The sequence below is a fragment of the Callospermophilus lateralis genome, unplaced genomic scaffold (genome assembly GCF_048772815.1).
Source record: "Callospermophilus lateralis isolate mCalLat2 unplaced genomic scaffold, mCalLat2.hap1 Scaffold_105, whole genome shotgun sequence".
Classification (NCBI taxonomy): domain Eukaryota; kingdom Metazoa; phylum Chordata; class Mammalia; order Rodentia; family Sciuridae; genus Callospermophilus; species Callospermophilus lateralis.
In genome coordinates this window covers 4,872,559-4,942,890 of record NW_027510702.1, presented here as the reverse complement: position 1 = coordinate 4,942,890, position 70,332 = coordinate 4,872,559, and the positions used below count along the sequence as shown (strand labels likewise).

The following is a 70,332-nucleotide window of genomic DNA, read 5'->3' as shown; positions in this document are numbered from 1 at the left end:
ACGTGCCCTGTCGGCCACCGCACTGCCACAGAGCTGGACACGGGCGCCTGAGTCCTCCAACTGCTCTCTCTCAAGACACCTGGGTGCTCTGGGTCCTGCCTCTCCACACAATGAAACCCGTCTCCAGCTCCCCACAGCTGCAGGGTGGGTCAGGGCTGGACGTGGCGGGGCTCTCCATTCGTCTGATTTCTGCCTACACTTTGTCTGAGCGGCTCGTTTATTATCAAAATGATACGATTTCAGGCCAGGCCTGGCGACGCACATCTGTAAACCCAGCAGCTCGGACGGAGGCTGAGGCGGGAGGATCACAAGTTCAAAGCCTCAGCTACTTAGCCAGGCCCGAGGCAACTCAGCAAGACTCTAAGTAAGATATTTTAAAAGGGCTGGGGTGTGGCTCAGTGGTTAAGGGCCCTGGGTTCAATCCTCGATGCCAAAATAAACAAATAAGTAAATAATAATACGATTTCATTGTAAAAATGGGAAAATCCAGAGAAGTAGCTATAGTAGCCCATGGGGGTGCTCAGTCCAGCTGTCTTCTGCCGACTCTCCAGTGCGCCCCTTGCCAACCCAGGCCCGAGTTCACAGGGAGCCGGTGTTGCTGTGGCCGGTACTGTGGCTCTGGCTTGGCCCCTCAGCCTTCTCCTGATGCTTCCACACCCATCTCCTGCATTCCTCCTGGAGACCTCGATGGCCAGAGCAGCCTGCCCCACACAGGCCACAGCCTAGAACTAGGGGGAGCCATCCTCAGACAAGGGAGGCCCAGGGCCTCAGCCTCGTGGGGCGGCCTCCCTCCAGGTCCCTGGTGCTGTGCTCCCGGTGGCACACGGTCCACTCACTGGGCACTGTCCTCCCTCTGTCCCACCAGGCCACTGGGATGGCTCTAAGTCCTCAGCAGAACTCAGTGGGGATCCCCGGGTCTCAGTCCACAGCAGCAGGGGTCTCAGTGGCAGCGTGATATTCCACATGTCCTTCTTCTGGGTCAGCTTGGGTGGGTCACCACGGAGACAGAACACCTGACACAGCAAGGTCCAGAAGAAAGGCTTGGTTTGGCTCCGCAGTCCACAGGCACCGGGTCCTTCCCATACATTACGGCATGGGAGCCGCTCACCTTATGGCAGCTGCAAAGAAAAGGCGGGAGGGAGAGTCCCTGTCCCCTGTGACCCAACATCCTCCCCAGGCCCCTGAAGGGCCCACTACCTCCCAATGGTGCCACAGGCTGGGGTCCAAGCCTTCAAGGGTGACACCAGCTTTGGGGGACATTAAGGTCCACACTACACATCTCTGCCTCTGCTCCTCTCCTGTGTCGGGCTGGGGATGGACCTGAGCTGGAGAAGCTGGGCCAGGACTCTCAGGGCCACAGCCCAGCCCTGTCCCAGGTCTCTACCCACAAGGTGGTTCTCAGCAGCTAGAGGAGTTCTTTGAAATCATTTCCCAGTTGAACGCAGTGGCGCTTGCTGGGGATCCCAGCGACTAGGGAGGCTGAGGTAGAAGGATCACAAGCTGGAGGTCAGCCTCAGCAAGACCCTATCTTAAAATAAAATAAGAAAGGCTAGAGGGCAGCTCAGTGGTGGCACACCCTGGGTTCTGTTCCTAGCACTAAGGAAAAAAAATCCCAGAATAGGATTATTTTTTAAGGTTCTAAATTCATATGGCAAAATAGTGTCCTGAAAACACTTAGCCAATCGGGCGTCATCTCTGTAGGATGTGAGAGGGCCTCTTCGTCATGTGTGAAGTGGCCCGCACCTCCCAAGGACTAGCACCACTCTCAGTCCCTGCACTGTGAAGACAAAGCCCAGAGGCATTTCCCCATTCGGGGTGACTTGGGAGTTGAACAGCGGCTCTGTTCCTAGTGGGCTCTGGGGCCCTCTGCATGGGAAGCAGCCACCAGGCTCTGGGTTTGGTCCCAGAACTGCAGAAAAAAGGGGGGGAATTATGGACTGTGACAGTGGATCCCAGAGCTGTGAGAAGCAGTGCAGACGGCGCCCGACGCTCGGCTCCAGGTGGGGTAGCACACGTGTGGGGAACCTCGTGGCAGCCAACTGCGACAACCATACAGGTAGCACCCAGGTCTCCCGGGTCCCCCACCCTTCCAGCCACACTTCCTGCCTCCCACTCAGCCCCTGGTGTCTGCGGTTCTGGCCTCTGATTCATGGCTTCATCAGGGTGCTGCACAAAAGGAATCCTACCTGTGTGGCCTGGGGGCTTCCGCCTTTCCTTCGGTTTCTGGAGACCCCTCGGCTGATGTGTGCCTCCATAATTTGCTCCTTTTCATATTCCTGTGTCTCCTGAATGGCCTGTCAGTGTCTGAGAATGCCCACAGGTGGCAGTTTGGCTCAGCAGGCAGGTGTGTTGGAGGGTGACGTGGAGCAAGTGGCCGTCTCCAGGGAGGAGAGGGGCCATTCTCACAAGGAGAGCCTTCCTGGTGCCAGGGCACAGGGTGGCCCAGCAGCAGGGGGTGCAGGGGGCAGTTCTCAGCAAACTCTCAGGCATGGCTGGCTCTTGGAAGCTTCCATCTGTTTCTCTGGTTCCTAATAAGGCTGCACACTCCTTGCAATCCCTTCAAACTCCTTTTCCAGCTGAAGGTGCCAGAGAGGATTCTGATGTTGGTAACCAAGGACCCGGACTGGCCCCTCCCTTCTCAGAGGATATCATAGCCCTGCCAGCCTGATGCTCAGGCACATGTGACTGTAAGAACCTGCCGGGAGGCGCGGGGACAGGGAGAGCACTGGACACAGGGTTGGCCCTGCACCAGCCATGGGCCCCAGGCTCCTTCTGGGCATCCCAAGCCAGCTGAGGGAGGGACCTCAGTGGGGACACCTTCCTCCGGGCTCCGTCCCTTCCTCCCCTCTCCCGACCCTGGCCAGGGCAGCTGAGCTGATCAGAGAGGGCAGCCTTGATCCTCCCTTGAAAGAAACCCCGGGGGGCTGGGGCTGGGGCTCAGGGGTAGAGCACTGTGCTGCGAGGCAGGGGCCTGCCACACTGCACTCTTGCCCACTCCTCAGAAATCTGCCTTGGCCCTGGGCCCCTGCCTGGCACCTCCCCCAGCCCCCGTGGAGTCAGTCTGTGACATGCTGGGGGCATCAGTCCAGGCCTGAGTCCAGGCCAGCAGAGAAGCCCTGGAGCTTCCTGGGTGGAATCGCTGCTGCCCCAAACACACAGCGGTCCAGTTTCCTGGGCCCTCCAGGGACAAGGCAAGGGACAGCCCCACTCCTAGAGGGCCTGCTGGCCCTGCACACCCAAGGTGGCCTCGAATGTCCAGGTGTGTTACGGGTCATCTGGAGCAATGGCAGACGAGGAGGCCTAGAGTCCCGCACATGACCCATGGGAGGCTGAGTAGCGTGGCACTGCCAACTTTTTCCTTGTGGTCCTTCCTTGAAACCCTGCCACACCAGCCTGTCCATCCCAGGTGGCAAGCAGAGTGGCATCCAGTGTCGAACCCACAGCCACCTGCAACCAGAAGGCAGCAGCGGGCTGCATCTCCAGTGGACCCCGAGGGAGCCAAGCCCAGGCCAGCAGCACCCCTCACCTCCAGGGCAGCACCTGCCGGGGCCAGCGTGCACAGACTGTCTCCTGGGCCACTCTGCCCATAACAGATGGGGCTCCCTCGCACCCCCTCCCCCACCCATGTGGCCTGTCCCCTGGCTGGGCCCCTGCTGACCACCCACCAAGGTCTCTGCAACAGTCCCTGGGATGAGCTCGCTGCACTGCAAGTGCCCCAGGCCCTGTACTCTCCACATGGACAGAGGCTGCTCAGGGTCCAAGGAGGGTGCAGGTCGGCAGCAGGGAGGGGTCCACCAGCAGCAGCTGCAGCTCTCACAGGAGAGGGTCAAGTGGCAGAGGTGACCTCCTGGGCAGAGAGGGCAGCAGGGCAGCACTGAAGGCTCAGAACCTGCCACCTTTGGACACAGCCCCAAGCACAAGTGTCCTGTGCCCCTGCAAGGGTCCCATGCGCTGCTCTGCCACCCCAATCTGTCCCCTGGGGATGGCTGGGGGTCCTGGGGCAGGATACCCCAGAGCCGGCCCCTCATGACAGCCTTTGCCTCTCCTCTGAGCAGGGGAGCGAGGCAGCCCCCAGGGCAGCACTGCCCAAATGCTGTCCAGAGACTGCTGGGACCTCAGGTAGAGGTGGGGGCTGCCAGCGAGGCAGGACCCAGATGCAAGGCCCTGGCCCCCAGCCCAGCCCCGGAGGAGGCCAGAGATTGGGGCAGGTTGCTGGAGGTGCAAGGTCAGGGATCCAGGGATGGGTGTGTAAGACTCAAACGCTGGGAGGCCCCAGGAGGAAGAGGCTGGCAGGACAGAGGACACGGGGTGTGCGCAGGAGACGGGCCCAGAGGGAGCCACAGGGAGGGAGCGAGGACGCAGGTGGGAAGTGGGAGCCCCAGCAGCCGGCGAGCCCACTGATCTGGCCCTGGCTCAGTCCTGGAGTGTTCTGGAGGCTCGGGAAGATGCCTGGGGCCAACCTCCAGTTCTCCAGCCCTCCCTCTATCCTGCTGGGGGCAGGAGGTGGAGTGGGTGCTCCTCCCAGGTAGCAGGGTGCCGGGAGGGGCTGGGAGCCACCCTCCTGCACACAAGCGGCACACAGGATCAGGCTCCCCCAGGGCGGGCTGCGCTGATGGCCTCTGGGAACCCAGCGCCTGATGACCTGCTGCTGGCAGCACTGCTCTGGCCACACCTGCAGAGCCCCCTGCCCACGAACCACAGCACCATCCCCAAGCGGACAGTCACCTCCCTGAGGTGTGGCCTCCCAGGACAGGGCCTCGCTCACAGGGGCAGGTGGGTACCTTGGGAATGAAGCATGAGCAGCACAGGGAGCAGCACAGGTGGAGGCTGGGGACGGCGCCTCGGCTTGCATCGGGGTGTCCCTCTCCCGCGTGGCTCTCTGAGCTGCTACTGTTCTGGTGTTGGGCACAAGGCCACATTGTGACCACAGGGCTCCAGGGCCAGGACCACGCTCCCCACTGCCAGGCAGGGCCCCCGTGGCCAGCCAGTTGGAAAGTCTTGAGGGCTCAAGGCGCTCTGTGCCCACCATGTTGGCCTGGCTGTGGCCACCAGGGGACACGGAGGGTCCTGCAGGGGCAGGAGCAGAGGCACCCAGGGGGTCTCGCCCTTTCCTTCTTCTTTCAGCAGCAACCGCTCCACGTCAACTTGACTTGCTTTCTAGGTTAACTGCTATTCTGAGCACCTTCCCTGTTCTTTCTGCTTCCCGCTCCGTTTGTCCCACTATTTATAGTTGACTACTTAAGAGGCACAAATCACTGTTGTAACAGCTGATGGATTTCAAGAGACTGCTGAAGACAAATAGCTGAAGGGTTTGCTGATGGCTCCTTCTCCCGGGGCTGGCGGAAGCTCTGCCCCCTTCCTTAGGTGACGATGTGTTCTCCAAAAGCAGGCTTCCCCCTAGACAAACTGCTCCCCCAGGAAGCTGGCTTTCCCACTCCCCGCACCCACTGTCCCGAGAGAAAGAAGGGCCCTCTCCCCTGCGGGCTCCCACAGGCTCAGGACCCACCAGGTCCTCCGGCTCCACGTCCAGCTCTCTAGGTGGCAGGGTGGCTTCCACTCCAGGAAGCAGAGGGAGAAAAGGTAGGACCCCAGCCTGCCCGCAGCCGCTCGGGGCCAGGCACACTGCCTGCTTCACCGTGTCCACTTATTAAACCCTCAGCCAGGAGGTAGGCCTGCCACTCTACACAGAGATGCAGAGACCGACACAGCCCGTGGCTTCCTGTGCTGCCCACCAGGTCCTGAGCCCCGCACCGTGAGCTGCTCTGGGTGGCCATCCTGGGGCTTACCTGGGCAGGGGACATGGTTTTGACACTATCTTCAGTGGTGGTCAGGTCTGGGTGGTTATTTAAGAGTGAACACCATCTCAGACTGTGGTCTGGCCCCCGTGCTGCCGTATCTGAGGAAATGGGTGGGGACACAGGCCTGTACCCATGGGTTTGAGTGCCTTCACTACCTCTGAGGATGCTGGAGCCCAGAGAGGCTCAGTCAGGCTGGGCAGAGCTCTGGGGTCCCAGCCCATGGATAGAGCCATGGCAGGATCCCATGAGCTCTGTGGCTGGGGCTCATCCCAGAGGCGGTAGGTGAACGAGGGAGGAAGGGGGCAGGTGATGGTTGGAGCAGGGTGGGGAGAGCCTGCAAGCGGGTGGTGCCCCAGGCCCACAGCCTGCCCTGCCACCCCCAGGCCCATAGCCAGCCCTGCCAGCCCATCCTGTCCTTCCCTTGCCCTGGCTTCTGGGGAAAGGCCCCCTCTGCCCCACCTGCATTTTCACGTGGAAGCCATAGTTCTTGAGGCCGAGGGGGGGTACTTCTCCTAACTCGGCTCGCTTGGGACCCTCAGGGGGCACAGCAGAGCAAGTATCTGGCGCAGGCTGCTGTACCCATCAGGAGTGTGCTGGGGACTGCAGCCCCCACCCTGCCACTCAGGGCATCTCCTGGGCAATCCAGCAGAGTCGCGAGAAGCCCCAGGGCCTCCTGCCCACAGCCTCCAACACACAGCCTGCTAGCTCTCAGGTCCTGGAGAACGGGGGCTCTGGGTACAAGGGAGCCCTGGACAACCATGCGGTATTTGCACTTTTCTGAAGGTCCCCAAGCACCACAGTGGGAAACATGAAGGAGCATAGTGGAGCAAGCTGAGTGCATCACGATGGCGGGTGGACCCACTGGGGCCCACAAGGACACATGCCACCCCCTAGGGGCTGTAGCATCCCAATTTACATAGTAGGAAGATGGAGGGCCCTGGCCATTCCAGAAAGCGAACCCTCACCCACAGTCAGAGGAATCTCCCACCTGCCCCAGGGGCCTGTCAGGAGGACAGCTCTGGGGAGAGCTGCAGACCAAGGGAGAGGGCCTGTCTGCGAAGACAGCCATGACCCCTCTGCCTGATCCAGCAGAGCCCATTTCCCACGACACCCACCGGACCTGGATGGTGGCAAGGATGCTGGTTCCTTCCGGATTCTCAGACTGAAGCACCCGAGAGCTGAAGATGGCAGACCCCCCTTTCTCCTGGAATGCCTGCTTCCTGGCTCAGGATGCCCGTGGGAGGGAGGACTATACCACCAGCGAGGGGCAGTGTCACAGGCCATAGTACCAACTTCAGGGTGCCTAGGATGGTGTGAGCCAGTGCTGGGGAACTTGCCCGTGTCCTCCCACCTTTGACCTTTGTGAAGTGGCCCTGTGTGGGTGACCACTGCTGGCCAGGTGGACGCCTGCCCGCTGTAGTGGTCTCTGATGAGGTGGTGTGTCTGGAGCAGGCGTGTTCTCCGAGAAGGTGCATTTCCCTTAAAGAGCCTGCTGGGAAAACACAGGCAGGGCATCTCCTGGGGCCAGTTGGCTGGGAGAGTTTTCTAAGACACAGATGATGTAAAACCACACAAGCAAGTTGGTGGTTCCCAGACAGCCTACAGCGTCCCCATGGGACACAGCCACCCATCCTGGGCACAGACCTCAAGAGCGCAGAGCAGGGACCCAAACAAGAAGTGGAAGGAAAGCGCTGCTTCTAGATAAACAGGAACAGGCCACTAATGGACTCCCTCCTCCCAGAAATGCTTGGCTTTTCAAACAGCCCATTTCTGAAATCCTAAACACCAACAACAGAGGGGAAACTGTGAAAACTGTGTTTCCTAAAACGACTTTTTTTTTTGGTACTGGGGATTGAACCCAGGGGTGCTTAACCACTGGGCCACACCCCCAGCCCTTTTTGATTTAGAGACAGTGTCCGAGAGTTGCTAAGCGCCCACTAAGTTGCTGAGGCTCGCTTTGAATTCGTGATCCTTCCACCTCAGCCTCCCAAGCCACTGGGATTACAGGCATGTGCCACTGTGACCGGCCTAATACTTCTGCTTTTGCTTTTCTTTTCCATTTTCCCCCCCAGTACAGAAGACTGAACCCAGGGGTGCTCTGTCACTGAGCCACATCCCCAGTGCTTTTTATTTTTTGAGATGTTTTCCCTAAATTTCCCAGGCTGGCCTTGAACTTGACCCTCCTGCCTCCTGAGTCACTGGGATTATAGGCCTGCTCCACCACATCCAGCTTTTTTGTAGAAAAATATGTAACATTCCAAACATAGATAAAAAAGAATCACACGGGGCTGGGGCTGTAGCTCAGTGGTAGAGCCCTTGCCTCACATGCATGAAGCATCCAGTCCAGCATCATATAAAAATAAATAACTAAATAAAGATGTGTCCATCTACAACTGGAAAAAAAATCAGAAGAAGAAAAAAAAAGAATCATACAGTAACCCACCAGGTACCACCACCAACTTCAACTTGGGAACACGTGGGTCCTTCACACTTCTCCTGCCTCTCAACCACCTCAAGGTCAGGAAGGTGACTGGCCTTCTGCTTTGTGCCAAGTGCTCCACCACTGAGCTAGTACCAGCACAGACACCTCTGGGACACCCAGCCACAGCCACCAAACCCAGGCCCCCGCGGAAACACCGCTCCTGCTCCCCACCCCCCACCGGTTCAGGCTTCCTCCTTCCCAGAGGAGCTCTGAGCAGTCCCAGAGTGCCCAGCTGCTGCGGGGGAGCTGTCCCTGGGGACATATGTGCCGGCACAAGGCCCAGGAGCAGCTTGTTCCGCACCTTCATCCAGAGAAATGCCCTGGTCTGAGCAGAACTTCCCCCAGGGGAATTCTCTCAAGAGGAAACCCAGCAGTATCCACTCAGCTGCTAGCCACCTCCGAGTGCCCACCTGCTGTCCTCCCCAGCTCTTCCTGTCCCGGGGAGGAAGTGGCAGGTCAACCCAGGAAGTCGTTCGCACAGAGGAAGACAGCCAGGCCAGGAGGGCCTCCACCTGCAGCAGGAGTCTGGCCCTAGGAAAAGGTGCAGGCCCCTGCCTCGCTACCACCTAGTGGAGCCTGGAGAAGACAGGCCACCACCACCTCCCCAAGGCCCCCATGTCCTGCTCCTGAGGTGCCTGGCATCAGAGTGCAGCTGGCCCTTGGGTGTGGCCTCCTCCTGTGACCAGCCCCTGTGGGACCAGTGCCACATGTGGCCCAAGCACACCAGTCAGTGGTGGGACAGTGGCTGGGGTGCAGTCACTCCCCAGGGTGAGCCCGGCAGCTGTGGGCTTGGAAGGGGCGCAGGCCTGCGGTGCTGTGACCTCACATGGGGCCAGCAGCCTTTCCTGTTGAAGCAGCCGGAGTCGGGGCTTTTACGCTAAATTATGATAATGCCCGACTCCCCAAATCCAGGCACATGTTTAACTTGTATCAAGACAGAATTTAATAATTATAAGACTTAAAAAAGCCAATGCCTGTGTCCAGCCCTGACTAGACCTGGAGGCAGGAGACACACAAGCACCGCGGGAACCATCCCCTTGACCTGTGACTTCCAGCCCCAGGCAGGGAGATGAGCAGAAACGCAGCCCCTGGCAGAGCAGAGCGGAGGTCATGTTCAGTAAGGCAGGACTCTGGCTGGTGGGAGCCAGGAGCACTGGCAGACATTCCCTGGAGACCGACCACAAGCAGCCCCCAGAGGGGCTGGAGACGCCCCAGCAGCCTATTCTCCAGAACCCACTCCAGGGCCAGGGGCACCCCCAGAGGCAGACGCTGGCACCGTGCCTGTGCAGGTCCCAGGCAGGAGGGGACACAGCCCATGTGAGCAGGGGTGTGGCAACATCCTGGGGCAGGGCCAGAGAAACTGGGCCTACTTCCCCAGAGCCCAGCCAGGTGCCTGCTCTCCTCACCCCCGGTGAGGCAGACTCCATGTCAACACAGGGGCTCTGCGGGCATGTCCATGTGGGGATGTCACCAGGGGTGAGGTGACACCATTGGGAGATGGCTTGGAGAGAGAGGTGCCCTTTTGGGGGATGCCACCACAGAGTCACAACACCCACGGGTGATGAGCTACTCAGACAGAATGAACCCTGGTTCTTCACTTGTGTTCCCTAAGGTCACAGGTTAGAAGATGCTAGAGAGAGAGATGGCAGGTAGGTGTGGGCAGCAGGGCAACGCCTGGATAGACAAGTGGCAGGCAGGTGGGTGGGTGCATGGAAGAGACACCAGGAGGCAGGAGGGCAGGTGGATGAGTGGTGAGTGTGCGGGTGACAGGTGTCAATGGGTAGGTGTGCGCAAACACCCACATGGGTGCAGAGCTGTCCCACAGTGAACTCCAGGGGATGCAGGGTGCCCGACAAAGAGAGATGCCAGCTAACAGCTCGGTGGCCACCATATGGCACTTGAGGGACATCCCAAAACCCCTAATGGCAGCAGCTGTGGGGAGAGATGGGCGGGACTGTCACTGCTTCTTCCCGCCAGGTCCAGTTCAGAAGGCAATCAGCCCGTCTTCAGCAATGCCTTTCAGAATCAATTCCAAGCCAGTGCCCCTGGGTTCTCTGGTGTCCTCTCTCTCCCCAATGGAAAAGCCCATGGGGGAAGCATGCCCATGGGACCTCCACCAGGGGTCTTCACCCTGCAGTGGGGGCCGGTGCACATGGACCCCACTCTGGGCCCTTTCTCTTGTGGGGCCACATAACAGTGGCAGGACCTCCTTTCCATCCAACCTGCCAGGGCCATGGCATGGGTCTGGACTGTGGGTCCCAACTGTTGTCTGGTTCTCATCTTGGGATCTTCTAAGCCAGCAGGGAGGGACAGTCCCCTCTTGCCAGACTGTGTCTATGAAGCAGTATAAGCAAAGGTGGGGGCTCCCAAGAACTGGTCAGTGTTCCAGTCCCACTACCTGCAGGACTGTCCTAACTCCACTCACCATCTTACAGCGGGGGTGGGCTCAAGTCCACCCTGGCTGGGCCACTCTCCAGGATGTGCCCCAGCACCCAGGGCTCTTCAGTTCCTGCCCACTGCCCCATGCCCACCTCACCAGTGCCTAACCTCACCGGGAATCAGAAGCCTCAGCCTCCCAACAGGAGGCTAAAATGGGGAGTTACCGTCACAACTGCCACTGTGGAAGAACGGTGCAGAGACCGTCCTAGCCAAGGCAACGGCTTGTGAGCCAAAACTGTCATTCTCCACCAGAACCAGCCGTGGAATGGAGTCACTCTGGTGGCCTGGACTGCCCTGAGCCACCCTTTGCAGCTTCCAGTCATCAGTCTGCAGCTGGGCTCCTTGTCTATCTGCACCGACATGTACTGGAGGGACTCGGTGTCCCTGAGATGGCCTGCTAGCCTTGTAGCCCTGGAGATACTGCTCAGCCTCCCAGAATGTCACATCCGAACAGTGTGGCAGCACAACGGCGTGCTTGCTCCTTGAAGTCCACAAGTCCCTGAGCCACAGAAAGTCCTCACCATTTAGTTGCTCAAGGAAGCCTACGTGAACGTCCCAGCCCTGTGACCTACAACCCGTCTCTGCCTCGGCAGGGCCTTCTGCAGCAGGGCCCACCCAGGCTTCTGCCCCGTCTGCTGGAGGACAAGTGGGCATGGCACTGGAGGTTCTTTTTGAGGTGACAAATTGCTCCAAGACAGGCTGCAGAGGCCTAGTGCTGGGCTGAATTACAGCTCAACATTTTTTAAGATGGGGAACCAGTCTTAAAAGGACCACAGATAACCATAGCGGCTTGGGAGGCTGAGGCAGGAGGATCCACGTCTCTAAATAAAGCATAGACAGGGCTGGGATGTGACTCAGTGGTTAAGCACTCCTGGGCTCTATCCCCACATGGGAATGAGAATGGTAAAAAATAAATGAGAGGCTAGGGGGCCCTGGCAGGCCTCACCACACCCACCACGCAGCACCTGTGCCCACCAGCTACACTTGTAGCACAGTCCCCACAGTGACCCTCTGGTGTGTGCACCCTGTAGCTGGGCCCCTGCCACTTGTGCAGACAGGTGTGCAAGCTGCCCAGGACAAAGGAACTGTGGGAAATGCTGTTTCCCTAATGGGCAAGGTCACCGAGACTAGAGGCACCTGGTTTCTGATTAGGGGGTTCACCAGGAGCTGTTTCTTACATGTTCTTATGGGCTTCAAATGCTGTGGGGAGCCCTGACCCAGCAGAGGCACAGGGCAAGAGAGTACCCAGGAGACCTGACGGCCAGGTACCCCCACCCTGCCCACACACTTGTGTACAGGTCCGTAGACAGGGCCAAGGGGAGCAGGCGGTGCTGAGGGGTTCTCAGCCACCAGCCTGGGTGAGGAGGGTCTTCACATGGACACCAGAGCCCATGGGTATTACTGGGTTCATGCAGTGGGGCAACACACATACGCCCAGTCTTGCCTGTGGAAGGGCTTCTGGATGAGGTAAACATTGAATTGAGCAGATTCTTGGCAGATGACCCACCATGCTGTGGGGCTCTCCGGCAATCACTTGATGACCTTTAGTTTAAAAATAACAAAACCTGTCCCTGAGCAAGTGGGCACACTGCCTCTAGCCCCAGCAGTTGGCTCCCCCGACATCTGCCTTGCAGAGTTCATCCTGTAGTACACAACCAAGCAGGCCAAGTCTTAAACACCTCTCCCCTACATCAAGGCACCCCTCCACCCATGGGGTAGGAGGTGACAGATGGCTTTGCCCTCCCCATGGCCTCCAACTTGCTTCCCAGCCGACCCCAGCCCCGGGAACCCACGGGGCAGGACAGAAGGGGGATGAGTGCCCAGGTGGGGACACGTGTGGCATGCCCAGGCCTCCTGCCACAGCTGTGGTCTCCAGGCCCACCAGAATGCCAGGAGCCAGATTTTCCTGCCGTGGATATGCCAATTAACAAGAGCTGCATGAAACCCCAGCTCCCGGTGAGGCTGTTGAGTGCCGGGGCGGAGTCTCAGAGCCCTGTCCAGCTGGGCACTGCCAATACTCTGGCAGCTCTCATCAGGTTCTGAAAACTGGTAGACATTGTTTCCCCACAAAAATGGATATAAAATGCAAACAGTGCTCAGGAGCCCCACCTGCTGCTTCAGTGTCTACCCTGATGCCCCAGAAGGAGCAGAGCTGTGGAAAGGACTGTACAGTGTTTTATTTCATGGACCCAGTGGTGCAGGCCAGGCTGAGACAGGCGCTCCGAGTCCCCAAAGTCTGAACTTTGGCGCAAGGACATCACACTCAGGTGCATTTTCTGAGGCTGGCACAAAATGAAGGGCCCCCACTCTCCCCACCCCCTGCTTCTCCCCTTACAGAAGTTCAGGAGCCGTGGGCACTCAGAGGCCATGGCAACGGGCCAGGCTCCTGCCCCTCAGCCACCTCAGCTGCAGACAAGGAAAGCCACAGCAAGCTCAGCGGCCACCTATCCTGGCCTGGCCACGTCATTTCCTGCTCTTCAGCGACGGCCTCTTCTTCCTCCCTGCCTCGGCTTCCTCTTCTTTTGGACCCTGCTCTGGCCACCAGATTCTGCACGTGCAACGCTGGGGCTGACCCTGTTCTGGCTCCTCTTCCTCTCAGTCCCTGAGCCCAGGTCTGGACTAGAGGCCTCCTCCTCGCCTTCCCCTGCTGAAACAGGAAGCACACTTCTTCCAAAACAAGTCCCCTGCAGGCACAGCAGCCACAGCCCACCAGGGGACCCACATCAGCACAGATGGCGTGTTCCACAGTCACCTGTGCTCGTGACAGGGAGGGCCAAGCCTGGAGACACACCTCCAGAAAAACCAGTTGTCAAGAGGACGGATCAGGAGGCCCAGTCCTGAAGCAAGGCGTGGAGGGGTGGGACTGGCTCATTGCAGGGAGAGGAGGGACGACCCTGGCTCAGAGCCGAGCTGCCAAGCCCTGAGTTTAATTCAAGTTGCACACCTGTGCATTTGGCTCAGGTCCTGGGGCCCAGCTGAGGGCAGGCTGCTGGGAAGTCACTGCCCAGGTGGGGACAACACAGAAGGGGCTCAACAGTAGTGGGCGGCCCAGGCCAGGTCAATCCAGATGGCGGGGAGGGTTCTTCAGTTCCCTGCAGCGCCATATCTGACACAGGGCACTGCCCGCCCCAGGGCAAGCAGGCACTCAAGCCTACCACAGGGCACAGATGCAGGTCGGTCCTTAGCATAGGTGCCTTGTCCAGCACAATCCTGTGGCCATCAGGGAGGGACAGGGAGGAAAAATGAATCTGACAAGGTCAAGAGCTGTGAAGCTCAAGGACTGCCGGAGGACATGGAAGAGGAGAGGCACATGGGAAAAAAAGAGGTAGGCAGCCCAGAGAAAGGCACCATGGTGTGGACAGGGCAGTTCCCACAGCCAGTGTGCTTCAGGCAAGGAAGCGGGATGGTGGAGAGTAGTCCCAGGATCAACCCCGAGACCACGACCATGCAGGGCGCCCCAGAACTCGAAGCCAGCGGGCACTTGTGTCTGAAGAGGAGACTTAGGAAAAGACATCAGAGGTGACCAGGGGCAAGGGACAGGGCAGCAGGTGAACCACCTGGATGTCAATAGTCACCTCCAGTCCTCCTCCTCTTGTTCTTTGGCCTTGACTTCAGTGAGTGCCTCCTCATCTTGCGCTCCCATCTCCCTTCAAGCAGATGCCTGTAGGTTTTTTCCGGGATGTCGTCCTCGGGGAAGGTGCCTGAGAATCCGGGTGAGTCAGGAGGCTGAGAGTGGCTTGAAATGTGCTGCACACACCTGCCCATGCTGCACTTAAGACGGGCCTGTTCTACTGCCAGGCATGAGGTACTGAGCAACAACCCCACAGCTGAGATGGACAGTGTGAAGGCTGACCCGTCCCCACCCAGAACAGCAGCACCTGGGAAGCCCTTCTCAGATCACATCGAGGCTGGTCTACTTCTCAAACAAGCAGTACTGTGCAGGGGCACAAGGGTCCCTTCTGTACCACTGTGGGTGTTGCGCCCTGCACATGCCCACCCAGTGTGTGTGACTCATGCCCTTCACTGCATGAACTTCACTAAAACTGCTGGCCTTCAGCTCCTGATGCCATCAGGGAAAGGCCACCATGTGGACAGAGGATGGACTGACAGTCAAATAAGTGATGAACAGGAACCCAGGGGCGGGCACGCAAGCACCCAGGTAAAATACTTCACCTGGCTGCATTTTGAAATCCTGCATAACCCTCCCAAGGAGTGGCCTGTTGGGTCACCTACACCACACGCTGCAGAGTGGAGAAGCTCCCTGCCCAAGTGGCAACACCACCATCAGCCACTCCAAAGCCCTGGACCAGCACCGTGTCTCACAGCCACCAGGGGCTGAGGATCACTAAGCACTAGAGAACAAGGGCTGCAAAACCCTCAGCCTGCCACCCTGCCTGCCCTGCCCTGCCCCGCAAGCCCCCGAGGGAGCACGGAACCACCACAGGACCCTAGGGATGAACGCCTCCAAGATGGGGTCACATGGAGCCAATCCAATCCTCACCTCCAGCCAGGTCCTGCAGCCTGCAAGAGCAAGACAGACTCTGTCACACACAGCCTTGGTTCTGCCAAAGCTGTGTCCTGGGGACACACCCAGAGCTGCTGAGGTGCCCAAGACACCCTGCCCTTGGTGAGACACCTATTACGGGAGCTCTGAAGTCCTCTGCCTGGCTGAGTGGCGTCAGGGACAGTGCAGGGGGCACAATGTCAGCAGAGGCAGTGGGGCTAAGACAGGCAGCTATAGGGCTGGAGAAGGACAGGCCAGGTGCCCTGAAAGACACTCACTTCTGGATCACTTTGTAGAGGCGCTTCCTGTTCTGAGAAGGAGTGCTCTGCCGACTGGCCACTTCAAACAGCCTGTTAGCAACGGCCTCGTAGTCAAACTGTTTCAAAAAGGGAGGCCAGGTCAGTCACCTTGCCAAGCAGACCTCAGTCCAGCACGTGGACCCTGCAATCCACTGGCCCACACCAGCACAGGCTCAGGGTCTCCGTACCTCCAGAGTGGCATTGCCCGGCACATTTAGAGGGCTACAAAGCTAGCCCCACTCGCAACCTTAAATTCCCAGCAGCCACAACCAGATGCAGAAGTAGCAAGTGACAGTAATCTTACTCTTAGCCCAAAGTGCCCAATTTTCCTTCACCTTACAGCAGTAAGCACTGTATTCCAACTCGGGTCGCTGCTTTGGCTCCCAGTGCAATCCAACGCCAACCACTCAGCATGTGTCCCCTCATGAAGCCAGCAATGCCCCCCAGCAGGGGAGGTCTGGGAAGGCCGCCTACTTGTCCATGGCAAAAGGACTGCTGTGGGGCCAGCCTCTGCACCCACCCTCCCAGCACGTGACTCCAATCCCACTCACTGGCCCTGCCCCTTGCAGGCAACCAGGCCTGCTGTCTGTCCTTCCTCCAAAGCTGACCTCCATGAAGGTCAGTCTCCAAGTCCATAGCTATCACCCTCCATTCTGGAGTCAGCAGCAGAGCAGGAGAGCAAAGGCTAAGCTCACCATCTACAGGCCCAGATACCTACCTGGAGGACGGGGCCAGCACTGTCCTGATCGTCTCCTGTCCCCTTGCCCTTCTCAAAGTCAGTCCTGCGTATGGAGCCTAAAATGAAAAGGACCTCATGATCTCCAAAGCCCCTGGGAATAGAGCAGGCACAGGACGAGAAGGACAGCAGGTGGCTGTTGGGCGGTCTCCTAGATGGGCCTTGGCTGACCTCAGGCAACAAAGTTGGTGGTGAAATCCCACAGCAAGGTCAAAGGGCAGCCAACCCAACCAGAGGGCTGGACCAGGGGAAGTGGGAGACCACTTCAGTCAAGGCCCCCGTGCCAGGCTGGGTGCTCAGGGGTTTGCTGGTGCTGACTTCAGAAGGCAGGCACAGGACAACAGAGCTGCGGGGGCAGCACACATGGAGAGTGACAGCGGCAGGGCCGTGGGCTGCTCTGGTGCACCACAAGCAGGATCCAGGGACCTGCCTGGAGACTCCAGGATGATAGAAGAGGGCAAGGGGGGCCAGGGAAGGCGCACACAGATGTCCCCAGATGATGCGCTGGGGACAGAGGGGTGTGGGCTGACCCCAGGAAGGCCAAGGGCTCACCAGCATGGGCACTGAGTCCTAAGCCATGGGTGACCTGCCCTTCCAATAGGACATGTCACGTGGTACACAGAGCCTCTAAAGCAAGACCGGAAGCAGGCAGGCTGCTGCCAGAGCACCCCAAGTCACCTAAGGAAGTCAGGGACTACACCCAGCATGGTACCCAGATGCAAGGGACACAGACAGAGTGCCAGGTCCTAGTGGACCTGGAATAAGGAGCTCAACAGAGCAGCTGATGGCTGTCATCGTGAGTGACCCAACATGGAGTAACCCAGCGTAAGGCAGAGCAGAGGCTGCACTGTAAATGGGGAAGTCAGGCAGTCTGAGTGACAGGTGGACAGGGTGCAGGCCGGCCCCAGGGAGCACTGCAGCCTGGCACAGCAGGGCCTCCAGCGAGCTAGGTTGGGGATTAGTGGGGAGCACGGGAGGAGCTGGGCAGCTGGACAGTGCTGATTGCACTGGAGGCCACAGCAAGCAAGGAGAGCAGAGACACGTGCCTGGTGCTCTCCAAGGTCACTGGTACTGTGCTGCCAGGGAGCTCCGAGTGAAGCAGAAGCAAGGGACCAGTAGGCCACGCAGGCTCAGTCCAGGACAAGCAACCGGAGGGCAGAAGCCCACCTTAGTATACTATGACCCTCACCTGCAGAGTCTATGGGATAGCAGGTCCTATTCACACTCACCTTCCAGAGATTCACTGTCACCATCTGACGCCTCATCCTCCCCGTCCTGCGCATCCATTTCATGCATCAGGTCCTCAATGGCAAATGGGGCCTGCTCCACGATGGTCTCAAAGATGCCCCGAGCAATGTTATGCAAAACCAGGGAGCTGATAGGGTGAAATGGAAGCCAGAAAGCCTGCTGGACTCGGCTCTCCACAAGCAGGGCCGAGCATCCTCCCACCTCACCCCATGGCCAAAAGCTTCCAGAGCCCAAACATAGTCAAAAGGGGCAGCAATCCCCAAGGCAGTCTCACCCAGAAGCAAGTGAGGAAGGATCAGGCCCCAGCCACCTGCCACTTACTCCTTAGTGCAGGCAGTGATCTTGCAGAAGGGGTCAATGAACTGCAGGTTCTGATCTGCGGTGAGCTGCGGGAAAGCAAGGGGAGCTGGTCAGTCCCCGGCACGCGCCACACTGAGCTCCATCACCCAACTGACACTGGCCTCACCTCTTTAGCTCCCACTTTGGTCAGCTCCTCCAGGAAGATCTCGATGAAGTGGCTCTTCACTCCGTTGGGGGCCTGGCTGCTGGGGTGCAGGATCTCAGTGATCAGCAGCTCCAGAAGCTGCTCAACCTGCCTGAATAAGAGGGCAAATACAGCAGCAGCCATAAGGGCCACACGCCACTGGTGCCCCGTCCCCTCTAAAAGCTCCAGCAAGAATGCACACAGGTGGGCACCTCCACCGGAAACACATCACTCTCTGCACCCACAGGTGGTCTGTGCAGCAAGGAGGGTGGCAATCAAGGGTGTCGTGGCCATGGCCAGCACCGGAACAGTGTGCATGTGGGCCCCAGCAACCTCTGCAACAATCAAGATGCAAGTGGGAAAGGCCAGGCTGAGGCAGGACACTATGCCACCTTGGCCAGATGGTCCTCTCTGTTGTCCCTGCAGGGTACAGCTCAGGAATATGCATCAAGACAGAGCAGAGGTGGAGAGAAAGGCAGAGGCCAGGAAGGGCTGTGGGCTGCAAGCCACCTGCTGGCCTCCCAGCCTTGCCACATGGAGTGCAGGCTGAGAACACATGCAAGTAGTAGCTCTTCCTGAAATGTGAGCCCGATGATCTCAGGGAGGCCCTGGACCCTCAGATCAGAGATCCCCAGGGAGCAAACAGTGTTTAGCAGTCTAGACACACCCAAAACCCCAGGGGCGCTAACAGTGCAGATCCCCAAGCCCAGAGCCCCTAGGCAATTCCAACACAGAACAACTGGCTAAGGAAGGAAAAGTGACACTCTACCAGGCTCACAGGAAAGGAGGTGAGACCCGTGCTAACCAAGAGAAAGACACCATGGCAGGAGGCCATTGCTGAGCTCCTGCTTACACCTCATGCACTAGAAACAAAGACCTGTCTGCCTGTGGGGACTGGGACGGGATGTGGTGAGGCCCAAGCCATCACTCTGCCTGCCCAGGGAAGAGGTTACCAGTGCTCCCCAGGATACCCTCTGCAACCAGTGGCTGTTACCACAAGGATGGAGCTACTTTTCTAACTTGTGAACCCAAAAAAGGTGATCACAACAAAGTCACCCCGAGGCCCTGGGCCCCTTCAGGATGACCCACACTACTGAGTCCTAAAATGAGCTGGAGTCACCAGTTCTCAGAGTCCTCACTGGGAATTCAAGGATGAAAATCACCCTCAGAAATTCACACCTCGAGGCACTCAGTGAACTAGTCCAACTCCTGCTGAATCTCCTTCATGAAGAGAGAAAGTGGGATGGGGCCAGGGCCTGTTCACTGTGTGACTCTAAAGACAAGGAGCTAGGGCAGCCTGGGCCTCCAGCTGCATCTGTCCCAACAGCCCTCTGACAGCTGGGCAATGGCAGGTTCGTGGATTCAGAGCAGCTCCTTTGGGCACACTTTCTAATTACAAGTCAACTCCAAATACACTTCCAATCCACTCTCCCCACTCACCCAAAAAAATTTAAAAAGGAGAATAAAGACAAAACCTTGCAGCAGCAGAAGGCAGACAGAGGCCAACACTCAGTAAGACATGGAGTGCTCCGCAGAGAGATGCCTGCAGCACTGTGTTTTGTTGGATACTGGAGACAGAGCTCAGGGATGCTCTATCACTGGGCTCCCTCCCCAGGCCTTTTTGAGACAGGGTCTTGCTAAATTGCTGAGGGTAGCCTCAGCTTCCCAAGTCACAGACCACAGGCAGACACCATCACTCCAGTTGCATTTATAAGCAACCATAACAAGTGAAAGTGACTTTTCAGGGATGGGAAGTAGTTCAGCAGTAGAGCATATACTTTGCATGTATAAGGCCCTAGGTCTAATCCCAAGTACCTAAAAAAACCTAAAAAATATTTTTTAATATTTCATAGTAGTTCTCTGAGTTCTTTAAATTGTGCATGTGTCATTTATACTTACAAAAAAATTGTAGGTAATTTTTTTTAAAGAGAGAGTGAGAGAGAGAGGGGGGAGAGAGAGAATTTTTAATATTTACTTTTTAGTTATCAGTGGACATGACATCTTTTTTTTTTTAAATCTTTTAATATTCATTTTTTTGTTATCGGTAGACACAACATCTTTGTTTGTATGTGGTACTGAGGATCGAACCCGGGCCGCACGCATGCCAGGCAAGCGCGCTTCCACTTGAGCCACATCCCCAGCCTGACATCTTTTTTTTGTATGTGGTGCTGAGGATTGAACCTGGGCTGCACGCATGCCAGGCGAGCGCGCTACCGCTTGAGCCACATCCCCGGCCCAGGTAATTTTTATTAATTTATAAAACTTGGGCTGGGGTTGTGGCTCAGTGGTAGAGCGCTTGCTTAGCATGTGTAAAACCCAGGATTCGATCCTCAGCACCACATAAAAGTAAGTAAATAAGTAAAATGAAGATATTATGTCCAACTATAACTAAAAAATAAATATTAAAAACAAAACAAAACAAAAAAACTTTAAACTGTTAAATATTCAGAAACTCACTTTACACCGGCTGCCAATGAAGGCTTGAAAACCCAACTCCCCAGCTTGGAGGCAGAGCCCTGGGTAGCCCCAAATGGCACCTGGCATCAGATCTCTAAGCCTGGTGTCTCTCAAACAGCAGGTGGAGCTGAACCCAGGCAGAGCACAGGACTCCTGGGCGGAAGCCCACTGCTACCCAAGGAAGCCAGAGACTAGAGAAGACAGCTCACAGTGGGGAAGGAAAGGCTAACTGACCCCAGGTACTGATGCTGAAGGTAAGACGCAGGGAGTGGTAGGACACATTTAGAACAGGGAGCAGTGACCACTAACAGAGCTGAACATGTCTCTTTTTTATCAAAAAGGGCGTCTTTAGCTGCTGGTCCAGTGTGCCCAGTAGACTCCATTCTAACTCTCAGGACTGACCGCCCTGGCTCAGAGCAATGGCACTTCCATGGGCACTAGGACTACTTGTAACTTCCAGCTCTGGGGGCCTCCTTCAACACGAACTCCAGAACCTCTTTATGACAAAGAATTACACGAGGAACTCGGGACTCCCTCCCCCAGCCTTAGTGGCCCCAGGACTCAGGTTCGGCGTGAGGACTCACTTTTCTTCCCATCCTTGTGTTCTCACGGCCTTCAAGGACTCATTTAGAACCATCCGCATGAGCTTTGGTACAAAAGGAAACTCGTGTTAGGGGAACACAAGCCAGACTTCACTGCAGGCCTCCCCTCCATGCACCAGGCGCTCCCAAGGGGAGGGCTACAGCAAGTGGCCAGCTGGAGAGCAGCTGATGGGATGAGAGCGGGGGACACCTCATCTTTTTTTTTTTTGGGTACCGGGGACTGAATTCAGGGGCACCCAACCACTAAGCCACATCCCCAGCCCTATTTTGTATTTTATTTAGACAGGGTCTCACTGAGTTGCTTAGCACCTCGCTGTCACTGAGGCTGGCTTTGAACTGGTGATCCTCCTGCCTCAGCCTCCCCAGCTGCTGGGGTTACAGGCATGTGCCACCACACCCTGAGAGAACGCAGCTCTGCATACAGCTGAGATGTCACGCTAAGACAGAGCTAAGTCGGGTCCCCAGACTAGGGCTGACCTAACGGCTACTTCAGAAGTGAGAATGGAGTGAGAAGTGGAGCTCCTTCGCTAGGGAGGCAAAGCCAGGTCTGAAGCAAGCACTCTTCCCCAAGCCCTCCAAGGCTCCAAACCCCACAGAGAGCAGGGACACAGGTACATCCTGTCTGCTCTGAGAGAAGCCCAGGCTCAGCATCTGCCTCCCACAGCTCAATATTTTTGTCATTCTCCCACCTTAGAATGCCCATAAGGTGCCAGGGCATGGTAAAAAGTAACTAAGGATGCTAAGACTGCCTTTGTGCACAGCACACCCCAGCAGCTGGGATGCTATTCCTGGGACACTATGGCAGGTGCCTCCCTACAGTGCCTCCGAGTCAGCCCTGAGCTGCTAACTTGATCACATGAGGACCCAGGAAATGGGCCTTGAAAACAACAGCATTCATCATGTGAAAGAACTGCATCTCAGTGTGGAAGCTTCACACAGGGTGCCCTGGCACCCAGATGTGTCCTGCAGAGGCAGTGCTGGCCCAGGCCCACCTGCACCACAGAGCCCACCCTCCTGCCCTCCTGAGCTCTGCATGTGTCTCACTGTGAGGAACAATGCGTGTGCTGTCGATAGAAGGCCAGCCCAGCCTGCAGCTGGCCACTGAGCTACCTTTGGCGAGGCCCAGACACTGCCCTGCTGGGCATCCCCATTAGGTTCACTGGCTTCAACACAATGACAAGGTCCCTTCATCTGGGGACTACTCCCACGTCACAGTGCAAAGCTGTGGTTCCATGGGGGAGGGAGGCCAGAGCAACACGTGTGTCAACAACACCCAGCTCCTTGGTGACCCCGATGGGAGCGTAACATGAAGGGAAAGGGGGAGGGGACTGTGCCATCGGTGTCACCCTGCCAGAAACCACCGCACAGCCTCTCCTTCTAGGAACCCAGAGTCTGTTCAGGGTTTTTAGAATCCAGTTCTTCACCCACTTAATAACCTCCCAAATGGGGACAAACACTGCAAAATTCTAAGCCAGTATACTCCCAGCCCATGGGGCTCAGGGCCACCCTGCCTAAGGTCCTCAGCACAAAGCCAGGGACAGGAAGGGTGACTGCCCCCTCCTCACCATGTAGAACTTGTCCAGGCGCAGTCTGTCGATGCTGGCCCACTCGCGGTTCATGGTCTGCCAGAACGTCTGCAGGAACAGGTGCTCTGGGGGAAGAGCCATGTCAACACTGAGTCACAGAGGGACACAGACACTCTGGGAGGGCAGGGGAGAACAGAAAGCCCCCACTCAGAAAGCCACCCATGGGCAGCCTCTGGGGTTTCTCAGTCCCAGCCGGTTGAGTAGAAAAGTAACACTAGATAAGTTGGCTGAACAGACAGGGAACTCGGGCACAGAGACCAGAGGTCAGCCCAAACCACAGCCACATCCTCCAAGAAAGGCATATGGAGGGAGCAAGGCAGCTGGCAAGAGAAGCAACCCTCGGGCCTTGTCCTCCCAGCTCCTCTGCTGCCACATTGGCTCAGGCTGCACACCTCCTGACACCCAAAGACAGTGTCACCAAGGCAGTGTCAACTGCACACAGGTTTCTCAGTATTCAATCCATGAACCCAAAAAATGCATGACCCTACATTATACATGATAACAGTGTGTCGGACACAGGACACTATGTGTTGAACTACGTTCTCCTAAACTAACATGCAGAAGTCCTAACCCCCAGTACTTCAGAATGTGATTGTGAAGGCAAAGACACAGAGTCTTCTTCACAGACTAAAATTAAGGTGAAATAGGGTCACTAGTGTGGATCCTATTCTAATCTGACTGGTGCCTATATGTGCGCACGCACAGAGAACACCATGAAGACACAGGGAGAAGACACTGTATGTAAGCCAAGGAGAGGGTCCCCAGGCACCATTCCTGCCCATGCAGTCCAAAGACTTAACACACAAGGAGGGCAACTATCTCCCACCACAAAATCCCTGCAAGAGCAAAGGGCTGGTGATACCACCCAGGCACAGGCAGGCCTAGGTTTACTAAATCATGGGAGGTAGGCCAGGCGGACAACTTGGGCTATGCTGAACACAGCAACTGTTCTGCAAGAGCTTAGGAAGAAACAATCAGGGAGCATGATCTACTCCACCAGTTACTCAACACAATGAAAGTGTCTCCCAAACCTAGATGCCAGGTGGGCACCCCTAGTGTAGGTGGCTTCAACTCAAGGGAACTAAAACCCACTGTGCATGCAACTAGCACCAGGAGTACCACTCCAGCTGCCGTCAGGGACACTCTCAAAGCTGGCTGCCCTCAGTGCAGTGTGGGGAGGCCTAAGATGCTAATGCCCAGGCTGTGCCCCGGGAGCTGGGGTGAACAAGGACTGGAAGTCAGGATTTTCACAGGCTGCCCAAATGGTTCTGATGGGCAGGCAAGATGAAAACTACTCATCATGGACAGAATGAAGAGCTAGAAAAATACACTGCAGGAATACCAAAACAACAGGTAGAACTCAGTCAATTCATTTTGATTTTAAAATGCAGGACCTCAAGCCTCATTTGCTCTTGAGTCTATTTAGGTAAGTGGATGGTGCAGCCTTAGTACTCAGAGCCATGTTTCACACATGACAAGCACCCAGATGCTGGCTTATTCTCACTCTAGACTTCAGACCACACACTTCAATGTCTGATGGCTTAAATCTCAGGACTCTGGCATCTACATGTGGGCTTAACTACAGCAGTGTACTCACATGTCTCTGTGGTCTGAAAAGCATGGACGAGCTGGGAGATTGTCCTTCCTAGTTCTTCCTGTGCAAAAAATAAGAAACACACCCTCAGTCCCTAAAGCACTGTGTTCTTACAATAACAAGTAAACACAAAGATCCACTGACTCATTATAGACAGCCAGGAGCAGTGGGTCTCAGCGTAGCAGACTTGAGTTGTGTAATTTCCCCCAGCTAAAAAAGAACCCCCACCACAGACAGTGGCAGTCACTACCCTCCTGCCCAAGGCTAAGCACAAGAAGGGGATGGTTAAAAGGAAAAAGAGAGAGCAGGGAACCTCTTATCAGCAGGAGATGAGGTCAAGACCTAGAAGTCACTATCTGCCTGCCTCTGTGTCAGGCATCACCCAGTGTCCATGCTAAGACAGCAGAGCCCACAGCCTGAGAGAAGGCTGCTTAGTAAGTACAGAATATGAGCTAAGACTCAGCGTTTAAATAAGCTCCTTCACACCCAAGTTACTTTAAAGAGCAAAGAACACTTTGAAAACCACTGTTCTAAAAGGTCAGTAAGAGAAATCCTTATCTCAGAAGACCTAGTTCTATTCCCTGAACTTCATTATTTCAGCACTCAGTTTTTAACCCAATGGGACATTTCACCCATGTCCTGGCCATCACTGCCACTGTCAGTGGCACAGTGGGACTTGACTCAGCAAACCATGCCTGTCCTTAGTACAAGCCAGAGCCACTCTAATCCAAGACCCTGTCCTCCTGCCAGATAGAACACAGCACTGAGGGCACACAACTTCATCCAGCATCCCTGGCCATGCTCAATGCCCGCCTGTCCTCCCACACTCTGTGGCTTCCTGCCCATGCACTCACCTGCAGGAGTGGTTTGTCTTGCATCCACATGCAGTTAAACAGCCCTTTCCATACCTTCAGCAGCTCGTCATGTGTGAAACTACCTGTGCCAGAACGGTGACATTCAGACTAAACGAACCTCCACCCCAACCTCTTAGTGCCAGTCACCCAGTGTTTGGATTAGTCCAAAGTCCTATCTGCTATAAAGGTAACTGGAGTAGTCTGTCCCCTCCCCAAGCAATCCTTCCAGTTCAGTCCCTGTGGGACCCTCCTCAGGTAACTTCCTGTACTCACTAAACATTGAGGCACAACAGGCAGAAACCAGGTACCCTGGAATTCCTGAGATTCAAAATTCAGAATTTAACCCCTTCCTGAGTGGATGGTGGCCCTAAAGTGAGTTTACTGGTGGTCATTCACCCAGTGTTACATGGAGTTTTGTGCTTCTCTGTGTGATGCCTCAAACGTTCAAAGAGAATTCACTCGGTCACTAGGGAGGGCAAACGAGGTTGACAAAGGCTGCAGTGTGTGGACCAGGGTCCCCTGTGGAGCTTCCTAAAGCCAGGTCACTGAATCTGCGCTGAGACCCTAGAATCTGCATTTCTAAGGATGCAGAGGCGTAGTGCTGAAGTTGTGACAGGGGTGGGGCAGGCCTGGAGAACCGCGGTACGATGAAGGGTTCAGCAAGAAGCGTGTGCTGGCCCTCGTGGAGGCTGGCAAGGGAAAGGTGGACACGCCACCAGCTACACAAACCGACGGGGATGAGCCGCGTGGCACACGGCAGGAGGGAGCAGCAGGAGCGCACGTTCTGCTGTGGGTTACCCACAGGAGAAGGCCCGACGGGGCCTGGAGAGTGTGGCCGTGGAGCCTCGTGTCACCGTCCCACTACACCTGGCGGCCGGGGCGGGGCGGGAGCCCGACGCGGTGGGGACGCGCCGCCGCCCCGCGAAGGCCCCACGCGGTCCCAGCTCTAGTCGCCGCCGCCCCTCGGTGTCCCGCCGGCACCCCCGCCCACCTGTGGCCCGCTGGGTCCTGGCGACAATGTACTTCCGGAGTTTCCGCACCGCCCGGTCTCGGGTCACCTGCTCGTTCCCCGCCAGGCGCTGAGCCAGCTGGATCTCAGGCGGGAGCTGCGTCTGCAAGACCATGGCGACTGCGGCGGACATGCAGGAGGGACCGAGCCCAGATCCGAATCCACACCGTAGTTGCGGCGCTCCCGTGACGTATGCCACGTCACCCTCCCGCGACGGCGCGCGTCCTGCGTCATCCTCCCGCGACGTATCTCGTCATCCTCCCGCGACGCCGCGCGCCTGCGTCAGCCCCCTAGGATGCACTCCGTCGCCCCGAAGGGCTGGGAAAGTGGGCGACGGGCGCGGTCAGGGAGCAGGTGGCGCGCCGCCCTCCCCGCTGCCCTCCCCGCGGCCCAGGAGGGCGCCCTCGGAGGAGCCCTCGGAGGCTATCGCGTGCTCTGCCAGGCCCGGCGCCTCAGCGATGAGCGGAGAGCGGGAAGGGCCGTCGCTGCTCCAGGCCACTGGTCGGGCTCTTCAGCTCCTCAACCTGGCGCATGAGTGGCGGGCCCTGAGCTGGACCGGACGCGCCTACGAAGCTTGAGCGGAGCCGGGCCACGGAACGGGCTGTGAGCGCCGTCTGGGGAGGTTGGAAAGACGTGCGTGCAGACGCGATGCTGGTGGACGCAGAAAGGCTGTGGGACCTCTTGGGTGTGACACTGTGTTTGTAAAAGGGGACCCAGCTGACCTCGAAAGGGCCCTGTGTCAGGGGACCCCGAGTGTCCAGAGCCAAGGACCACGCCGGGCTCCACGATTTGCTAGGAGGACTCACAAGACCAGCGGACACTTGGACTCAGGTTAGGGACCTAAATCTGGCCGCTCAGCACATCACAGGTCAGTCAACAGACAGGAAGGTGGGTCTGTTTGAGAAGCTGACTGCCCGAAGTCCCTCTTGCCAGGAGGCCGGTTTAGGGGTGGTTTATGTGGGAGGTGAGTAACGGAGCTTTGAGGCTCAGGGCCCGTCATATCCTAATCACCTAGTCACAAGATGCTCTTCACTTCTGCAGATCTCAAGATCAAAGATCAGCATTTCCTGGGGCCATCTTGTTACTCGCTCATTGAGTAGTTTTCAGTTCCTGACATTACACTGTGGACAGGCTGGGGAGCTGATCACTAAATTCACCAGAATGCAAGAAAACTGCCAGGCATGGTGGTTCTCACCTGTAGTCCCAGCGAAGTGGGAGGGCTAAGGCAGGAGAATCACAAGTTTGAGACCAGCCTCAGCAATTTAGCAAGGTCCTCATAACTTAGGGAGACCCTCTCTCAAAATAAAAAAATAAGGGCTGGGGATGTGGCTCAGTGATAGAGTGCCTTTGGGTTTAATCCCTTGTATGCCCCCCACCACCAAAATAAAGAAGTCAAACAGCTTGCCTGACTACTGTAGAAGAGGAGGGCCAAGTCAGGTCAGGTAGGGAAGTGGACAAGTGCTCAAGTTCATGTGATTTATCACAGAAGGATGAAAAGCAAAATCTGCAAAGGGAAAAAAAGGTGCTTGGGGTGGGGGGCGGCCAGGTGGGAGCCCACTTGAGACCTCTGGGTGGAATCACATGAGATGCTCCTGATCTCCCAGAAGTGAGTTGTGACAACTTGCGTGAAATGTTGCCAACTAGGGAATCTTGTTTGAGATCAGTGCCTAGGGCTTTATTAAGATTTAGTCACGGGCTGGGGATGTGGCTCAAGCGGTAACGCGCTCACCTGGCAAGCGTGCAGCCCGGGTTCAATCCTCAGCACCATATACAAACAAAGATGTTGTGTCCACCGAGAACTAAAAAATAAATATTAAAAAATTTCTCTCTTTCTCCCTCCCCCACTCTCTCTCTTAAAAAAAAATTAGTCACGTAGCAACTTCTTGGCTCATACCAAAATGTCAGACTCCAAACAGGAAAGTAGGTGTTCATCATAAGCCATATTGTTTGTATGGATTAGGCAATGGTACCCTCTTCTCAGAATGTGAGAACTCTCCTGAATTCCAGGCTCCCCAAAAGCAGGCCTTTCAAAGAGCAGCAGTCAGATAAAATATTTTCAGTTTTGTATGCTGAATAATTTTGTACTATAGCAAAAAAAAAGCCATAAATTCTGTGCAAATGAATATAGCTTGTGTTCAATTACAGTTTTACTTATTTAATTTTTAGTACTGGGGATTGAACCCAGGAGCACTTAAATATGGAACCATATTACCAGCCCTTTTTGAGACAGGATTCCAAGGCTGGCCTCCAACTTGTGATCCTTCTGCTTCAGCCTCCTGAGGCACATGCCTATAATCCCAGCAACTCAGGAGGCTGAAGCAGGAGTATTGCAAGTTCCAGGTCAGCCTTGGCAACTTAGTGAAACCCTGTCTCACAGCAGAATATAAAAAGGGCTTGGGCCAGTGCTGTGGCACACACCTGTAATCCCAGTGGCTCAGGAAGCTGAGGCAGGAGGATTGCAAGTTCAAAGCCAAACTCGGCAAAAGTGAGGTGCTAAGCAACTCAGTGAGACCTTGTCTCTAAATGAAATACAAAATAGGGCTGGGGATGTGGCTCAGGGGCTGAGCGCCCCTGGGTTCAATCCCTGGTACCAATTTTAAAAAAAAAAGGTATAATGAATGCACAATGATTCCTCTTCAAGAAACTGTTGGGTAGTATTAATGAGCAGTGAAATGCAAATTACTAACATAAGTAGGGTCACAAGTGTTCTTCAAATTGCTTTTAAGACTAATGAATAATTGAGTTACTTACAGAAAAACAACAGGTGTTCTAAAACTGAGAGTAAACAGGTGGACACAAAGGAGCCAATTTAGAAATGTGGAAAGGAAAGAAGGAAAGATCAGTGGGGCTGACTCCTGCTGGGCTAACTGGGATCACTGCATAGTTAGGATTGATGGCCTTAGGTTCCTCGGTGTACATCAGAGGAGACGGTTCTTCAGTAACACCAGTGAGCTAAGATAAAGTCGGTCTGGTCACCGACCACAGCAACTACATTAACAGGATTGACTTGTAGATGAATCCCCACCATAATCACCATGGCAGTTCCTGAAAGAACCAACTAGGCAATAACCCACCCCCACCGTGTGGAGGGGGAGGTAAGGATATGCTGGGTAAAGACTAGAAGGTGATGTCAGTTCCTAGGGCAAACATAGAACTGTAATAAATTGTTCTCTGCTCAGAGATGACCCACTTTCTCTCTCTTGAGGGTGTTCTTTGTTTGAGCCCTATTTTACTTTCACTTCTTGCTCGGCCTTTTGTGTGTGCCGTTAAATTTCCTTTTGTGGGAACACAAGAACTGAGGCTTGGGGCATCAGCTTGCCACTTGACTGTGACAGAACCATCCAGTATGGGTATTGAAATTAGTGGGGTGGAGTGCTTGCCTAGCATGCATGCAGCCCTAGGTTCCATCCTCAGCACCGCAAAAAATAAATACATGAAATTAGTGGGTAAAAGTATGAAAACGTGTGCCAGGTTTCCAAGGACTTACAACAAAGGGAAAGCAATATCTTTCCAATAAAGAGATCAGAAGATACCCCCCTCATGAAGTGACCAAGGCATGGCCAGAGCTAAGACATCAATGTTCTTAGGATGCCCTAAGAAATATTCCTCAAAATGACTGAAACTTTCCCAGTTCCTCTCAAACAGAGTGCTGTGTGGGAGAAGCCTGGACCAGAAAAAGGGCCTCCAGTGGGGTGCTGAGAGAAGGCGAGGCGTCACAGACCAGTCACTGGCACAGTACCACTGTGCTGGCTTCCTGCTTTGGGTTACTGTACCATTGTGTAAGATGTAAGCCTTTGGGGACACAGGAAGAGCTGGCAGGAACTCTGTGTTTTTTCCCAGTACTTAGGATGAAACCCAAGACCTCTACTACCAAACTACATCCCTGATCCTTTTTATTTTATTTTGAGTCAGGTTCTTGTTGAGTCTAAGCCCTTGTCCTGAAGTGGTGGGAAAACAGAATTGGGGCCAGATCTGAAAGAAGATTATCACGAAGCTCAGAATCAAGGGTTAACCAATAGCATTGGTACTTTTCCAAGCACTGATGGGCATAATTTAGACCACCAGCATTGACCCAAGAGCTATATAAGTCCCTAGACTAGCACACTCGGAAGACAATTTGTAATAGGGTCCCTTCTCACCCTCTTTTATTTTCATGTGAATAAATCCTAGTCCTTTTACTCCTGCCTTCCATTACTGTCTGTGGATTTCATTCTTTGAATTTGCAAGACCCGTAAAGAAACTGTCAGTGAGCTGCTGGGGTCTACTGTGACACCAAGGCATATCACTAAGAGCTGCCACACACTACTGGATAGTGGTGGGAGGAATCCAGCTGCACCCTCTGAGCTGACTGTGATTCACTGGTAACACTAAAACGGGCTTTCTTCGTTGCAGAGGCCTGCAGGTGATGCACACCCCACCCACCAGCAGAAGCAGAGAATCTAGTTTCATCTCAAACTCCAGTTTCATCTCTGTGTTGCCCAGACTGGCCTGGAACTTGGAATCCTCCTGCCCCAGCTTCCTGAGTCACTCGGATTCCAGGTTGAACCACTGCACCTGGCTTCTGCACATATTTTTAAAAATTGTTTCAGAATAAAAGATTTGAAGATTGTAAAAAGGAGATAATCTGACAAGAATTTGATTAAGGCAATAATTTTACAAATTCATAGACACTACAGGCTGTTGGGAGAACTTCCCCAGCACAGGACCTCAGGGTGGTGAGCTCTGACCCCACCTACCCAATTCTGCCACCAGGGGGCGCCCCTTGGCCAGCTGTTCCAAACTGACTTCTAGGATGGCGGTGGCTCCTGGCCAGGATGAGCACCCCATGGCCTCATGAAGGCATCTCCTTGCCCCAAAAGGTGTCATTTGCAGAAGGATCAGAGTCTTCCCTGCAGTGGTCTGGGGGAAGGGAAGAGGAGAGACTCGGGCTCAGGAGCACTGTTCACAATCAGGGGTCATCCTCAGACAGCAGATCAGAGATGGTGACCACAGCTTCCTGCTACCTGGCTCCCAAGTGCAGACACTTTTTATTCTTAAATAAAGGGCCCAGGAGTGCTTAACCACTGAGCCACACCCCAGTCCTTTTTATCTTTTGAGACAGGATCTTGCTAAGTTCCTAAGGCTGGCCTTGAACTTGGGATCCTCCTGCCTCAGTCTCCTGAGTAGCCGGGATCACAAGTGTGCACTACCATGCCTAGCTGGGGATGCTTTTTAAACCCATGTTTATTCTGCCACCATGAAAGCAAGAAAACCTCCAGGAATAACTTTCTATTAATATGAAGTCTTAAAATGCAGTCAGCTCTGAAATCGCTGATTCATCTCTTCCAAGCAAATAAGCACACTGGGTTGAGTTGCCAGGCGGAATGTTTTTAATCAGTCTGCACCCAGAACACACTGCAGAACAGGAGACACACACCCTACGAAGGCCCGCATTTAGCCGCCCCAGCCCTCCTGCTGTGCGGCAGGGCTGCAGCCTGGCTCCCATCTCCAACAAGGAAGATTTACATGGGAAGGAAACAAATTCCCCAGAAAAGCGGCTGATGTCTGATCTACCAGGGGCTGGGCCAGGTACCCACCTCCACCTCTGCCTCTGCCCACCCAGCCCTTCTGTGCCCCCTGCTGGCTGAGGCTGGAAGTGCATGGTGGGCAGGCAGGAGCCCACACCCTCCCACCTGCAGGTGGCCAGCTGTTCCTCCACTGCTGTAGCTGTAGCCAAGGCGCCTGCCTGCCTGTGACATATGAGCGCCTGGCCCAGCTCTGCTGAAACCCAGGCCCTCCATTGTGCTGGGGCCCTGTGGGTAGCATTCACTCAGACCCCAGGACCCAGCTCAAGGCTGCCCTGGCTCAGGACTCATGAAGGACCTTTGGGCAGTGAATCTGGCCCCCCAGAACCATGCTCTCCAGGCCAGGGGTTCTGCTGAGTGCCCACTTAGTCGGCTCTGGGGTCACTTTCTGTGTGGCATGCTCCTCTGAAGGACCCAGCTTCCTGGAGATCCGGTGCAAGAGGCCATGTGGGAAGCCCCCTTGGGCCCGCAGGGAGGGGCGAGGGGTAGAAACACCCAGGAGGCACACTTTGAGGGCAGAGTGGTCTGGGCCACGTGAGGGCCACCACCAGAGTTGTCCCCCTCTGTCCACACAAACCCCAGTGCCCTCTCCCTGGGCAAAGCCAGGAGCTTGGGAAGGATCCTGAGGGACCCTGCCCCATAAGGAGGAGGTGCATGAAGGAGGTGCTTGGGAGCTGCTGGGCAGCAGGAGAGACGAGGGGCTCTCTGGGCAGCATGAACATGGACCCAGGGCCTCCAAGAAGTGGGCCCCTAAAGGGCTGCAAGGACCAAGAGTTCAGAGCCCAGAACACTCTCACCTGCTTTTTTCTGTAGTTTTCAACTTAAGAGAGATATGAGGCTTGAAGCAACAGGACATGGACACTGTGGTTAGGAGTTTTCTGGAAGCCAGTGACCAAGGACACTGCCTGCTGGCCCTGAGTTACCTGCCTCCTCCCAGGGCCTGACAGCCCGAGGCCCACTCAGGGGGCGTCTCCTTACTGTGGGTGATGGTGGAGGTGACCCACCACTGGGGGTGGGGGCAGCCCCTCCCTGGCAAGCAGTGTTCCTGCTTTGAGGTAACCCCGGGAGCAGCTCAGCCAAGCCCGGCTCAGCCCGTCGTAAAGGTAGACGTCCCAAAATAGTCTCTGACAAGTTTAAGGACAGGACGTGAAACAAAGCATCGTTTTTACAATTACTGGTATATATTGCAAAATCAACACAGAGGCACACAATTACCTTGGCAGGACTAGGCGATGATTGAAAATTGATTAAAAAAGGATCACATTTTGTAATTCCTTCTTGCAGTCTCCAGAAGGCTTGAAAAGCTGGATTAAGAAAGTTTTAAAATCCTACCCCCTAGGATCGAGCGAGCAACACTGGGCTAACACAGCATTCACCTCGGATTGTTACGATTATGATTCTGATGTCATTAAAACTATGGAAAGTAAAAATAAGCCTGGATTCTAACTTGGACCCGAGCTGTATCAACAATCACTACCAAAGCCCACGGTCACTTTGGATAACAGGCTGTGGATCTGGACCCCAGGCAGTACCTGTGGTGTGGAAACGAGGCCAGGAGCACCGGGACGGTGGCAGCGCCACTTTGAAGACCTGCACTCACAGGTGGGCTGGCCAGACCCTTCCTTGTGAGGAAGCTAATGTTTTCTCTTCTTTTACCGGGGGTGGTGCGTGGCTGGGGATCCCACCTAGGGCCTCGCACAGGCTAGGCCAGGTCTGCCACGGAGCCACACCCGGCCTTCTTAACGTTTTTTCAGCATGGGTCCCACACCTAGAGCCCCACTTGGAACATGGCTCCAGCCAGGGCCCCTCCTGTCCCCAGGGGCAGGTTCATGATGCTACAGGCAGCTCCACAGGGCACTGGAGGAAGGAGAGGGACTCACCCTCACCTGGACTAAGCCCCAAGGTGTCGCTCAGGAGCAGAGCGTCCACGTGCCTGCAGAGTGCGGACCCTCGGGTCCTCTGCACACACAGCTGGGTCTATGCCCCAGGCTCCCAGCAGCCTGAGTCTCCCCACGGTGTGGATGGGACACACAGGTAGGTCCCTCCTCCAGCTGGACACTTGCTCTCGTGTTAAGAAAGGAAATAAAGGGAAAAAAAAGATGGGGACAGGAGAAAGAAAGGGATACTAATCAGCTGTCCTCATTGCCGGCACTGGGTCCCTGGTTCCACCTGGCAGTGACAGCTTTCCTGAGAGGCCATGCAAAGGCCCCTGGTCACTTTGGCTGGTCTTCCCTGCCTGGCTCTGGCCACAGCCTTCCTTCTCCTGCAGGTCCAGTGGGTCTTGTGCTGGGAGAAGTCTGCCATTGGGACCAGGAATCATGGCAGCAAACACATCCGGCTTGGTGGCCTGGCAGAGAGCCAGTCAACCGTGGCCAGGGAGTGCTGACCTCAGAATGGGAGCTGCATGGGAGAGAGGTGTGAGGGGGCTGAAGTCCCATGGGGCCCGGCGCCCTTGGTTCTGGGGCATTTTCCAAGAAGGTGAAGAATGCAGACCTGGAGGAGGGTCTTCCCGGAAGACACTGGACTGCACTGAGCGGGGGTGGGCTCTGGGAAAGGGGCCACCCTGGGCATGAAGCCGGGTGCCCTGGAGGAGCTACCCCACTCCCCAGGGTGCAAGTGCCAGGAAAGGCAAACCTTGGCACCCCCAAGAACTGGGGTGCAGGAAGGAAGGGTGGGAGGACAAGGTGGAACCAGGGAGGTCGCCTTGAGCAGCAGACAGCTGGCCTGGTGCTGGGCCGCTGGCCTCCACCACTGCAGCCCGCCGGGTCTGAGCCAACCTCCCGCATCGTGCTCCAGCGCCTGTCTCCAGCAAGCAGCCGGCATAGACAGAGAAGGGGAATGAAACGGCAAGAGGGGACAGCGGACACCACCTCGTCCTGCACCCCACACACGTGGCCCCATGCAGCGTCACCACGGTGGTCAGCAGACCCACGGCCTAAGTGGCACACGACAGATGGAGGATGCTCCCAAGGAACCCACAGGGCACCTTTCTTCAACTCCACCAGCTGCCTTGGCCAGGGGCGGCCCTGCTGCACCAGCACGTCCCTCCCGACACATGGCAGATCCCCAGAAGTTGTTCCCGAGTCACAGGAGGTCCCACTGATACCCGTGAGGACTGCAGACTGACTGGAATTCACTGGGCCCTGGAGAGGTCCCTGTGTGGTGACCACACGCCAGTGTGTCTGAGTGTGCGGACATGAGCAGCTGTACAGCTGCGTGAGGCCAGACCCCAGGGACCCGGCACGCAGCAGACTAGGACAGTTCCTGCGCAGGAACCGAGAGGGGACAACCAGGACAATACAGGAATTTGGCGTGATTCTCCCAGATGCTCACGGTTGAGACCCGACGCAATCCAAGACACGGACAGGGGCCTTCATGGGCCCAGCCCACGCGGGACAGGGGTTCCCTGGGGCAGTGGCAGCCAGCGGCCCACCGAGGGCAGTCAGGAGTCCCGAAGCCTTGGGGGAGGGCCGGGTTTCCAGATCATAAATTCCCCTGATCTTGTTACTTTTGAAAAGCACACTGGCAGGTTTCTCCATCAGGACCCACGAGGCCTGACACTCACAGATGGAAGGCAAGTCAGTCATGGCACTAAGGCAGACGTCACACTGTCACAAGGATGAAAACAGGGACATGCTGTGCTCTGGGGCGAGTGGGTGACCTCAGAGCACCGTGGCCTGGACGACGATTTCTGGGTCCTCGATGTCCTTCTTGCTCTGCACCATCCTCAACTCCAGCTGTGCTGGGCTGGGCTTCTGTCCCTCCCCAGCCTGGGCTGCAGACCAACAAGGGCCAGTGAGGGTGGCCCGGGAGCTGCCTGCCCTGGTCCCCGCGCCCGCCCATGTCTACGCCAGTGGAATTGAGAAAGGTGCCCTGTGGGTTTCTTGGGAGCTTCCCCCATCTCTGTCTAAGCCCCAAGCCTCCGAGCTCCAGGTTCAGGACAGGGCTACCCACCAGGGCCCCCGCCCCCGGCTGCTACCTGCAGCTGCAGGGGGACTGTGCCCTCCCAACAGGGCCTCCCTCTGTGGGCAGCTACCTCGTGCACATTGGATGGTCCTCTGCAGAACGTGGTGCATGGCCGACACGGTCTTCTCGCAAGCCACCTGCAGGGAGGGAGAGACACTGTGGCCCAGCCCCTGGCTGCGTCCCGGAGCTGACCACTGCCGCCTGGAGGGGTGTTCACATGCACTCCTGCTGCAGCACCACCACACAGGCCCCAGACATGGGAGCCCCCAGGGCTGACCACAGGACTGTCCCAGGAGGCCATGTGTTAGGGCTCAGGCCCATCCTGGGGGGCAACTGGGGATGGTGGAAGCCTGAGAGGCGGGCCCAGCGGGGGCCTGAGATCACGGCGTGTGTCCTTCGAAGGCGGGTGGAATGCCCACCTCTTCCTCTCCTGTGCTTCCTGCCAGTGGGTGGCTTCTTCCCCCACACTCCCACCTTGATCGGCCACCAAGACCCGAGAGCACGGGGCCAACCCACCATGGACTGAAACTGACCCCAAATAAACCTTTTCTCTTTGTCCTCTCAGACATCTTGTCACAGTGACAGAAGGTAGCACCTGGGAGGTGGCAAGTGAATCTTGCATATTAAATGACCAGACAGCCGTGGGAAGGGGCTGTCTCAGGAACTCAGTCAGTGCTGCCTGGTGCGCAGCAGGTGCTTAGCTAGAATCCCTGAAGCTGAATCATTCCTGGAGTTAACCGTCAAGGCCATCGGGGAGGACGCTTGTCCCCAAGGCAGCCAAAGTCATCATCACTGCTGCCTGAGGGTCAAAGGCTAGGGGGATCCAGCGGGTGTGGGGGCGTGAGACTCATTCCCTGAGTGTATCTGGGCGGGTGAACCCAGGGCCTGGCCCCCAGAGCCCTGAGCCCTGGAAATGAGGCCTCCTCCAGGTGCCAGCTGGGTGTCTCTGCTACCCTGCACCATAGGATGCAGGTGCCACAGCCAGGTACTGGTGGCAGGTCTTGCTTACACTCTACCCTTGAAGGAGGCAGGAGGGGGCCAAACAGTGAGGGCACCGCACGTTCCAGCCTGAGCTCAGGGTTCGCAGTGGTTTGCCACTCGAAGGCCACAGTGGACTTCATTTTATAAACACGGAGCCAGACACCTGGCGGTACTGACCTACTGGAGAAGTGCGCCCAGCCCCAGGGGACCTGCAGCCCTTGGGTGCCCAGCAGAGGGCATCAGGGAGCCACAACCAGAGCTGACTCCAGGAGCCTTTCCCAGAGAACACCACCACGGTGGCAGGGCTGTCCCTTCTGGCCCTCACGGTGTTCTACAGGATGGCGGGCCCCACCCCAAAGGGATCTGGGCAGGTCTGCAAGGAGTTTTCCAACGCTGCTATCCTTCCCCTGCCCTCTCCTCCCCACAGTCCCTCCAACTCTGCTCCCAACAGCACGAAAGACACTGGCGTCAGTGGACAGGGTGTCAGACAGGAGTGACCCAATAAGCACCCATGATGCAATTTCTTGCACACAGCGCAGGAGGAGGCCCCACTGAACTCCGCACTCAATCGAGTTTTCCATGAAAAAGGCCCTGACACGTCACCCTGTGCACTAGGTCAGTGGCAACTGACCCACTGTACCCAGCAGTGCCTGAGCAAGGCCGCCCATCTCAACTGCACAGAGCAGGTGGGACAGACTCCCAAGGGTCCCCAGGGAGCAGACCTCCATGCCAAGGCCTGCAGCAACCTACTGCCGGGGCCTCTGTCCTCAGCTCTGGCTCGGTCCCTGGGGTGGGGGGCTGGCTGCAGCCTCTCAGACCTTCAAGTCACAGCAGGGCCCCACACAGTGGCCCCAGGGTGCACCTAGCAGGCTGCTTGGACTCAGGGCTTGCCCTGGCGGACCTGGCTGACCCAGGAGGGACCCAGCCTTCTTGTTTTTGCCATGCTGGGGACAGAGCCCAGAGCCTGGCACACGCCCTGCAAGGGCCATACCACGGAGCCCCACACCAGCCCAGCCGGGGTCCTAAGTGCTCTCCTCCTGCCCCACAGCACCGTGACCCTGACTTCCCAAGCGGGGGAGAGGGCAGATCCACTGTGGGAGGGGGGTCCTGAGCCCACAGCCCAGCAGCCCCTCCCCCTACGCGGGCTGCTGCTCAGGCCAGGCCCCTCCCACCCCTGGGCCTGCTGAAAGGCCCTGCACAGGGCACACGGCTGACCTTGAGGTTGTTAGGATGCTTGTGTGTCCACGCCAGGAGCATGGCAGCAAAGAGGTCCCTGGTGCCAACGAAGACAGCATCCACCCTGCGCATCTCCATCCGGATGCGCTCGGTCACTGTGGTGCCATCAGGCCTCTCTGCAGGAGAAGACAAGCCAAATAGCTGACCCAAGACTCCCTGGCCAGAGGAGGATCAACCCTGCAACAGGGGGCAGCCAGCGCTGCCCGTCCTTGGGGTGTTCACACAGAGCGCAGGTGGCCTCCTGGTGCCCTGGGGCTCTAAGAGCATGTTGTGCTGCCTCCCGTCCCCAGTGCCACCCCCGTCCCTAAAGAGAAAGTGGAAGACAGAAGCCACAGTGAGGATGGCCTCAGGGACAAGGTGCAGCTGACCAAGCACAGGAACTGCCGGATGTCTTCAGCTGTGTGCCCACACACCGTACCCAGAGGCAGAGGTGCCAAGGAGGCGGCCACCTGGGAATGCTCCCTGGGGCTGTGGGTGTGACCCCTCTCCTCACTGTCCCAGCAGGGGACCCGGCCTTCTGTCACCCTAATGTTGTTCAGAGAAAATTGGCCCAGGTGGTATTCACATCGCCACTCGACACAGCCCAGCAGAAGGCGCTCCCGCAGAGATCAAGGCCCAGCCCAGCTCCAGGTGGCCACTTGATAAAAGCTGTGCTGTCCAGGGCTGCTCACCTGCCCTGAGCCTCCTGCAGCTGACCCTCCTCAGCAATGAGAAGTGCTCAGGAAATCTACCACCAGCTGAGGACAGTGTTCCTTCTACTGAGCACACGACACTCCCTGATGGCCAAATGTCCCCTGAGCCGTGAAGACAGAAAACGCACTCAGGCCAGATCACTTACTCATCCTCTGGCTGCCCAGTGCGATCAGGTAGTCACTGCCCCGCGAGGAAGGCAGGTCGGAGCTGGTGATGACCACTGTGTTGGGGCCCATGGCATGCAGCACGTCCATCACCTGCGGTGGCACAGGGAGCATGTCAGCCCAGTGGACACGCCACATGCCCACTCCATCCAGCACATCCCAGTCACAGAGAAGGCTCCTGGGTGTGCACACCCACCCCCTTGGCCCAGCCAGGGCAGAGCCAGGAGCCTGCCCAGGTCAGCAGCTGAGGCCCAGGTCAGCAGCTGAGGTCCTGGGCAGTGCTGGCTTGGAGCCAGGCCTGAGTGGGAGGGGTCTGCCCTGGGTCAGACCCTGGCTGTAGTGGCCCTGCGTGACAGGGACAGATGGCAGCTGTGAGGGTCAGGGGGACCTGCATCTGGACCCCGCCCATGTTTACTGCACTGTAACAGAGCTCAGAGCTGAGGCCTGGGTTTGAATGTGTCCCCTGGGGCCGTGAGGTGGGGCCTTTGGGAGTGAGGGCCTAGTGACAGGGCAACCGGGGCCAGCTCAGGTCCCCTGCTCTGCCACTCTGCCGGGAGGACACCGCCCCTGCACAGAGCCCTCCCCAGGCGCCTTGACCTGGGACTTGTGGCTCCAGAGCTTGAGCTGCCTGCTGTTTACCCGCCACCTAGGGTCTGTCTTTTGCTTTGAAAGCAAAGGATGGAGGTGACTACAGTGGCAGCTCGAGGGTGGAGACCATCCCCCAGGGCTGTGCTGGCCTGAGGGCAAGTGGCAAGTCCCAGAGGGGCGCCCACGGGAACAGCAGTCTGCCCTGGGCCGCACCCGCTCCTGCCTGAGACCCGCTGCACCAGGCAGCCTGCCAGTGGGCTGACCTGGGAACAGCCTGTCCTGGAACCCCCTGTCCACACATGCACCCTGCTGGTCTCTGGAGCCCAGGGCAGGTGGCCTTGTGAAAGGACCCCAGGGGGCACAGCTCACAGCCCAGGCGCCGCTGCCACCAGCTTCCTGACCACTCCTCTCGGTGTGGAGGAAGGTGTGGGCCTGAGGTCACTGTTGGGGGGCTGCAGGCCTCGGGGGTGACTGCTGAGCTCATAGGACCCTAGCCTGCAGCACCACTGGGGGCAGGCGGCCATCTGGGCTGTGCTCTGAATGTGTATGCTGTGGTCCTGACCCCAATGCCTCAGAAAAAGGTCACAGCAGGGTGGGACATCTCAAGGACAGGCTGCGGCCCTCTAAGGAGTGCACACAGGCTGCACAGGCCGTGGTGAGGCCTGCTGCCTCCCAGCCCAGCAGGCCCTCCGGCACCCTCAGAGGGAGCCCTGCAGCACCTGAGCCCCGCAGCACCTGAGCCCCAGGGTGCCGGGGGTGTGCTGCTTTCGGCCCACTGTGCGTTGGCACTTTGTCCCAGCAGCTGCAGGGCTCGCAGGACTGCTGTGACTGGCAGGGCAGATCAGCCTGGGCCCTGCTACCCGTGGCCCTGCCAGCGCCGGCTGAGGAGGAGGGGACAAGGGCCAGCTGGCTGATCAGAGGGCTGGGTGCAGCCACATCCGAGGCCAGAACCAGCCCAGCTGGGTGCCCATCTCCCCTCCCCAGATGTGTGCTGCACCCTCCGGCCGTGAACAGTGTGACCGGCCACACGCACGGCCCCCCAGTTCTCCTCACCGCTAGCGCTTCTTCCTGGCTGTGGATCTTCCTGCCGCTCAGCAACCTGGAAGACAGGTGGGCTGGGGTCAGGGGTGGTGTCTGGTCCTAAGGGGACTCTTGTCCACTGCACTGCTGTGAGGTTCCAGCTGTGCTGAGCGTCGACGGTTCACAGTGGAGAGGAACAGCCCCACAGGGCCCCAGTGACCCACACCACAGTACACAGCCCCTGTGAAGGGCCCAGTGTCCAGACCCTCCATGGACTCACACGGTCATCGCTGTACCAACAGCTCAGGGTCAAGGTGAGATATCACCTCCCAGATTAGACAGGGCTAGGTCAGGGATCCCTGGCCACCAAGAGTCCAGGGGCCACACCTGTGGATGACAGGCCTCAGGGACGGAGGGACCAGCTCATGGCCAAGAAGGAGCAGCCTCAGCTCCGCAGCCTGGTGACTGGCTTTCCCAGGTGTCTGCTCCTTCAATTAGTTGGGCAGGAGGCCCAACGCCCCTCTGAACTCCACAGAGAGACCCCGCGGCCTGCCTGCCTGTGGCACCACCGTGGCTCCCCACCTGGAGGCATGTCCAGCCTCCAGCGCCCTCCGCTGGCCAGAGCGTCCCCCTCCTATACCTGGCTATTCGGGTAGACACAGGCCAGCAGGTGGGGCCTGAGCGAGTCTGCCACTGTGACTCAGGTGCAGGTGGCAACCTCGGGGTGACCTGACCCCAGTGGGGAACTTCTGGGGACACTTCAGGGGCAGGCACAGGATCCTGAGGCCCGCCCTGTGGGTTACTTACTCGGCCTCAAACTGGTTGGGGGTTATGATGTCCGCCACGGGCACCACCTTCTCTCTGTACACCGGGAGGAGGTCCTCGGGAACGTACTGAGCAGCACAGGAGACAAGGGGGACTCACTCACGCTGCAGAGGCTCGCGCCACTGGGCAGCGGGCAAGGCCGACACAAGGGCAAGGGGTCCTGCAGGAGGCTGGGGTGGGCAGAGGAAGGGCAATTCCAGGGACAGGGGTCTGGGATGGGAGGTGGGCGAAGGTCTCAGCCAGGGGACAGTGGGCCAGAGCACAGAGGAGGAGAGAGGCCGCGGAGAAACAGGAGAACCCAGAGGATGGGGAGAGGGGTCCTGAGACCAGGGTTGGCCAGAGTGGCCCAGGGTGTATCTGGGTCTGGGAGCTGACCCGCACATCTTCTGGTATCTACGGAAGCCACGGCCATGAGCCACACCCACGATCAACTCATTTTTGTCTTAAATTGTCCAACAAACAGTTTGACCTAACAGCATTCTTTAGCTTCCACATTTCTTTAAGAAGGACCCCAAAGCCAAAGTCCAACATGAGGGTGTGAAATGACTCTGCTTGCTTTATGGGTACTTCCCAGCGGCCGCGGAACAGCTGGTTTCTAATCCTTCCCCTTCATGTAGCTTGGGGACCTCCCTGGAGAGCCAAGGCCCCTACAGATGTACCTGTGCCTTGGTGATCAGAGAGCCCCCAGATGCCACTGCTCCAGCCACAAGCTGGGAGGTGCTGAGAATGGGTGGGGTGCAGCCAGCCCACCCAGGCCCTAGCTCTTGCCTCAAGTTGGACCATGATACCAACAGAAGGTTCTTCAAAACCTGGTTTTCAGCTGGTGCCACAGTGCACACCTATGAGCTCCCACGACGTGGGAGGCTGAGGCAGGAGGATGGCAAGTTTGAGGCCAGCCTCAGCAACTCATCAAGGCCCTTAGCAACTTAGCAGGACCCTCTCCCAAAATAAAATAAAAAGGACTGCAAAATGCAGTTAATGGTTCAATCCTTAGTACCAACACACACACAAACAAAAAACCTGATTTATTCAGCCAGGCACAATGACACACGCTTGTAATCCCAGCTACTCAGAAGCAGAGGCAGGAGGATCTCAAAGTAGGCCAAGGCCAGCCTGGGAAACTTAGCAAGATCTTATCTCAAAAAGTAAAAAGGGTTGGGAGGTCACTCAGAGGTAGTGTGTTTGCCTAGCATGAGTGGGGAACCGGGTCTGACCCCGTTGGATTCCTCCTTTAAATCCGTGTAGGAACCTGAGATTGTGGGTTCTCTCCACCTCTGAACCTAACACGTCACCTCACGCTTAGGCTGCACTCAGATCACAAGGAAAAATCAACCTGATCAAAACAAGGACAGGTCCTAGTCAACGAACTGGACGGGCCTCGGCTCTTTAGGGCCCAAACTCCAGCATCCTGAGCCCAGCACAGGGAGCAGCACCAGGAACAGGCAAGGCCTGGAGCCGGGTTCCAGAAAACAGGCCCTGGGGAAGGTGCCCGAGAGAACACTGAGCAAACCAGAAGCCCGCGAGCCACCGACCAAGTGGGGCAGGGAGGGCAGCTGCCAGGCGTGCCCTGTGCCAGTGGACACCATGCTCAGCTTCTGCGCCCGGTGATCTCCCAGCACACAAGAGAGACCAGGCCCACAGGCGGGCAGAAGGCAAGACGGTGCAGGTGCTAAACTGCCGACCTTGAAACCCACGGGCAGGACGGCCCGAGTTCCTCTGTGTCCCCACCTCTGTGAGGGCCACAGGATGGACTTCACCTGGTCCAGTTTGTCCTGTGCAGGGGCATTGCACCATGCATGTCTCACTGCCTACTTTTGAACAGCTCGTGAGCTAAGAATGATTTTTAATTTTTAAATGTTTAGGGACAAAGGTAAGCAAAACCCACTTTTCAACACAGGAAATCAACTTCAGTATCTGCGTGTGACCTCCTCCGGGAGGTGGTGCCCTGCTTGCTTGCTGGCTCTGCGGCTGCCCTGGGGCTACAGGAACAGGGTGCCGCAGAGCCCAAGGGCTTATCCACAGCCTGACTGGCCCCCGAGCCTCCCCCACAGGCCCTGAGGTGTGGGCCTGTCTCTGGGTGTCACGGGGCCAGGCCAGGACCTCACGGCAGCACCGAGACTTACCATGAAGCCTTCGCTGTTCCACTTGTCACCCATCACGGGATCGCACACTGCGGACACACAGGCCGCCGGTCAGCCTGGCGGTGCCGGCACCCCCGACTCCTTCATGCCACCCCCCTGCCAGATGTCTGTAAGGGCCGGTGGGCTCAGCAGCAGAGTGCTGGCCGTGTGAGTGAGGCCCAGCTTCAGCCCCCAGCCCCACGATTTGTGGTGGTAAAATGTCAGTAAGGCGGTGAGTGGGCAGACGGAGGAGGGCCGTAAGGGCATCCACGAGGGGAACCGCCACCTTCCCCTTCCTCCCGACTAACACTGCCTCCATCACACACGGACTCCCCACTCCCAGGCCACCCTCAGGCCCTGACTTTCCCAATCCCCACAGCTCATCTATGTGGAATCCAATCTGCCCTCTGGAGACTGGCTGCTTACTGGGTCATAGAGTTTCCTTTCTTCTTCTTTCTTTCTCTCTCTTTTTGGTACCAGGGATTGAACCCAGGGGTGCTTCATCACTGAGCCACATCCCCAGCCCTAGTTCTTGAGGCAGGGTCCCAGTAAGTTGCTGAGGCTGGCCTTGAACTTGTGATCCTCATGTCTCAGCTCCCAAGCTGCGGGGATCACGGGCATGACCACCCCAACAGCCATTTCCTTCCTTTTAAGGCTGACTCGGGCTCTGCCTTCCACACCACCCTGTCCCTGTCCACTTTACCATCAGTGGACCCTGGTGGTTTCCACCTTTGTTAACACGGTGCACAATTGGTGGAGGGTCTGCCTCTGTTATTCTGGACCCACGGCAGGGAGGGAGCTGGGTCGTGAGGTGACTGCACGTGACTTTATGAGCGACTGGCAGACTGTTCTCCGTGGTGGCTGTGCCATTGCATATTCCACCAGCAGCGGCCAGTGCTTGCTGTTATGACCATGCGTGGGTGTGAAGCGGGGTGGGCCAGTCCAGGCACCCCCACCAGCTCCCTGCTGTCCCCGGCTACCTGGCTCCTGTGTTTCCTTGTCTAAGACGACTGGTTAACTCTGACCTAACTGAGGAGCATCTGCACCGTTTCTCAAGTGACATGGAAGAGCATCCAGGGGCTCCTGAGCCAGCACAGCAGTCCCTCCCCTCCCTGGCCATGGACAGGCCAACCCAGGTCTCCCAGCACTGGCCTGTACAGCAGCATGGACAAAGCAACAAGCTGAGGCAGACCCGCCACTGACCGGGGGGACAGGGTCACCATGCCCCTGAAAAAGGTCCTCAGTCTGCAAGTCTGACGACACTGGCCCTATTCCAGGTGGCAGGATGGGCCCAGGGCTGCCTGGCCACGAAGGAGGGCTGCTCTATGCAGACACACCCACATGTGGCCAGTCCCCTCACCCCCTTGCAGCCTGGCCCTGCCTGCGTGACACCCCACGCCCATGCCCTTAGGGTCATGTGCAGGCACATCTTGGGGACCCCAACTTTTAGCACATTAACTCTTCTCTCTCACACACCCGAAAGACCCAGGAAATGTTTCCCGCTCCTTTGCACAGCCACAAGGTTCTCCTGGACACCAGTGGACAAAGCTGACTGGCCAAGAGCAGAGCGGGAGGGGTGGCCAGGAGGAGGCAGCTGGGCCTCCCTTCCTGTGCTCCAGGCCAACCCCACTCAGCGTGACAGATGCACCCTGGCCACTCGGGCCAAGAGCAGGCTGGTCCAGCACCCACCGTACACAAGCCTGGAGTTCTGCTGCTTCAGCTCCCGCACGATGTCCACCACCATGGCCAGGAAGGACTTGTCCCGGGTGTAACCTTCAGGGGGAAGAAGCCAGATTACCCTCTTAGTACAGCTGCTCGGCAACCACGCGGGCCTGGGCAGCACAGCAAGGCCTGTGCCCAGGCAGCGTGGGACCAGTCCAGGGTCATGGAGGGAGACCAGGCCTTTTTCTTTTTCCCAAAAGAAATGCAACATTTGAAATGAATGGACCCCTGGGTGACCAGCAGACGACTGTTCTTCCTTTCTTTTATTTTCTACCTTCGATAGTGAGCACGTATCACTTTTAACCAGGTATTTTTTAAAAGTCCCTTCTGGCACCCTTCCAGCCCAGCAGCACCCCCAACACCCACCTGTGCTGCCCGCCATGGCCCCAGGACACCCAGGACCCAAGCCAGGCCCAGAGTGGCAGGCCCAAGGCCACCAAGGATGTGACATGCCTAGGGCACTGAGAATCTCCCTGAAGAAAGCAGGGACCAGGTGCAAGCCTGGGGAGGGGGCTCTGGCCCTCGGCGGCCACTCGCCCTGGGCACGCACCCGTGAGCACATAGTTGTACTTGTTCACGCTGTTCAGCTTCAGGCCTTCATACAGCTCCTGCAGTTCATGGGCATTCAGCACCTGACCCTTCCAGTGGGTGTAGCCTGCAAGGGCGGCAGATCACACGGGCCTGAGGCACGGGGGCCAAGGGCGTAGTGGCACAGGCCTCTCTGGTGGCCATCTTAGCCCAGGGACAACAGCCCACCCTCCCTGGGGATGCCCAGTGGGCAGCCCTCCCCTGGAGCTGCACAAGGCCTAGTGAGGCAGCCCAGGCACAGTGCCCCAGCAGGCCCCCAACACGTGTCCAGTGCCCCTGAGAGCCCCAGGTCCTGCACCCATGTCTGCACACTCTGCTGGCCAGTTCCTGCTGCAATTGTGTCCAGTAGAACTGGGGTCCTGAGTGGGAAGGGCAGCCAGGCTGCCTGACCTCTCCCCAGGTTCTGCAGGAGTGGCTCAGTGCCCTCCCCCCATCTCCGGATCCGGTCCCCACTGTGTTCCTGGGCATCAAGCGGGGCTGCTTCACCCAGCACTGGGCACCCTGTCCCGACACCTCCACCACAAGGTTACTGAGTGACAAGGAAAGCCTTAGACCAAGCTGGACAAGAAACAGACCCAAGTGCCCAGCCTGCCCTTGACCAACAGGAGTCCAAGCAAGGTGTCCACCCCAGGACTGCCCGCAACCTGGGGTACACCTGAGGTGCAGGACGCTGCAGCACTGCTGGGGGGCACCGGTGCATGCCAGGGGAAGCCAAGTGTGGAAACCCCACCTCTCACCACTCCCCCCACCCAGGGGCCTGGCGTCCCCGACTCACTCCCCCGAACACACGATCACACAGCCTTTCGGTTCTGATTCTTGGAACAGCAGAGTCCAGGGGTGGGAGGCGTCAGACCATCCGACTCCCTGCATGAGGGCCCTGTGACACACTCCCCAAGTGTCTGGCCTGTGTGGTGACAGCTGTTCCCATGGCAAAGGACCCTGGCTTTCCCAGGCGCCATCCTAAGGTGTCTGGAACAAATGCCATTCTCCAGAACAGCCCCAGGGACACGCGAGGGTTCGGCTGCCCGACCTGGCAGAGGCACCCTCAGGTTCTGACTGAAGAAGGAAGTGCAGGACCCCAGGTACGCGGTGGACCGGCCAGACAGAAACAGACTGACCCCCGGCTACCAGCTCAGCTGGTCAGGAGCCTGCCCCTCCAGGCTCCAGCTGCCCACTATCTGGGATGCCCCTGGGCCCTGGGCTAGCTTTCCTAAGGAGACCTGAGGCTGCCACCAAAATTTCACAGGCCTAGTGGTGTGGGGTGCAAGACAAAAAGGTCCTTCCTGACCCTTGGTCTCAAACATCCTTCCAACTGCACACCTGTGTCCTGGTGTGCTCAGGCACCTGTGACAAGGTACAAAGACCCTGCTGAGACCTCAGGTGCTCATTCTCTCACATTCTGGAAGCTGGAAGTCTGGGATCAAGGTGTCTCAGAGCTGGTCTCTCCCAAGCCCTCTCATTAGTTCAGATGCCATCTTCCCCTCTGTGTCTGGGTCCTACGGCTTCTTCTTCTTCTTTTGTTTTTGGTAGTAGGAATTTAACCCAGGGATACGTTTTGGTATCAGGGACTGAGTCAAGGGTTGCTTAACCACTGAGCCACACCCCAGCCCTTTTTAGTTGTTGAGAGTCTTGCTGAGTTGCTTAAGGCCTTGCTAAGTTACTGCTGAGGCTGGCCTTGAACTGGCAGCCCTCCTGTCTCAGCCTCCTGAGCCACTGGGGTTTCAGGTGCGTACCACCAGGCCCAACTCTGATGTGTTCTTCTTATGAGGACAGTTGTGTCAGGGCCACCCCATGACCTCATGAACTTTAATTAGTGCCTCTAAAGGACTCATCCACATAAAGTCGCATTCTAAGGTCCCGGGGATTAGGGCTGCAACCCAGGAATCTAGAGTGCGGACACAGTTCAGCCCCTGGCTCACTAGGAGGAAGGTGAGCCGCCAGCACCCAGCCAGGTCCCAAGCACAGGCCCCACGGCAGAGCACAGGATTCCTAGAGAGGTGGCTTCTTGGCTGATGGATTTTGGATCTGCAATGTCCCCAAAGGTCCATGTGCAGCATGGTGCTGTCGGGGGGCAGGGGGGCTAGTGAGGTTTTTAGGTCACTGGTGCATGCCCTCAGAAGAACGGTGGGCCACCAGTCTCCTCCTTTTATGCTTCCTGGACAGAAGGTGAACGGATTTGCTCCCCCCGGGCTCCCTGTGATGTGCCGCCCCACCACAGGCCCCAAAGCGCCAGAGCCAACCAGCCTGGGGTCTGAGCTGAGCCAAAGCAAACCTTCCTCTAGCCAATGAGTCTGAGAGAGAGACCAGACAAACACGAAAGGCTGGTCCCGGGGGCCTCCTGCACCTCTCTTGTGACTCAGATGGGTCCAGAGCCTGCGAGAACCTTCTAGAAGGGACACTCGGATCCTTTGGTCAACCCACAGCAGCAGAGAAGTGGGGGGCAAGTTTCCCACTGCAGTCCCGCCCCCGGGTAGTCCCAAGACTCCAGCCGCCAGCCCTCTCCAGTCCTCAGGCTCCCTGAGTCCACTCTGGCAGCCCCTGGCCAGCTGCCTCACTCTCCAAACTCCAGGTGACAAGACAGTGTCCCAGTCCCAACCACCAAGCCTCAGCCCCGCCAGCTCCATGCTGTCCGCTGGAGATGGGGACCTTGGGAACAGGAAGCTCTGGCAAGGCCTGTTAAGGAGCAGCAGGAACGCGGGGTACAGGGCTCTTCCAGCTCAGCCACTCTGCAGCTGGGGACAGCAGGACACAAGGAGGCTGAGGCCACCAGGCCCAGAGAGGTCCTTTCACAGGGCTGTCCCTGTGGCATCAGGCCCCGACTCCCCAGGGCTCCCCTCGGCCAGGAAGAGGAGTGATCAACCCCAAGTGCTCAGTCTCCACTGAGCTCCCAGCAGATAACACATCACATGTTGTCACGGCTCCTTGCTGGGGGTCAGGTGCAGCCTGAGCCCCATCAACTTTCACCCCTGGGTGATGTGTACACTGCAGAGCATGGAAGTGTCCCACGGCCCGATTCAAAACAGCCCAAAGCTGGACGAAACCAGAAGGTGCGACTGATGGCTGGACAACAAAATGTGGCCACCCCGGGGAACCCCGCTCACCCGGGAAGGACAGGGAGCACCTCAGGCTGGGACGCGGACAGCTGCTTCAGTGAGAAACGCCACATGTGGAGACCTTGTGTCCCTGACCCCATTCACAGCAACGTCCAGCAGCCATTCAGATGGAAAGTAGGCCTGAGGAGGCTGGGAGAAGCAGCTGACAATCTTCCTTCATTCCTGTATTTTCTTTTAAGCTACCAGAGTTGAACCTAGGGGTGCTTAACCACTGAGCAACACCCCAGTCCTGTTTATTTTTATTTCAAGACAGGGTCTTGCAAACTTGCTGAGGCCGGCTTTGAACTTGGGATCCTCCTGCCTCAGTCTCCTGAGCTGCTGAGACCACAGCTGTGCGCCACTGTGTGCTGCTCTGATGATAGCAACATTCTAGAACACCGACTGTGAAGATGGCTGCACAATTCTGTGGATACACCAAACCCATAGACTGCTGGGCACAGTGGCACACACCTGTAATCCCAGCGGCTCAGGAGGCTAGGCAGGAGGATGGCGAGTTCAAAGCCAGCCTCAGCAAAAGTGAGGCACTAAGCAACTCAGTGAGACCCTGTCTCTAAATAAAATACAAAATAGGGCTGGAAATGGGGCTCAGTAGTTGAGTGCCTGAGTTTAATCCCTGGTACCCCCACCCTCCAAAAACCCCAATGACTGTACACTTTGATGGGTGAATTAATCACATGATACATGAATATCATAATAGAATTGTTTTCAAAAGGGGAGGGCAATAAATATGTTTAAGTCAAGAAGTTTCTTCTGGGGGCTGGGGACATAGCTCAGCTGGTAGAGTGCTCGCCTCGCATGCACAAGGCCCTGGGTTCAATCCCCAGCACCACCATCACCCCCCCCCCCAAAAAAAAAAGTTTCTTCTGGTCCAATTAAAGGAAGATTATACAAAAATTAATAATTAGCATTTAGAAGTGTGTTTTTGATTACATTGATTTAATGTAACAATTGATTTTCAAAAATAAATAAATAAAAATAACAAGGGGGAGGGGGCTTCTAGCCTGGAGGAGAGGCCAGACCCTGGAGTAGGGCTCAGAGCTGCTCGGGCACTGCCCACCCAGGAAGTGCACAGCAGGCAGCAGAGCAGGGGAGCCTCAGTGGACCCTGGCTGGCTCAAGTGTCCTGGCTCAGGGCCATGGGGCTTTGTGGCCCAGGGCAGAGAGAGCACGTGGCTGAGCCTGCGCGGCCAGTCCCACGTGGGACCACAGGACAGATCCTCGCTGGGCTGAGGCAGCACAGTGCTGGCCACGATGCTGGCCGTCACTGACATGGCGGTACGCCTCTCCTGCACGAGGGGCCTTGGCGGCTGCTTCTGGGAGGTAGGGAGCAGGTGAGAAGCCCCGCACTGCAGGAATGAAGGTCATTCAGTCAAGGACCTGCAGGTCCGCCCCCCAGGACACAGCCTACGCAGCCTGTGATGCGAGGACAGAGATGGCGGCATGAGGTGCTCCACCGGCCCCAGGGCTGCAAGGTAGGGGCTGTCACTCAACTACCAGATCCATGGCTGCCCAGGGGCCGTACACCTTGGGGGCAGGTGAGAGGCGCCAGCCTTGCTTCTGAGCAACGGTGTGGTGGGGCGAAGGGTGGGAACAGGTAAGGAGCCCATGAGGCAGGGGTGAAGTGAGGCCTCCCCTACAGGCTCACCCCTCAGTCGGTGGCCCTGAGACAGAGGCACCATGAAGCCCCAGTGAGGCTGCACAGCCAGCCAAGCCGAAAGACCACATGTAGGGTGCTGGCAGCCAGCCCCAAGTGGGCCACCTGGGGCCCCCGGGGCCAGCCCAACCCCCGTGGTGTCTGGAGGTGGGAGCTGGGGCACAGGCACTTGTCCACTCAGGGGATCCTCCAAGCCATGAGGTGGGCCCCAGTGAAAAGAAGCCCCAGCGCCCTTGCCCTCACCCTGCACCCGGAGGGCTGCCCAGCACCCAGGGGTCTGGTCTTCATCTTACTTCCTCTGGGTCAAGCCCAAGGCCTTTCTGTCTCAGATTCCCAGGGTGCCACCCAACGACAAACGGAGGAAGCTGCAGGACCTGGAGGGCAGCTGGCCACATCTGCAGCCTGAGGCCCTGCCCTGCTGGAATCGGGAGGGGGCAGCAGGGGCTCATGGGCAGACGTACCCATCTCCAATGGTGCTGAGGGGCTCCTTGCAGTCCTCAAGCGCAAATGCAGCCGCTCAGTCTGCAAGCCAGTTTTGCTCTCTTACTTAAACCATGGGAATGGTAAAAACAGCAGTCAGAGCCCATCAGTTTCTGGACGTCTCTGGACTTAGAGCCCTTACTGACAAGTAGAGGCTCCATCTGACGCTGGCACCCACCCCAGGTTATAAGGTTAATACCCCATCCAGGTATTAACCTCCCCGGAGCCCTCCGGCACCCCTTCCTGGAGCACCCTGGAGCCTTCCCGCACCCCTCCTGGGAGCACCCCGGAGCCCTCCTGCACACAGGGCTGCAGCCCACCCTGCGCATCCTGCTGGACTCAGAACAATGTCAGGGGCATGTCACCCTGGGAGTGGGGCGGACTCCACACACAGCCCCTGAGGCCACACAGGACAGGTCGGGGCTGTGGGGTGCACACCCTCCCTCCAGACAACCCCTCAGTGCTCAGAGCAACCAAGTCCTCGGAGTCCCCATGAGCACACACGCCCTGGTCTGTGGCACTGGTGTTAAAAATCCAGACTGCCTAGAGGCTCACCTTGGAACATAAGGGACCTCCTCAAACCCACAGCGCCCCCTGGTGGACATGGTGTGAACAGGCCTCCTGCAGGGCTGACCTCACGGGAGGACAGTGCTCCTAGCCAGGTACCAGCCCTGGGGCTCACCCATGGAACTCTCTCCCCAAGCTGGGCCTTGGATCACCAACCTGGTTTTCAGAGGAGGACACTGAGGCACAGAGAGGCCCTGTCACCTCTTCTAGGTCACACAGCTCCAGAGCAGCAGAGCTGAGATCCAAACCCAATAGACATCAAGGATGAGGAAACCCTAGCTCCTGCCCCCAGACTCAGTATAGGGTGACATTTTGAGGCCCTCATCCATAGGAGGATGGCACTCTGGCTCCCAGGGGCCCATGCCACCTACCTGTGCTCAGCTCTACCTCAACTGCTGCACAAGGCCTTACCTGTGTGATTTGAAAACTGGACAGAGTTCACCGCATCGATCTCAAATCCCAACACCTGCAAGACAGACAGCAGGACGGGTGTGAGAGCCCAGGGTCGGGGGGCCCTGATGACAGCCCGAGCACCTGCCTGGAGGAGGAGTAGGGGAGTAATGGGGACGGTGGGTGCGGCTCTCCCTGACCTGCTGACCCCTGGCACTCTCGGGGCCCAGGAGCCCAGCCAGGGGTTTCCCGTCCTTTGTTTAGGAAACTCATGGGGCTCAGCAGCCCAGAGGCTGAGGCAGAGCCCCTGTCCAGCTGAACTCACTGAAGGGGTCATGGATGATTCTGAAAATTCCACCAAATGAAATCATTCAAGGAAACCAATATAGAGCAGGGACCAGCTGTGAGGCCATCTTTGGTGCCAGATTTTCAGTTCCCAGCCTCCACCCTTCTGAGGAAGTGAGGCCCGGGCCGGCCAAGCCACCTGGTTGGCCATCCCTGGTCCTCATGCGCCAGCTGGCCCGAGGTTCCCCGAACCACCACGGCCACCTAACCCTCACTGCTCCCTGGCAGGGAGTCCCCTACTGGCCCTGATGGGGTCACTCAGCCAGGGCAGCTGGGCCCTTGAGACACCCTGGTCTGCGGGGTCATGTGGGGGGTCTCTGTGGTCAGGGGAAGCAGATTCACTCTCAGGGCAGGAAGCAGTTTATTAAAGAAAATTAAAACCTGTGAGTTTAAAAGCTTACGTTTTTCTAAAAGTAAGAGCACTTTTCTGATGGAGGGAGGAAGGGGAGCCATGTCTGCAGGGCCGGCGGCAGGCCATGCCGTGGGAGTCCTCCCTGGCTCCTCCCACTTCCCTGGCCTCTCACATTCAGTAGGTAGGACTCCCTCGGTGCCCCTCGGCTGCTGGAGGAGGTAGACACCAGACACAGGAGAGAGGACACTCTTCAGCCCATTACCTGGATCACTGCCAGGCCTACCCACCTTGCCCACCTGCCTCTGCCAGGCTGGTCCTGCGGGCACCATCACAGTGAACCCACAACAGTGGCCCTGCCAGAGAGTCCCCTCCCTGGTCGCACACTGCCCACTGCGCCCCTGAACAGAGCCGGCCATTCCAACTGCCTAGGGAACTACTCAGCCCGGAGCCTGTCTCCTGTCCGTGGCCCTGTGCCCAGTGTTGGGGCAGCAGGCCCTCCCCACCCCCCCAGGCAGGGCCATTCGCTGCAGGAGCGCAGGGCACAGCATACACAGCAGGGCAGTGTGCAAGGGTCAGCCACCCGTGGGCCCTGGCTCTCCTGCTGGCCCTGCGAGCGCACAGAGATAGCCTGGGGCCTCCCGCACCCCACCTGCCTGCCCACGCCAGGCTCAGGCCATCCTGTCCCCGTGTCAAGGCCAGACATGCCATCAGCCACGGATTCAGTCACGCCACAGGCAGGTGTTCAACTGGACTGGGAGGCTCAGGGCTGTCCCCGGGCTCTGTACTTGGGGAGGGCTGGCCACCTGCAATCAGGACAACTGGCCATGCCCAAGGAGCTTGAGGCTTATGCTGGCCAATCCTCCCACCTCCCGTGCCTTCTCTGCTGGAAGACACCCCACCACCATCTCCAGGTCATCCCTCCTCCTGCGTGCACCCCTCCATTTCTACCACCTTCCTGAGAGCTCACCTGCTGGCTGCCTCGACCTGCTCTCGGCTCCCTGTGGCTGGCTGTCCACCCCCGAGGGGCCTCCGACTCCAACACACAGCCACATCACACCCCCTTTACCAGGGAGTACCCCTGCCAGCCTCTCCAGAGGGCGCTGAGTCTCCCTCTGCCCCCGTCCCCACTCCCAGCCAGGTCTACGGTGGCTCATTCCATGCTTAAGTCACCAAAGGCTTAAGTCACCACTGAAGAATCCACTAACAAAATATGTTCCTCACTGGCAGGTGCCACCAACCCAGGGAGAGGGCCTGGTGGGCATGGGAGCCGGGGCCTAGGCCTCAGGGAGAGCTGAGTCAAAGGCCGCCCACTTCATCCACTGGTGACTGAGAGGTAGCCCACCAGGGAGGAGGGAGGGGACAGAGCTGGGAGCATGAAAGTCCCGCCAACCAAGTGTGAGGACTTCCAGGTAAACATGGCTCAGAATCAGACCCTCCCCTGGGCCAAAGTTCCAGGAAATGAGAAGAAGGAGCTCTGGGAAACAATTGGCAGGTCAAGGGGACGAGGCAGCAGGAGACAGCAGGTCACCAAGCTGCTTTTCTGGTGCCTATTTCCATAGAACGTTCCAGAAAAACCTTAGGACCTGCGGCGGGCAGAGAGAAATGGGTCACCTCCCCGTGCGAAGGTGCTGGACAGAGGGCAAGAGCACACGTGGCAGACACAGACAGAGGCGGGCAGCGTGTGGGAGACAGAGAGAGACAGAGCAAGTGAAAGACAGAGAGACACAGGGCATGTGGGGACAGACAAGAGACAGAGCGTGTGAGAGACAGAGACAGAGGCAGAGCACGTGGGAGAGGCAGAGGCAGACAGGGTTTGTGAGAGACAGAGTGTGGGAGAGACAGAGAGCATGTGGGAGAGACAGACAGACAGAGGAAGGCAGTGTGTGTGAGAGACAGAGAGACAGAGACAGAACATGTGGGAGAGACAGAGATATGCAGAGACAAAGCGTGCGAGAGGGCCAGAGACACGCAGAGACAGAGGGACCCGTGGAGCATGTGAGAAACTGAGAGCCAGGCAGATTCTGTCTGCTCCGTGGGTGGCGTTCACTTGGAGCTGAGCCACTGGACTGTACACTGACGATCTGTGTTCACCAAGGTCATTCCAAGGACTAAGCCGATCCATCACTAGAACAATCAACAAAAATCAGCAGTCCCATCACAGAGTTCGCTTGCCTGGCCGGGCCCCCTCTATGCCACGTGGCCTGCAGCATCTCAGTCCCTGAAGACTGAGGAAGCAGATTAAAGCCACGTGACACAGTCCTGGAGATCCTGCCAATTCTGGGTGTGGACACTCAACCCTCGTGTAGAGAAGGAAGTTGCTGTCCTCTGCTTTCAATGACAGCTAAGGGGCTGAGATGCGCTTGGCCTCTCCGTTCCAAACGCCGCCCCATCAGCTTTTTCAGCGCCACATGCCTGTGGCAGCACTCCAAGTCACCTGTCAGTGCTGCACTTCAGCCACACTCGGGAGGAGGCAAAGCCAGGTGGGCTCCTGGGCTCAGACCCATGTGGGCACTGGGCTCCGCGAGGCCGGGGTCCTGACCAGGCCCTTCCCAAAGGCCCCTGCCTCGAGCTGGGAGGGCACTGATGCCCTGCCCTCACTCACAGAAGCCCTCGCCACGGAGGCCCCACGGCCCCCAGCACAGGTTCCCAGCACGGCCCCTCCCTGCTTTCAAGTTCTAATGGCCCCAGCCTCTTCCTTCACCCCAGGCCAGCTGCTGGCCCCTGGGTCACCACTGGGTTCCCTTTTTGCCTTTTCTGGCCTAGCAGCTGCCTCATTAGGCCATCTGCTCCCCACCTCCCCTCCAGGGAGCCGCAGGCTGCTCCTTCAGCTGAGGGTCAGGAGACGGTGGGCAGCAGGCAGACACAGGCCCCTGCCAGGGTGCCCCAGACCCCTGACTCACACAGCCACCTCAGGCCATTTTGGGGACAGCACTGCTGGTCTGTGCCTCCTAAGGGAGAAATCACCGTGTGTCACAGAAAGCCTGGTGCCCCAAATGGCCTTGGGGCCCCCTGGTTCAAAAGTGACCCCAGTGGCCTTCACCTGCCCTGTGTGGCTTCTGCATATGGGTGAAACCTGAGGTGGCCTCTTTCCCAGGACTGATACTAGCCAGGCGGGTCCCACCCAACTCCAGTGGCTGCTGGGCGGAAGGGGAGGCCTGAGATGTGAAAACTGCGGACTCTGGATGGCTGCGTGGAACCGGCCTGCACGACTGCACCGCTCCCGTGGCCCGGAGCACCCCAAGGCCAGCAGACCTCGCCTCTTCCCAGCTAGCTCACCGCACCTCACCATCACTTACACCCTGCAGCATGGAAACCTCTGCTCTGCACAGCGGCCCTGCGCTCTGTGCTGCCTGCATCTCCCCCCATCTCCCGCCACAGCTCCACTGGGCCGGCAGGAAGGGTCCACACCTGGGAAACCAGCACGTGCCTGTGAGCCAGCCCCTGCCAGGCACCCGCTTCAGATTTCACCTGCACGCAGCTGGCACACAGCCAGGAGGTGGACAACCTGCTTCAAGACAAGGAAGAACTGGCTGGTGCCACCCAGGGAGAGAGGACCGGGAACCGCTCCAGCTCAGCCGCCCCTCCGCCCACCTACCCACGGGTCCACGTCTGCTGTCACGGCCCACCACAGCCTGTTCACACTGCCTCATGCACTCCCTGCAATGGTCCTCACTGGCCTCTGGACTTGATGTTGCCCCAGCTCCCTCAAGTCGTACCCCTTGCACCCCTCCACTGGGCACCAGTGGACCCAGGTATGAAGCCCAGACCAGTGTCCACCACCACAGCCTCACACCCCAAGCAGCAGCCAGGGTCCCCGCCATTCCATGAGCCCCTGCTGCAGAGCTACTGGCCACTTTCTGGACCCCAAGGCCCTAGAGCCACTGTGCCATCAGTTCCACTCCCTCGCCGAGGGCAGCACCCTCCACCTACAGTTCTGCTTCCAGGGTCAGCAGTACAGTCCTGACGGAGGGCAGTACCCCACCTCTCCTACAGCCAGGGCATGTGAGACAGACACAGGGACACAGCGAGTGGGGGGCAGACAGACCCCAGCTGTTCTCTAGTATTCCTCACTGCTGCCCGTCTCTCACTGGTCTGACGGTCCCCGTCACAGGTGTGTGTGCAGGAAAAACCAGCACGAACCAGTCCTGGGCCTGCCTCCACCCAGGCATGGCCAGTAAGGGGAACAGTGTGCTCCTTCCCTCAGGGCCCCATCAATGTCTTGCCTCCTGGGCTCTCTGCAGCACCCTGGGCTCTCTGCAGCACCCTGGGCTCTCTGTAGCACCCTGGACCTGCCAGGATGCTCAGGCACTCAGGCTCGTCCCTCCCCCAGCCTCTGAGATGGGGTGTCTCAGCCAAGAAGCTTAACAGATGAAGCTCCAGTGCCCAGAGTCAGCCGCAGCACGGGTCCAGCTGAGGAAGGCCTGGCCGAGCACTGGGAGGCTCAGCGCCCCAGGAGGCAGAGATTCACTGCCACCATAGTGGGCGCTCCCTGGGAGACCTGCAGTGGGCAGCCTCTGCCCCTCAACACGGATGGTGCCTGAACTGCAGCGGGGGTCCCTGCCTGTGGCCTGGGCGAGATCTGTAGCTGTGTGCATGTCGGACACAGGCTGTCTTGCAGGGAGAGGAAGCTGCTCGGACTTCCTGCCCCAGTGCCCAAAGCAGCCCGGGCAGGGCCCAGGCAGGACCTGGAAAGGCTCTCAACCCTCCACTGCCTGAACTCCATAGAAACATGGCTCAGGTGCACCCAGGAGGAGGGGCACTCCAGGCCCTCAAGCCCAAACAGGGAAGCCAGAGGCTCTCTGTTCCTCCCCCTCCTTCCACCCACAGCTGCAGGATACAAGCTCCTCCTCCTGCCACAGCAGCCCCAGTACCCGGGCCCCATGGCCACCAAGCATCCCCCACTTGGCAGTGATGCAGGCTAGCGGCTGCTGTGGGCAGGTGGCCCCCACTCCCAGCGGCCCGTGACGCCTTCCCCCCTATGTCTTCAACCCTCCCCCAGCAGCCAGGCAGACACAGAGAGTCGCTGCCTTGAAGCAGCCGCTCGGATCCCTCCTCCCGGGAGAGGCAGAGTGACTCAGAATGCAGAGCGGGGAAAGCTCCGGAATATTCCAGCACAGTTCCTCCAGGGGCCAGCCCCCGCCCTCACTCAAAGCCTTCTAGGGGTGGAGAGGAGGTCAGTCACCTGAGAAACCTCAGGGCCCAGGGCCCAGGGTCCTCGAGGCTACCTACAATCCAGCCAAGCCACATCCTCATCCTGATCTCCACGGGAACTTCAGGAGACAGCCTGGGTTCCCCAGGGGTCTCCTACCTCCCCAGCTCACCCCCAGCCCCCCAGTTGCCTCTGCCCACGTGTGTGCCCTGCCTCTGCAGTCACAGCTCTGCCCCCGCAAGCCCCCAGCACCCACTTCTGTGCCCACAGCCCTCACGGCTGGGACCATGATGCCAGGCAGGCCCCACCATGGGCAGTGGAATCCAGGGTCTCCCGGGTACTGGGCTGCCCTGCAAAGCCCCAAGGCAAGAGTCTCACCCCAAGCTCCTGGCAACACCTAGGGGCTGACCATGGTCAGCCCATCTTGCCGTTGGGTCACTCAAGAGACTTGGTAGCCTAGCCACGGTTCTTCTACGCAACAGGGGGTCACAGAGAACCAGGCTGGTAGGAAGCCCCCCTCCTCCTGCCACTCACCAGCCTGTCTGCCGCTCCCCTGGCTTAGAAGAGATCAGATGGCCAGACACCTGGAGGCTGCTGAGCTGTCCAGAGGCTGCCAAAAAGGTATTCCCGGCCCAGTATGGCCACTCAGTGCGGCCTCGGGCTGTCCACCCGAAGGCAGCAGAGCTCCAGTCCTGCTATTCCTGACCTGCTCAGCAGAATCTCTGCCCAGTGCTGGCCCCCTCCTGCGCCTCACTCACACACAGACTGGTCCCTGGGAGGGCCAGGCCCTGTCTGCCACCACGCTCCTCAAGCCACCCAAAGGGGACTGCTTTTGCCAGGTGCTTGGTGGCTCTCACAGGAGGCCACAAGGTCAGCTTCCTGGGGCCGCCGGAGGAGGGGCTTGCAGGCTTGTGCCAGCAGCGGAACCCCTGAGAACAGAGGCCCCACGTGGAGCTGGGTGCTCGGCTGGGCAGGGAGGGAGGGCGGCGTTACCGGGCTGCATCCCTGAGCCCGTCCCCAGCACTCCCCCTCCTCTCTCCTTTCTTCCATTGTTCCCCATGTCACGGCTCCAGGTCACCAAGGAGGACCGGCCATGACTACTTCAGGAGCTCTGTGTGGGCGTGCAGCCGCAGACGTCACAGCCAGTGAGTCAGCGGCCGCTGACACTGAAGCGCCCGGCTCTGCAGACTTGTCCCCGCTTTCCATAGAGGGAAGCATCACCCCAAGCCTTACTGAAATGAGGTCAGTGTCCTGCAGAGGGCAGAGCAGCACCAAGAAACGCACCTGTAACGCACAGGCACCCACCTCACCCACCTCACCCACGCACGCAGACGTGGTCCAAGCAGGGAAAGAGCAATCAGAAAATGAAACCAGTTCGTTCTCACTTTTCTCTGTGACAGCAGAGAACAGCAGAACCCTCAGCCCCAAATTCAGAGTCACAAGAGCAAGGACAACGGATACTGTTCTTTCGTGCAGAAAAAATACTAAAAACACCACCATGTTTCCAGGACTGGGACCCATCTGGCTCAGATCTGGGTTCAGCAGCAGCCAAAGGGAGAATGGAGAACTCAACCAGAGAAGAGCAAGCAGGCAGGTCAGCACGGCCTGGTGGGAACGAGGGATGGAAGACACGGGACTGTTTCCAACTCCGACCCATCTCCAAGGGGGCGAGCAAGAGTGACCTGCCCACATGTGCATGTATACCATGCATCTGCCACTGTCCTGTGGCTCCAGGGACCCCGGACCACAGCCATGGCTACTTTGCCAGTGTCACCTGTCAGAGAGGAGTAGAGCCATGTTGAAATCTAGGATTCCAACACAACCTGATGCCCACGCCCTGCTTCTTCCTGCAGGATGTCCAGGCCCAGGCCATTGGTCAACAGGCATGGCTTTGTCCCTCAGGGTCTGCCCCTGCACAAGGGGTCAGGACAGTCAAAGAATAAGGCTGCTCTCTGCAGGCCCCAAACCAAGCTGTCCACCTTACCATGTCCTCAGGGGCAGGAGATTATGGCCTTGCCTTCCTGTTCCAGGGACAAAGTATTTAAGTGGGTTTTGAGCTAAGGCCCCAGGTTGGATTTTCAAAGCCAATGGATTCAGTAAGTTGGTGTCCAGTGTTCATGATTCCCCGACAATCCTTGAGGCTACCCCAGCACAGAGGCCAAACAGCCACAATGCTCAGGCCCACTCCTCCAGAGGTTGACACAAGGACATACAGTTGCTCCGAGCCACCTGCAGGCCCAGTGGCCATGACAGGCTCCAGTGCCCCCCAGCAGGGCAAGTTTGGCAGTGCTTGCTGCCACCCTCAGGCCGTTCATGTTATATCCCAAAAAGGATGTCACCAACCTCTGAGCCTTTTAGAAAACCCTAACTGCCCCTTTGGGTCTCTCTGCAGGCCCCTCCAACCCCAGGCAGACCACATGGTGGCCCCAAGGGTGTGTCCACTGAAACCTCTGAGCATGATCACTTTGGAAAAAGGTTCTTTGCAAATATAAGTTCAAGATCTCAAATAAGATTGTCCTGGATTAGCTGGTTGCCCTGAGCTCTGTGACAAGTGTCCTTGGAAGAGGAGAACAAGGGAGAAGATCAGACATGATGCATCTACAAGCCAAGAACCCCTGGGCCCACCAGAACCTGGGAGAGGCAGGAAGAACCCTCTGGGAACATGCAGGGCCCCGCTGCCAGCAAGTGCACCCCTGCCCTCCAGAGGAGAGAATAAATTTGTTTTTAGCTCACCCCATCTGAGGGGCTTTGTGATGGTGAACTTGACCGTGACCCCACCTTGGGAGGCAAGAGGGCAGGAGCAGGGTTGGGAGGCAGCTCTGAGCATCCTGGGATCTCCACTTCCCAACCAGCATGCCAGGAAGGCTCTGCACCAACACCCACAGGCTCAGGCAACCCAGAGCTCTGGGCCTGAAAGACTTGGGGGTTTTCCCCTGAAGAGGAATAGGCTGGGGCAGTGGCAGAGGGTTTGCAGGCACACGCAAGAAAGGCTCTGGGCTCAATCTCCAGCTCCATTAAAAAAAAAAAGGCGGGGGAAGAGGAAATGATCCTGGCAGTGTGTGGACAGGCAGTGTGCAGCAGGACACCTTTCCTTCCCCTGACCCACAGCCCAGGGCCAGAGCAGCAGGGCTCCCCAGCCCAGACGCTTCACAGGCCTGTGTGCAGGACTCCACAAGCCCCTTGCCTCTCCTCGCTGCAGAGGTGGTTAAGGTGGGTGGGGGCATGAGAACCAGGAGACAGCCTCATCCTCCTTGTACTCTGTAAACCCCAGATCACCCTGCCTGGCTCGCAGCCCTGCTGGCACTGGCCCCACAAACACGTTCCCCTTGGGCACAAAAATGCACCTTGGATTCAGGCCCAGAAATAAAACCCAAATCAGGGTCAAGGTTCTACTCCCTTCTCGTCAGCATGTTTTCCCTGGCCCAGGGCAGGGGCTGCTCTGCTGCCTGCATGAGACCCAGGAATGGGCCCGAGGACTCAGGAGTGTTTAGGAGGCAGGACCCTGATGGTCCTAAGGTGAGAGTCTGCACCAAGCCACAGCCGTCAGCCATCAGCAGGAATACGAAGGCCAAGGGCACGTGTCACACCTGGCATGAAGGGCTTCAGGAGCCCTGGCACCAGACCCCAACAGAGATGGTGCCCTGTACAGGGAGGATCAGAAACCAGGCCCAGGTCCCCCAGAGCATATTACAGAAAGATGGGACACCTGCTTTGTGCCACGGAGCCCTGGACACTAGGGTCAGTCTCCACAGTGGCCTCTCCAGCCCCATGCCAGGCCCCTGGGGCATTCTGTGGTCTCTCTGATGCAGTATTAGGGCATTAGGCCTGGCCCCAGCCTAGACCTTCTCCTTTTCTAGCTTTTCTTTCCCCACTTTTGGCCATGTAGACAATACTCTGGCGTTCCAACTTGTGTAGTGTTGACCAAAACCCCCACTACGGTGACTCTGGACCTCAGGGAATGCTCCCCATGGACCTGCCTCTGAAGGCCCCTCCTGTGCTTCCTGAGGCTGTGCAAGCTGGATGGGCAGGTCAGCCAGCCATCCCAGCCCGCCCCACCCAGCCCACTGCCTCTCCCTGCCCAGTGGTGCTCAAACACAGGGGTGGAAGAGCACAATGCCAGCATGGGCACCTGTGGAGCCACAGATAAGGATGCTGGGCACTGGGACCCCAGGTAAGAAGCACAGCTCTTCCCCGAATGGGTTGTCCGGAAGAGCCGCTCCCTTGGCAATAGGCACACTATGTCCTCCTCCTTGGTGCAGAAGCCAAGGCACATGCCTGGGAATTCAGGAGCCAGGAACCCTGCTGAAGGACCAGGACAAGAGGAAGAAGAGCAGTTTACCCAGTGAAGGGAAGAAGAGAAGCAGCAGGCAGGTGGGGAGGAGGGGAGGAGGGACGGGACAGAGAGGCACAGCGGCATGCACAACTGTCCGGGTGGGTAGGGCTGTGCAGAGCCCAGCCTGGCTCCACCCTGCCTGGCTACCCCTGCACCCCTGCTCCAAGCACATCCCATTCAGTGACCCTGTCTTTTGCAGTCCTAGGATCTAAAGTTTGAGATCAGCCTGGGCAATTTAGCTAGATCCTGTGTCAAAATAAAAAAGGGTCTTGGGATGTAGCTCAGTGGTAGAGCACTTGCCTAGCATTCTTGAGGCTATGTCCTCCTCCCCCACGAGCCAGGGGCTGCACTCTGACTGCCCCAATCAAGGTCTGCCCACTGGAATGAGGGGCAAGCCTGAGACTGAGGTGGGGAGGCACCGTGCACCTCCCAACAGAGGCTTAAGACTCAGTGGCCACCCAATCCCTTTGGTCTTGAACTCCTGCTCCACAGCTGAGCATGCTACCCCCAGGTTGGCCCTTCCTGTCTTCCTTCCACACTAGCCCAACCTGCAGGCCTGCTGCAAACAGGCGGCCTTTTCTTTTTCTTATTTCTTGCATAATTGAACCCAGAGCCTCAAGAATGCTAGGCAAGTGCTCTACCACTGAGCTACATCCCAAGACCCTTTTTAAATTTTTATTTTGATACAGGATCTAGCCAAATTGCCCAGGCTGACCTCAAACTTTAGATCCTCCTGCCTCAGCTTCCCAAGTAGCTGGGATTACAGATGTGAACCAGAACACCCAGCAGGTGGCCCTTCTTCATGTCCTGCAATGCTCAGCACAGGGACTGGGTGTGCACAGCAGGAGCCCAAGGACCTGCCATATCTGCCCTTGTCACAGACCATGCCAAAGGTGGGCAGGCAAGGGGGCTATCACCTGGCCAGGCCCACCCAGCACAATACCCTAGTTCTGCCTCAGGCCCAGCCTAATACCCACTGTATCCAGGTCCCCTCCTGACCATCCAACCATAACCAGGAAGCAGTAGGTGCCTGGCCTACAGTAACATGTGAAGACACAGTGGGCTCCAGGAATGGACAGCCCAAAAGCTGGCCCAGCCTCCTGACCACCGGCCTGTCTACAACCTTACTATCCTCTCCTTCATGAGGCCCACAAGGGACAAGGGGAAGAACCTTGAGGCCAGTGCAAACACCTGCCTATCTCACCATCCTGCCCGCGAGGGCCAGGTCCTACCAGCTGTGACTCCTCCAACCCTGCTGCACTTTTGTCGCCTCCAGGGAGCCCCCGCCCACGGCTGGCCTGGCCAGAGGCACTCGCCGGATGCCACAGCTGGTGCACCGGGGCTTGATCCCACCTGAGCACCCCTCACTCCAAGCCCCGGCCAACCCGCCAGCAGGGCTCCCCGCCCCCGCCCACTAGCCCACAGAGCAGGCTCATGGGCGTGCCAGGCTCTGGCTGCAGCGCCCCGAAATTCAGACCCCAAGCGGCGGCTCACTGCGGGACCCCGCCAAGGTCACGGCTGGGGGCGACCGGCCACCCCGCCCCGGATCCGCACGCAGTTTTTCAAAATATTCCTTAGGATTTCTAGCAAGATGACAAGATGATAATAGGAACTTCACTTGCATGGGAAATGTGAATTGGAAGAACCAGAAGCCAGGAAATAGGAGACTCTTAAAGAAGTTACCAGAGATAGTGTTAGATTGGATATGATTGATGATGCTAGAAATAGAAAAAAAAGATTGGAAAATATATGGTGATATTTGGGTTTGATGGTTGATGAGTGAAAACTGTGTGGGAGATAAGATAGAGATGGCAAAAATGATGTCCAGGGTAATGGGTGGCGCCACCTATTAAATAACAGTTATTTTACTTTTTTTCTTGGTAGAATTTCTTTTCCTTCAAATAAAATACAAGTTTCTTAGGCCCATAGAGCATAATATAAACTTATTTACATATTTCCTAATTCTCTATTTATAATAGACATTCAGTAGATGTTTGATGAATGGATAAATTATCAAAAAGAAAGAAAAAAAATGAAGGCAAGTGGAGTCCTTCCAGTAACAGGTATTCTCTGGCTTTCTGTGATGGTAGATCACTGGGTGCATGGCCTCAGATTGTATGCATCCCTGGCCTCTAACTGTTCTTTTTTTGTCTTTATGTTTCCTGGCTTCCATTTGCTTTTTTCTACCATATCTTGCAGTCATGATATTTTACCTCACCTCAAGGCCAGAGCAATAGAGTTGGCTGATCATGGACTCAGAACTCTGAAATTATGAACCCGAGGTAAAGTTTTCTTTGTCTAACTTTTTCTTATCAAGTATTTTGGTCAGAGCAATAAAAGGCTAACACAGTTCAATAAACCTGAGTTGAAACACTTATATTTATTTTTAATGTTCACTCTGAAGTGCTTCCAGGATTAGGAACCATCTCAGTAAGCTAATCAATTAACCCATTCATATTATTGCATCTCCAAGGTACTTTAATTTGACTGAATTCTTTTAATAGGAATTCGCAGTTCTCCAAATGTTTTATTAGTTCTTAAAAATGTTTTATTAGTTCTGGAAAATTATTTTGTATATAAATTTTCAGAGTATAAAATTTATCTGTGTTGAGCAGTATTATACTTGGTGTGAAACATAAAATGTGTTGATGGGAATAGGGGTGTATTTCAGCACTAGGACACTAGCCTAAGATGTGCAAAGCACTGGATTTGGTCCCAGCACCACAATTAATAAAAAAAAAAAAAGCAAAACCAGAAAACCCCTAAAATTAAAAAACCTATTAAAAGTCTTTAAATGGAAATGTGTTAATGATTTAGAAAAAGGGTAGAGCTTTGTTTATTTGATTATTCTGAAATCAAATAACAGAAATTCAGGAGTGTAAACTATGAATATTTATAAATATGTTTATATTTTTAAAAGAATTTTTTTTTACTTCTCAAAAATTATTTTATAAATTCAAATTTTATGTTCTTTATGTTCCTAATATGTATAATCACAATCTCAGATCTCTGATTTAATTAACTTCAGATAAGTCTATCCTACTCTGGGTAGACAGGTTTTCCTTTGGAAAGTTATCAAGTAAAATACAGGAAAAAATCTGTATTAGAGTTCTCTGGAAGAACAGAACCAACAGGATATATGTATACACACACACACACACACGTATGCATGTATATATATCATTACATAAAGAGGATTGATTAGATTGGCTTTACCACCAGAAGCTGAATGGTCCTACAATGACTGGGTGCAAACTGGAGAGCTAGAGGAACCAGTAGCTGCTCACTTCAAGAAGATGGAGCCTCAGAACAAGGGAACCAATGGTGCAGCCCCTATCTGGGATCAAATGCCTGGAAACTATATACAGAGTCACTGCTCAGAGTTTGCTTTAGAAGAGTGAAAAAGCTAAAGTCTGATTTCCTCAGTGGTTGCAGCAGCAATTAAAATATTTCAGAACTGAACTTTGTGTCTTCCTCTGCTTTCTTGTTCTTCCACTTTTTTATTCCATCCAGGGATCCCAACCAATTGACTTCTGTTGCTCATATTTAGGGTAGATCTCTGCCTCCATTTGCTGACCCATGTGCCAATCATTCTTAGAAATAACCTCCTTGAGGGCTGGGATTGTGGCTCAGCAGTAGTACACTTGTCTAGCATGTTTAAGGCTCTGGGTTTGATCCTCAGCATCACATTAAGATAAACAAAATAAAACTATTGTGTTCAACTAAAAAATAAATATAAAAAAGAAAGAAAGAACCTCATGGAAACACCCAGAAATGTCCTAACCATAGACATTTTTTGATCCAATCCTGTTGACAATTCAGATTAACACTCATAGTTTCCTATAAGCAAACTAAAGAATCTAAAAAAAAATTACACTTCTTTTTTTTTAAATCCACTTTTACTTAGCTTATACACAGAAATTTTTTAAGTTTTTTAGTATCCTAGAAATAGAATGAGATCTAAAAGTCCTTCGAGCAAGATTCCCTTTCTCTATTGCATTTTATTATACTTTTCCCAAGTAACTATCCATTGCATATTTCTCAGAATCATCATCATCTCAGTTTTAATAACTGGAAAACTCAATCCTCATGGATATTGGCAAATGAAGGAAAGAGAAAGATATTGAATTTCAGCTCATACCTTTCTTGGGTTGCCATTTTGAATATGTGGCTCATGTGTTTCTAGAAATTTTAGCCCATTTCAAAATTTAGAATATTTAGAATATTTCAAAATTTTTAATTCTTATAAACCAATTAACAAAGGTATTTCAAGAAAAATAAGTAAATAAATATGGTCAACAAACGATGTCCCAAGTCAGACATATTCAATGATTTCCCCACACTGAGGGAGGTATCTCTGTTTTAGGTTCATATGACTATGTGAATCCTCATTGTGTAGATACATATATATACCAAGGGGATTCTAACTGTTTATGCTCTTGCCATACCATTTATCCTGTGCTGGGGAGAGAATATTTTTTTAAGCCAGAAGGGAATAATATTTTTTAAATTTCTATTTTCTAATATGAAGATAGAATAATTTTGGATGATCACCTCCATGACATCAATATTTCAAAGTCCTTATATCCATGAAACAATTCATTTCCCTCATCTGTTCACTTGTAAATTAGTTCCATTAACTGTCATAGCTTATTTAGTTCCAGGGAACAAGTTTCATCAGCACCCTTAGAAGCAAAGGGACTTATTCCTTTGAGGTAGATAGAATTAATTAGATGTCTACATTTTTTCCCCTAGTTGCAGAAGGTAAAAAGAATAAAAAAGTACAAAGCTCTATGATATTAAAAAGAATTAAGCATAATACCTTAAAAAGAGAAAATGATCTACTGAATTGCATTTTGAAGTGTAAAGCCTATTTTTTTTATAAAAGATCTTTCAAGCTTAATAATGTGTCACAGTAATCTTTCTTAGGGATAGATCAATAATGCAATTCTCAAAATAATGGGTATATTAGTGAAAAATATTGATGATAGTAATAGAAGATAATGAGCACTTAAAACCTGCGATTATTAATTAGGAAAATTTAATTTAATTTATGTGCTTAAAATTAACTATGTTTATTTAAAGTTTAAACATCAAGTGAGTCAAGAAACAGAACAGACTTATGAAGATAATCAAAGTGGATATTTATTAATCATTTCTGTCTTGGATAGATCTAGAAAATGTATACATACTTGCAAAAAAATGATAAACTGTGTAATTGAAAAATGGGAGAAGTAAAATAGAAATAAAACCAACTAATACAGTAATATCAAAAATGCAAAAGATCTAAATATTTTACTTTTAGTTTAATCGTGGATCTTGACATATTAACTTCTTAAAGGATTGTTTCCTCCATAATCCATTCAAAATTCATTGTGATGACACTGTGACATCAGCGAAGTTCCTCTTTATTTGATTGTGTAGGGAAATTCCGATAGTATGTTTAATACACAATATTTCACACATATATTTTCAAACCATGGCTTCCTTGTCTCTAACGGTCTCTACCACCAGCAACCAACACCAAATACACTTTTAATATATTTTTTTTCTGTACCAATCTTGCCCTTTCACCTCATTCTTTCTTTCTTTCTCTCTCTCTCTCTCCTCATGTGTGTAGGGGAGTGTGATAGAGAGAGAGAGGTGCGGGACAGATAGACTGACAGAGAAATTGCATCTGTACATAAGTATGTATAACGTGGAAGTTCTGGAGAGGAGTTTTTAATATATTGGTGTATTTAAGTACAATATATTGATTAGAATTACATAATCAGGAAATGCTTCTACTTACCTACTGTATCCCTGATGCCTACATGGTTCTATATACAGAATAGAAAAATCTATTGCTAGTCAGAGTTCTGGTAAGCAAACATTTTCTAAAAAGCAAATGACCCACATGAGCTCTCAGAACATCAGACCTCTCCATGTCTTTCTGTTCTTGTGTGTCTGTTTTGGAACACTAAGTTCCTTGGTTTTAAACACACCATCCAGCTTCTTTCTAAAAGTGCACTGGGGAAGAAACTATGAATGATATCTTTTTATATCGACAATCTACAGATACTAGGTTTCTGAGGCAAATGTTAATTCCAATACTCAGATTTCTAAGACAAAGATTTTTATTTATCACAGTCTCTCTCTGTAAACCAATAATTGCAAGCGTACAGGCTTATTGCTTAATGATGAGTATGCATTAAATCAATATTTACAAGTCTACTGTTATTTTCAATTCAGACCTTGAAATGAGCAAGACACCATTCTTTGAATCATGTTCTCCTGTCGATGCTTATGGCTTTTTAAAAGACATATGAAAATTGAGTACAGGATTCCAGATGAAGAACCTTAATATGTGTTTATGATGAGGTAATAAGCGTTTGGATCATGCAACCTCTTGTGTCTTTTAACTTTGTGTTCTGGTAAATGTGACCTGCTTTCTATGTTTTGTCTTAGTGATTTAACTTCATTTCCTCTTTTCCTTGAGTGTGGATTTTAAATGTACATTTTAAGTGTGTGTTATTGCATTTCCACATATATATTTTAAATGTGAATTATTATGTTTTCGCATGTATCTTTACTCCAAGGATGACTTCCAGCAAGATTATTTTCACTTTTATATGTACATATTTCTTCAAAATTTTGTAACCACTCTTTATATAACGAGACATTTCTCTTTGCTTCTAACATGATAAAAATTTATGAGGTGTATTATAAGCCTGAACATATAATTACCACCTTTTGTGCATTATTATATCAGAATATAGAATATTAAGGTCTTAGAATTTTTTTTTTTTTTGCAGTGTAAGGTCTTTATGCAAAGATCCTGGCATTATTTGAAGAATCAGTCCTAGGGACTCACAAAAACATAGAACATAAAATTCTGCTTTGCAAATTGATTAATCCATATTTACAACTATATAAATGCAATCATTGCCTTTTAATTAGCCACATCAATATTGGTAAAAGAGAAGGTACATTTGAAATTCTGGAATAAAAAATACAAAAGAAATGTAATAATGGAAAGAAACTATGTGTTATGCTATTTGAAAAAACTATGTACTGAGCTACAGTCTTCTAAACACAAACAAAGTAACTTGTTAAACTTCATTAGCAGAAAGTTTGTATTTTGTTAATAATACAAAACACAGAAGACTGGAGATACATTTTAAGAGCATATCTGTTTGAGGAAAAATGATATAAATGTATTAAAATTTAAATACTATTGTTCAAAGCAAAGACACAACATAACTTAATAGTTAACTGCATGAGAAATAAGAAACATTAATTTAGAAGGAGGAGACATCCCTATGGGAAACAAAAGCCTGCTTGCCATGGAAGCCCCTCCCAATCTCCAAAGGACCATTAAGAAAAACTGTTTGTTTTCCAAAAGCTTCCCAATGGTCAAATTTTATTAGCATACTCTGAGCCAAGAGAATCCTCTGCCCTTAAAAATGAACATGTTTCCTTTTGTGAAATGCTCCCAATCCACTCACTTTCCCCCTTGCGACCTACTAAGTACATCTCATGAACCCAAATCCCAAGTAGAAAATTTATGTTTTAGTCAACTTTTTTGAAGCAATGACCAAAAGATCTGACAAGAACAATTTTAAGAGAAAATGTTTACTTGGGGCCTTACAGTTTCAGATATATCAGTCCATAGATAGCCAGCCCATTCCTTGGGCCTCAGGTGAGGCAAAACATGGTGTAACAGTGTGGCAGAGAAAAACAGTTCAGGACCTGGGACATGGCCGGAGTAAAGGTGTGTTTGTGTGTGTGTGTGTGTGTGTGTGTGTGTGTGTGTGTCTGTGTGTGTGTGTGTGTGTGTGTGTGTGTGTGTGAGAGAGAGAGAGAGAGAGAGAGAGAGAGAGAGAGAGAGAAAGGAGAGACACTGTTCTACTCATTGGCTCAGCAGGGACAAAATATGCACCTCAAAGGCATGCTGCCAGAGACTTAGCTCCTCCAGCCAAACCCTGCCTACAGTTACAATTCAGTTCATCCAATCAGTGGATTAATACATTTTATTAGTTTAAGGCTCTTATAATTCAATCTGTTCATCTCTGATATTTTTTTGCATTGTCTCACACATGAGCTTTTTGGGGAAGACCTCACACCAAATCATAATAGTATCCTAGTTCCAAACATCCCATATTAATAGAGGAGCTTTTCAACAAGAATGAGATTGCAATAGCTCAGTCTTTCTCTTTTCTGCTGCACACAAAATTTTACTCTCCTTAATAATACCTTTGAAACTTCACCAAAACAAAACCAATGGCAAACTAAATCCCTTGGCATGATTTATGGTTTGTTTTCAAGTTTTATCTTCATTAGCACTATTGACCAACTAAACCAAGCATGTTTATGTTTGTTGTTTTTAAGTACAAAGTTGGATTGTATTAA

At 55.4% G+C, this 70,332-nt stretch overlaps 1 protein-coding gene and 1 pseudogene across 1 annotated transcript; both read right to left on the bottom strand.

The window, feature by feature from the left end:
- Positions 1-13,196: 13,196 nt before the first annotated feature.
- LOC143640009 (ribosomal RNA processing protein 1 homolog A-like) lies at positions 13,197-26,207 on the bottom strand (annotated as a pseudogene).
- A 9,111-nt stretch (positions 26,208-35,318) lies between these two features.
- On the bottom strand, positions 35,319-52,875 carry LOC143640008 (pyridoxal kinase-like). Its single transcript, XM_077107993.1, has 11 exons — positions 52,747-52,875; positions 51,784-51,838; positions 45,522-45,626; positions 44,939-45,022; positions 43,253-43,299; positions 41,112-41,197; positions 40,338-40,383; positions 38,678-38,789; positions 37,819-37,955; positions 35,693-35,759; positions 35,319-35,431 (listed from the first exon to the last, which is right to left on the bottom strand). Exons 1-11 carry the CDS (start codon positions 52,873-52,875, stop codon positions 35,319-35,321), a joined length of 981 nt encoding a protein of 326 aa, XP_076964108.1.
- Between the last annotated feature and the right edge of the window lie 17,457 nt (positions 52,876-70,332).

Bases quoted from the DNA above. Each gene is read 5' to 3' on its own strand.
- LOC143640008 (XM_077107993.1), bottom strand. From the start codon at position 52,875: ATGGCCGGCTCTGTTCAGGGGCGCAGTGGGCAGTGTGCGACCAGGGAG. The intron at 51,839-52,746 runs GTGGGTAGGCCT...TCTGTCTTGCAG, and splicing joins GGCAGAGGCAGGTGGGCAAG to GTGTTGGGATTTGAGATCGA. The intron at 45,023-45,521 runs GTGCGTGCCCAG...TTCCCCCTGAAG, and splicing joins GTACAACTATGTGCTCACGG to GTTACACCCGGGACAAGTCC.